This window comes from Salmo salar, chromosome 13, assembly GCF_965601325.2.
Source record: "Salmo salar chromosome 13, fSalSal1, whole genome shotgun sequence".
In the NCBI taxonomy this organism is placed as follows: domain Eukaryota; kingdom Metazoa; phylum Chordata; class Actinopteri; order Salmoniformes; family Salmonidae; genus Salmo; species Salmo salar.
This window is the reverse complement of record NC_138303.1, coordinates 99,834,938-99,897,087: the sequence shown is the minus strand read 5'-3', so window position 1 is coordinate 99,897,087 and position 62,150 is coordinate 99,834,938. Positions and strand designations below refer to the sequence as shown.

The 62,150-nt window shown below is 42.2% G+C and overlaps 2 protein-coding genes across 2 annotated transcripts; both read right to left on the bottom strand.

Moving 5' to 3' along the window:
* Nucleotides 1-2,337: 2,337 nt before the first annotated feature.
* Nucleotides 2,338-36,531, bottom strand: LOC106568368 (WD repeat-containing protein 36-like). The gene is made up of 23 exons (XM_014138661.3): nt 36,376-36,531; nt 24,106-24,133; nt 23,676-23,776; nt 19,501-19,618; nt 19,195-19,327; nt 18,962-19,012; nt 15,257-15,428; nt 14,905-15,025; nt 14,593-14,655; nt 14,376-14,459; nt 14,046-14,200; nt 13,762-13,876; nt 13,502-13,667; nt 10,724-10,832; nt 10,530-10,609; nt 10,013-10,120; nt 9,510-9,607; nt 8,473-8,615; nt 8,033-8,119; nt 7,184-7,213; nt 3,815-3,896; nt 3,183-3,370; nt 2,338-2,487 (listed from the first exon to the last, which is right to left on the bottom strand). Exons 1-23 carry the CDS (start codon nt 36,529-36,531, stop codon nt 2,338-2,340), a joined length of 2,538 nt encoding a protein of 845 aa, XP_013994136.1.
* A 12,201-nt stretch (nt 36,532-48,732) lies between these two features.
* On the bottom strand, nt 48,733-59,749 carry LOC106568342 (mitochondrial outer membrane protein SLC25A46). Its single transcript, XM_014138605.3, has 8 exons — nt 59,277-59,749; nt 56,190-56,232; nt 51,553-51,610; nt 51,204-51,281; nt 50,950-51,050; nt 50,311-50,367; nt 49,992-50,049; nt 48,733-49,609 (listed from the first exon to the last, which is right to left on the bottom strand). The coding sequence occupies exons 1-8, from the start codon at nt 59,524-59,526 to the stop codon at nt 49,034-49,036; spliced, it is 1,221 nt and encodes a 406-aa protein (XP_013994080.1). The 5' UTR covers nt 59,527-59,749; the 3' UTR covers nt 48,733-49,033.
* Nucleotides 59,750-62,150: the final 2,401 nt, after the last annotated feature.

The window sequence follows — 62,150 nt, the reverse complement described above, 5'->3', positions numbered from 1 at the left end:
TCCAGCCGTACAATAAACAGGAAATATTTGAATTTGTCTTTTAAAAATAATTAATACTGACAAATAACAGAAATGCAATTGATGCTCAGTAAATAACATTCTTATCTTTCAATGATAACACTTCCATATTTGTTGAAGATGCAAGACATCTGAGTAAGATGTACGTACAGTGCCTTCAGAAAGTATTCATACACCTAGACTTATTCCACATGTTGTTGCAGCCGGAATTTAAAATAGATTAATACAAATAAAAACATCTCACCCATCTACACACAATACCCCATAATGACAAAGTGAAAACATGTTTTTTGAAATGTTTGCACATTTATTGAAATGAAATATATCTAACTAATATAAGTATTCACACCCCTGAGGCAATACATGTTAGAATCACCTACAACTGTGCGTCTTTCTGGGTAAGTCTAAGAGCTTTGCACATCTGGTTTGTACAACATGTTCAATTCGTTAATCTCTGTCAAGTTGGTTGTTGATCGTTGCTAGATAGCAATTTTCGAGTCTTGCCATAGATTTTCAAGCTGATTTAAGTCCAAACTGTAACTAGGCCACTCAGGAACATTTAATGTAGCCTTGGCAAGCAACTATTTGGACTTGTGTTTTAGGTTATGGTCCTGCTGAAAAGTGAATGTCTGTGTCTTTTGGAAAGCAGACAGAACCAAGTTTTCTAGGATTTTGCCTGTGCTTAGCTCCATTGTTTATTTTTTATCCTAAAAAATCGCTGTAGCCATTGCCGATAGCAAGCATACCCATAACATGATGCAGCCACCACCACGCTTGAACAAAATGAAGAGTGGTAATCAGTGATGTGTTGGATTTGCCCCAAATAGAAGGATTTGTATTCAAGGACATAAAGTACATTTCTTTGCCAATTTTTTTTGCAGTTTTACTTTAGTGCCTAAATGCAAACAGGATGCATGTTTTGGAATATTGATATTCTGTACAGGCTTACTTATTTTCACTCTGTCATTTTGGTTAGTATTGTGGAGTAACTACAATGTTGCTGATCCATCCTGTTTTCTCATATCACAGCAATTCAACTCTGTTTTAAAGTCATCATTGGCGTCATCATGAAATTCCTGAGCCGTTTCCTTCCTCTCCGGGAACTGAGTTAGGAAGGACACCTGTATCTTTGTAGTGACTGGGTGTATTGATACCACAGGAGGTTGGTGGTACCTTAATTGGGGAGAATGGGCTCGTGGTAATGAGTGGAGCGGAATGGTATCAAATACATCAAACACAGTTCCCAGGTCTTTGATGCCGTTCCATTTGCTCTGTTCCGGCCATTATTAATAAATGCTTTCTTCATTTTTACCCATCTGCCAATAGGTGCCCTTCCTTGCAAGGCATTGGAAAACCTTGCTGGTCTTTGTTGTTGAATCGGTGTTTAAAATTCACTGCTCAACTGAGGGACCTTTTAGATAATTGTGTGTGGGGTATAGAAATGAGGTACTCATTCAAAAAGTACCATCATTGCACACAGAGAAATCCATTCAACTTGTGAACCACATTTTTACTCCTGAACATATTTAGGCTTGCCATAACAAAGGGGTTGAACACTTATTGACTCAAGACATTTCAGCTTTTCATTTTTTATTAATTTGTAAAAATGTCTAAAAACATAATTCTACATTACGGGGTATTGTGTGTAGGGCAATGGAAATGTCATGTAATACATAAAATAATAGTTAACTGTTTTATCTTCCTTACCCTCAAAACACATTCAAATGAAGGGCTTGTCTAACCCTCTGTCCCAAGCCCAAACCCTGCATAGCTGGTCATCCTCTAGGACTCCAGCAAAGCTTAGCTACAGAGGGGGACACAGACACCATCTGATCCACTACCTGCTCTGTCGTTGTGAGACAAAAACTATAATCCCCAACAGGACTGTGAAAATATATGTACATGTACACATCTATTTTGTCCTCTGTATAATCCTCATTACTATGCTGTGTACCATCGAGACAGCAGGGAACGTCTTAAAATGTGGTAACTCATGCTGAACCAATGAACATCAAATTGTATTAGGGTAAGAACGTAAAGTGAAAACAATCTGGAGTAATACAATACCATCATGTTTATTTTAAAAAAGGTAGTTACATCAGGTTTTGGTCAATCAAGGTTTCATTGAACATCATACTTGTTAGACCATTACAAAAGCATTAGAGCACATAATATATAATATAAAATGTGGCCAACTTCTCTTGCATCAAGTGTGAAACTATAGTTCACAATGCTGTATAGAGATGTATACATAGATCGGTGTGAAAAACCACATAAATAAAAGAAAAATGAAAGAGGGTTGGTTGGGAGAGGCACACTTCAAAGCAGTGCACTCTTGGTGTATGACAGCAAACACAGACTCTGATTGAAAAGTGTCTGCATGGATGTCCACATCTCCTCCAGTTTCTCAGATACTCTAGATGCCTCCTCCATAAACTCTGGTTCCTGGGTGATCAGTCTGAGATGCAGCTAGAGAGAGAGAGAGCGAGAGAGAGAGAGAAACTATACGGAGTTAGTGAAGGAAACTCAGAAGTAAGACAAACCATACAGGAAATACACACGTTATGAACCTTTGAAACAAAGTGTGTCTGTGGTGCTGTGAAGTCAAAAACACATTATTCATGTTCTGTAAAGATACAATTTGAATTCAGGTACTCAACAAAACTGAGCTTAGTTTAAGAGTGAAACAACAGAACTACATATCAAGTCGAACATGTTTTCTTAATAAAACATTTCATTTTTATTTGACTTCTAGAGATGTGGTCATTGGTTTTGATTGAATTGTGTATCAAATTTTTTATATATATATAAATACATATATATATATATATATATAATTTTTTTTTACAGTTCTGTACCGCTTTTTAATGTATTTCCAATGTTCTGACTCCATCTGCTGGTTGCAGATGTAAGTGGGTTACAGTCAACGCAACAGAAAATAGATTTCCCTCTTCCTCTAGTGACATCGTTGATATCATTTAACATTAAGCTGCTATTATTCCTGTGTAGTGACGCTATAATTACTGGAGTAATAACATCATTGAACTCGTAACAATAAAAACTCAACATGTCAATTAAATCAATAACAACAGTGTTATAACACAGATAACAGCAGGTTGTTAACATAGCTACAGTGTTGGTGACTAGAATATTGATGTGGTTACCTTTAGGAAGAGTGCCAGGTAGGCCTGTGCCAGATCAAAGTCCCTCTTGGAGTTCAGCATGCTGGCCACCATCTTCAGAAAGTCTTGTAAGACGGAGACATCTCCACCCATATCAGGGGCCAGACCTCGAAGCTCAGCATCAATACCAGACGGACCCATCTCTTTCAGCATCCCCACAAGGCCATCATCTGGAAGAAACAATGAGGATAGATTATGACTCATTGTATTGACCTGAGGTATCAGCAGAGTAAGTGTGCCAAAACATCCTCTAGTTACTACACATGCTAATAACTTGACATCGGATTTAGCAGTAGGTTCAAGTATTGAGATTCTAAAAGACATTCTTCAGTTTTTATGGCCTTAGAGGTGATTTGGGGTGAGAGGAATGTCTATGATTGCAAGAGGTGCGTGAATAATTGCTCGCGAAGTGATATTCAGACTTGCAAGACGTTTGATTGATTTTGTCATCAAAAAATAAATACATATATAGACACTGAATAAAGATTTAAAACGTGACCGGGATTGCACAATAAAGTTGGGGACTTATTTCCATTGTGGTCCCTATTTTTTTTTACATAAATACATATACAATTACTGTGAGTAATTGCTAGCTAAGTGAGATTCAAACATACATTTGTTGCATAGTGTGGCAGATTCTAGCTGTTGGTAGAAAGCAGACTTCTGTGCCAGGACTCCAAAATTCAGAATATTTGACTGTGGAAAAAGTAAACAAAATACACATTATGAACCCAAATAACATACAGTACTCAGATTTGCTACACACATATATCTTGTCTCAATTTTCTAACATCTGTGGCATTGGCTCACAGGCGAACAGGCAAGGGAATAACACAAATATTGCTAGAACCTATTTCTTGAATTCTAAATATCAGACATTTGAAAGCTCTAGTTTTGACCTTCATAATACCTCTGGTGTCAGTAACTTTATAAGCACTAATTATGGTCAATTTAGACTGAGAATAGTGTCTAGTTATGGTAAGGGGTGAAGTAAGTATAGCCAGTTATAATTGTAATGGTTTAGCAGATTATAAAAAAAGATCAGTCTTTACGTGGCTAAAAGAAAAGGAATATAACATATACTGTTTACAGGAAACTCACTCTACATCCTTAGATGAAGTTGCGTGGAAAAAGGAATGCGGTGGTGAAATAATTTTCTGTCATGGACAAAGGAACTCAAATGTTGTGATGATATTAATTAACAAAAATGTAAATCTAAATGTGCAAATAGTCAGGAATGATTCGCAGGGAAGGTGGATCCTTTTTTAATATGAAAGCGGACGAAAAAGAGATTTGGCTCATTAATCTATATGGTCCAAATCAGGCTGATCCACACTTCTTTGAAAACATTTATACCAATTTATTGAACTTACAGGTAACAAATGATCTAATCATTATGGTAGGAGACTACAACAGTGTTAAGTACCTCAATGGACTGTAAAGGTAACCACTCTACAAACTATCATCACCGTGCCCTTAGGGAAATCACAAATATTATAGACACATTAGAAATAGTGGATATTTGGAGACCAGAAAACCCCGACCTAGTGAGATATACATGGAGGAGACTTAATCAAGCTAGTCATCTTTACTACTTTGTCTCCTTCTCTCATGCATCAAAGGTTAAAAAAGTTTTAATAGGAGACAGAATGCGATCATCATCTAATTGGCATTCACATAACCCTTTTATAGATTTTCCACGTGGACGGGGATTTTGGAAATGTAATCAAAGTTTACTGGAGGACAACTTATACTTAACTAAGACAAAATAATTTATAACCACATTTTTCCAGTATAACATAGGTGCAGCAAATCCCCTTATTGTTTGGGATACCTTTAAATGTACCTTCAGGGGTCATTCAATTCAATATTCATCAATAATAAAAAAGCAGTTTCTGGCTAAAGAGAAGACTAACAGAAGACTACCGATTCCATTCCATGGTATGAGTTGATATATAAAACAACGCAAGATTCAAGACTTCGTGCTTTTCAGCTAAAATTATTATATAGAATTCTTGCCACCAACAAAATGTTGAATATTTTGGCCATAAAATCATCGAAGCTCTACAGATTTTGTTGTGAGGATACAGAATCAATAGACCATTTATTTTGGTATTGCCCTCAGGTAGCCTGTTTCTGGTCTCAGGTTCAGGAATGGCTGAAAATGCATAGCATTGATCTAAAATTGACCCTAGAAATAGTACTGTTAGGAGATCTGGAGAGATCAGGTCAGTCAATTACTAATACTCTTAGTAAAAGTATTTATTTTCAACTCGCAATCTGTGGATTCTATTTGATTAGATAGATTGAAATTGTATGTTAAACATCACAGCATAGTTGAAAGATATGTGTTGTGTAGAAACCCGAAGTGGGTGGCCAGCAGAGATAGATGGGATGGGCTGAGGGAAGCTGAGGGTTGGTATGTGGAATTGGAGACAAGTGGGAGTGGAGTTGCTGTGTGAGAGATAGAATGATGGTCAAAGATAAAGTAAAAAATAAAAATAAATAAAAATAAAACATAATAAAAAGTACATTTGAATGACACTAAGTGGCAGTGTTTTTACAACTAATGCCGGTTTTCCTGAGGCTGATGCCGTGCAGGTGTTTGTACACATGCATATACACACACTCTCATTCAAATAAACACATACAAGAACACACACATACATGTAATAGTGCCAGACATGCACACAAACATATACAGTTGGCATTGCTGTTAGGATTTTAGTTGTCCTTGATGTCCTGTTTTAAATGTTTTTTTTGTTTTTTTTTTTTAAATGTTTGCATTATTTTCTTCTGTCTTTCCCTTTTATCTATTTAGTTCATTCTCTTGGTTGTTGGTGCATTGGGGGGTTCTTGGGGATGGGGAATGGAATTAATTGTATTTTATATTTTTTATTTTTCTTCCTGGGAGGGGACTGTGGGAGGGGTCTCGAATGGTTGAGGGACAGCTACTGGGGAACTGTGGGGGGGATCTTGGAGGGGTCGGGTTTACGTTTTTTGGCCTGGTGGTAGATCGGTCAACATGTCCTTGAGCAGGGCATTGACCCTGGATGCTTGTGTGTGTCGCTCTGAATGGGAATCTGTTGGATGACTGGTATGATGTAGTTGTTGAGCGGCTTCACTGCAAGTACACTGCTCAAAACAATAAAGGGAACACTTAAACAACACAATGTAACTCCAAGTCAATCACACTTCTGTGAAATCAAACTGTCCACTTAGGAAGCAACACTGATTGACAATAAATGTCACATGCTGTTGTGCAAATGGAATAGACAACAGGTGGAAATTATAGGCAATTAGCAAGACACCCCCAATAAAGGAGTGGTTCGGCAGGTGGTGACCACAGACCACTTCTCAGTTCCCATGCTTCCTGGCTGATGTTTTGGTCACTTTTGAATGCTGGTGGTGCTTTCACTCTAGTGGTAGCATGAGAAAGAGTCTACAACCCACACAAGTGGCTCAGGTAGTGCAGCTCATCCAGGATGGCACATCAATGCGAGCTGTGGCAAGAAGGTTTGCTATGTCCAGAGCATGGAGGCGCTACCAGGAGACAGGCCAGTACATCAGGAGACGTGGAGGAGGCCGTAGGAGGGCAACAACCATGCAGCAGGACCGCTACCGCCGCCTTTGTGCAAGGAGGAGCAGGAGGAGCACTGCCAGAGCCCCGCAAAATGACCTCCAGCAGGCCACAAATGTGCATGCGTCTGCTCAAACGGTCAGAAAGTGCAGGACGTTTGGCATTTGCCAGAGAACACTAATATCGGCAAATTCGCCACTGACGCACTGTGCTCGTCACAGATGAAAGCAGGTTCACACTGAGCACATGTGACAGATGTGACAGAGTCTGGAGACGCCATGGAGAACGTTCTGCTGTCTGCAACATCCTCCAGCATGACCGGTTTGGCGGTGGGTCAGTCATGGTGTGGGGTGGCATTTCTTTGGGGGGCCGCACAGCCCTCCATGTGCTCGCCAGAGGTAGCCTGACTGCCATTAGGTACCGAGATGAGATCCTCAGACCCCTTATGAGACCATATGCTGGTGCGGTTGGCCCTGGGTTCCTCCTAATGCAAGACAATGCTAGACCTCATGTGGCTGGAGTGTGTCAGCAGTTCCTGCAAGAGGAAGGCATTGATGCTATGGACTGGCCCGCCCGTTCCCCAGACCTGAATCCAATTGAGCACATCTGGGACATCATGTCTCGCTCCATCCACCAATGCCACATTGCACCACAGACTGTCCAGGAGTTGGCGGATGCTTTAGTCCAGGTCTGGGAGGAGATCCCTCAGGAGACCATCCGCCACCTCATCAGGAGCATGCCCAGGCGTTGTAGGGAGGTCACACAGGCACGTGGAGGCCACACACACTACTGAGCCTCATTTTGATTTGTTTTAAGGACATTACATCAAAGTTGGATCAGCCTGTAGTGTGGTTTTCTACTTTAATTTTGAGTGTGACTCCAAATCCAGACCTCCATGGTTTGATAAATTGGATTTCCATTGATTATTTTTGTTGTCAGCATATTCAACTATGTAAAGAAAAAAGTATTTAATAAGATTATTTCATTCATTCAGATCTAGGATGTGTTATTTTAGTGTTCACTTTATTTTTTTGAGCAGTATATATTGTATGTTTCAAATATTCAATAAAAATAATAAAAAAACATACAGTAATATGAAGAGCAAACAATCTTTCTTAACTTATACAGTGTTATAATGTTTTATTTCCATACACAGTATTGTGATTTTAGGGTCTTTTCATAGAGTTCTGTTAATTATCAGTGGCCAACTTCTCTCACCTGTTCTTGCTGTTTGGAGCCTTCAAGAAGGGGCAAACTGTGGTATCAATCCTGGAATGGTGTGCATGAAGAAGGGAGCAGCCTTCGGAACCTTGGGGGGCTCCTTGGGTTTGTTCCTTTTCTATATAAGAACAGGGAAAACAACAATCTAATTTTAGTCCCCCCCAAAAAAGATGAGTAGAGTGGTCTATATTATGAAGAGATGACAACGGCATTACAGAACAATTGCTACACGTGTTGTCTGTCATTGTGCATGTGTAAGGAGACGATGCCTTGGATTTAGCTCAGAAAGCTAAGACAGCCGTGAGTCGCACAGACAAACAGGGCTTAATACCCTGTCGGTGACACGTTTTTCTCCACAGACAACCACCAGTGTCAGAGGAGCAAGACAGTTACATTTTGTGGACCACCAGGGTTTGAAACCCAGTCAGTCACACGGTTTTCTCCACAGACAACCACCAGTGACATGCTCACCTTGATGATGTCGAGGTGGAGCAGGTTCTTCCAGCGAGAGTCAGGCAGCAGAGAGAGAGTGACCAGCTGTTGGTCCAGTTGCTCTGGAGACTCATAGTCTATCACCTCAGAGTTGAGATCACCCTCTTCCTCTCCCTCTTCATCTGCAGAAAAACAAAACAACCTAAAAATACAACCTGATACCATCAAATGCCATGAAATATTGTTCTAGTTCTTGAGAGGTCATTTCAAAAATTGTGTTTTAATGTACTTTGGCACACTGATTATGGCACAGTATTGTTTTCCTCCATAAATATTGTGGTGGAACATTCTATTCAAGTGAGAGAGACTTGGTCATTTCTTCAAACAATCTTTATTCAATATCGAAATAATGAAACCGTCGACTCAACTGTCTTGACTGTTGGGCCGAGAGCCTACCCTTTTACAGACCATGCTGTTCCTTATATACCTGATACCAAGATTGCTCAGTCGTAGCTGGTTCAATCCCCCGCCCCGTATAGATTTGGGGCACCATAAGCCACTTTGGGTTCATCCTCTGGTCATCTGCCTCTGCTGTTGTCTCCCAGATGACAGGATAATTAGGAATACTGAGGCCTTTGTTCTGTTCCTCCAGGCTCTCTCGGTGACACCCACCACATCTGATCTATGGAATGCCAGCTGTAGGTGTTTTATCACCAAGCCATCGCTTAATCAGTTGCCAGCCCAAGCTCCATAAAGAATTCTCTCAGTTAACTCAGAAAGAAGAGAGAGAGTCCTAAGAACCTTACTCTATTAAATAAAACAACCATTTGGTGCATAAATATAACATCAACTTGTAATCCTGCTACCACAATATCTAGTCAAAAGGATTGTTACAAGTACCTATAAAATCAAGGACACACTTCCTCCATATTGAATATCTTTCATTATCAATGCTTGAATAATTGGCTGATACCACTGTTACATGTGCCAGTCCAGATGGTGTGGGGGCTTTCTGGCCCCTGTGCTGGGTACAGTGTAAGTGCTGCATGGGCTCACAGTGGCTGTTCAGTAGCTACCTTGGTTGGGACAGATTCCTGGCAGCATGATCACAGTGGGCTCGTAGTCTGAAGGCAGAGGGCCCAGTGATACCATACTGCACAGTGTGTTGTTGGACCTGGAAACACACAACATGGAATAGTCACTCAACATGGAATACTCAAGAATAATAGTAAATATTACTAACCTACTTGATTTTAATAACACTGAATTGTACTACTGAATACTACCAATAACTTCTCATACTGCTACAGCATGTACTCCAACACATATCTTTTGAGATATCAAATTGACAATATTAACACTAATTTGCTGAGTCACATTTGTTCAAAAGACTTAGTTAATCAAGATGTTTCCTTTATCAGCTAATTCTTGTTTGCAGTTTAAATAAGTCGAGATGTGATAAGATGAGTGTCTATATGAGTGTGAACATTAAATCTGCAGGTTCCCTAATAATGACATAACCTGAGAATGATTTTGACTCCCACACCCCATCTTTCCTTGATGTGGTGGTGACTCTTACCATAAGTATATCCCCAAGCTGTCAACATGGGAGGAGGCCAGAAAGTCCCCAGTTGGTGACATGGTGAGACTGACCGCAGCAGAGTCTACCAAGAAGCAGTCCACCAGGCTAAGAAAAAAAAGAAGAGAAATCAAGTCAATGACTGACAGCTGAGAGGGAGTTTCCACTGGAAAGTACTTGAAAGCGATTACATTAATTGATACTCAATTTATGATAAAGTGAAACAAAGATGGCCTGGGAAATCTTTGGACAAAGGTCATCTCATCGATCTCAGTTTGTGGGGAGAGGAAATGACAAGGCAGGGCTGGTGACATCACAGGTGTGAGAATGGTCAAGGACCGAGAAACATCAGTAAAGTGTAAGGGCCCGGTCCAGAAACAAACCCTATCCCCTACCCTCAACCCTCTATCCCCTACCCTCAATCCCCTACCCTCAACCCTCTATCCCCTACCCTCAACCCCCTACCCCCAATTAGGGACATGCTAAACTACTCCAGAAGTGACAGGGATGGTCTTACCAGCCGGAGGGGAGGTCCCATGTCCTGATGGTACAGTCCATGGCTGCCGTTATCAACCAGCGCCCGTCTGGGCTGAAAGACTGAGGAGTATCATCAGACAAGAACAAATATTTGAGGGAAAGAGTGAGAGTGAAATCAAATCGAGAGAGATGTGCTAAACAGAGAAAGGGAAAGAGATCGAGATAACGACTCACCATGTCATTGACCTGTCCTCGATGACCAGAGAACTTGCGGACAATCCTCTTGGTCTCCACATCCAGAACATTCAGCGTGAAGTCATCCAGAGCGATGGCCAGCATACCACTATACCAGGGCAAGAAAAGACTGCAATCAGACACTAGTCTACTGCTATGCAATAACCAAGTGAAACAAATCAGTGTATAAAGTTAACCTCTTACATCTAGACGTTCCGCTAGCGGAACACCTGCTCCAATATCCAATGATAGGCGTAGCGCGAAATACAAACTCCTCAAAAATCCGAAAACTTCCATTTTTTAAACATATGACTATTTTACACCATTTTAAAGACAAGACTCTCCTTTATCTAACCACACTGTCCGATTTCAAAAAGGCTTTAAGGCGAAAGCAAAACATTAGATTATGTCAGCAGAGTACCCAGCCAGAAATAATCAGACACCCATTTTTCAAGCTAGCATATAATGTCACAAAAAACAAAACCACAGCTAAATGCAGCACTAACCTTTGATGATCTTCATCAGATGACACTCCTAGGACATTATGTTATACAATACATGCATGTTTTGTTCAATCAAGTTCATATTTATATCAAAAACCAGCTTTTTACATTAGCATGTGACGTTCAGAACTAGCATTCCCACCGAACACTTCCGGTGAATTTACTAAATTACTCACGATAAACGTTCACAAAAAACATAACAATTATTTTAAGAATTATAGATACAGAACTCCTTTATGCAATCGCGGTGTCCGATTTTAAAATAGCTTTTCGGTGAAAGCACATTTTGCAATATTCTGAGTAGATAGCCCGGCCATCATGGTTAGCTATTTTGACACCCACCAAGTTTGGTACTCACCAAACTCAGATTTACTATAAGAAAAATTGGATTACCTTTGCTGTTCTTCGTCAGAATGCACTCCCAGGACTTCTACTTCAATAACAAATGTTGGTTTGGTTCCAAATAATCCATAGTTATATCCAAATAGCGGCGTTTTGTTGTGCGTTCAAGACACTATCCGAAGGGTAAAGAAGGGTGACGCGCCCGGCGCGTTTCGTGACAAAAAAATTCAAAACATTCTATTACCGTACTTCGAAGCATGTCAAACGCTGTTTAAAATACATTTTTATGCGATTTTTCTCGTAAAAAAGCGATAATATTCCGACCGGGAAACCCTGTTTTCGTTCAAAGACTGAAAATAAAAACATGGAGTCTTCTCGTGCACGCGCACCCCAGTCTCATTGTTCTCAGATCGACCACTATCCAAATGCGCTACTGTTTTTCAGCCATGGCCTGCAAAGTCATCATTCAACGTTCTGGCGCCTTCTGAGAGCCTATGGGAGCGTTAGAAAATGTCACGTTACAGCAGAGATCCCCTGTTTTGGATAGAGATGATCAAGAAGGCCAAGAAATAGTCAGAGAGGGCGCTTTCTGTTTGGAATCTTCTCAGGTTTTGGCCTGCCAAATGAGTTCTGTTATACTCACAGACACCATTCAAACAGTTTTAGAAACTTTGGAGTGTTTTCTATCCAAAGCTAATAATTATATGCATATTCTAGTTTCTGGGCAGGAGTAATAATCAGATTAAATCGGGTACGTTTTTTATCCGGCCGTGAAAATACTGCCCCCTATCCATAACAAGTTAAAGGAATAATGCTGTCAATTAAGCCCTTTATCTCCTTCCCCAGCAACAGATGAATACCATTTTTCTGTCTCGGAGTCCATTATGAAGGAAGTTCGATGTAGTTTCGTGAGCCAACGCTAACCAGAAGTCATTGCGCTAATGCTAGTTAGCAAAGGCTTGCAAAACTACCGCTAACTTCCTTCATACTGGACACAGACATAAATCAAATCTTATTTGTCACATACGCCATGCCAAATCTTTTCAGTCCCCTGAGGGGGAAAGGGTATTGTCGTGCCCTCTTCACAACTGTCTTGGTATGTTTGGACCATGATAGTTCGTTGGTGATGTGGACACCAAGGAACTTGAAATTCTCGACCCGCTCCACTACAGCCGTCAATGTTAATCCACAATCAGCTCCTTAGTCTTGCTCACATTGAGGGAGAGGTTGTTGTCCTGGCACCACACTGACAGTTCTCTGACCTCCTCCCTATAGGCCGTCTCATCGTTGTCGGTGATCAGGTCTACCACTGTTGTGTCGTCAGCAAACTTAATGATTGTGTTGGAGTCGTGGGTGAACAGGGAATACAGGAGGGGACTAAGTACACACCCCTGAGGGGCCCCAATGTTAAGGATCAGCATGGCAGACGTGTTGTTGCCTTCTCTTACCACCTGGGGACGGCCCATCAGAAGGTCCAGGATCCAGTTGCAGAGGGAGGTGTTTAGTCCCAGAGTCCTTAGCTTAGTAATGAGCTTCATGGACACTATGGTGTTGAACGCTGAGCTGTATTCTCACAAAGGTGTTCCTTTTGTCCAGGTGAGAAAGGGCAGTGTGGAGTGCGATTGAGATGGCGTCATCTGTGAATCTGTTGGAGCGGTATGCGAATTGGAGTGGGTCTAGGGTTTCCGGGATGATGCTGTTGATGTGAGCCATGACCAGCCTTTCAAAGCACTTCATGGCTACCGACGTGAGTACCACGGGGCAGTAATCATTTAGGTAGGTTACCAGGTTAAAGAAGGTCTCCATGAGTTCATCTGACTCTGGGAAAATAGAAAATGGGCTTGACTGCTAAATCCTACACTATCCCTTGAAGTTGGAAGCAGTGCAGTCATTTAAGTGCTATTTTTCTCCTGTGGTGTTATCTGACCATTACCTGTCCCGGTGCAGGTGTGTGGAGGCAGGCGAGGTGCCAAGGTAAATGGAGTGGACCAGCTTCCTAGGTTTGAACTTCCAGATCTTGACCAGTTTGTCAGCTCCGGCACTGATGATCAGCTGATTAAGTCCATCCACGGAAACGCCACGCACCGGCCCCTTGTGAGCTACAGAGTCAGAGATAGGACAAATTAAGCTGAATCTATATCAGAAATCATGAGATAAATATACACAAGCAATTGTCTTTACGGGGGTACTTACCCTTGTCCTCTCCATATTGACCTCTATGCATGCTGGACTGCATGTTGTAAACGTCAATGTGTCCAGATGAGAGTCCTACCACTACAAAGTTACCACATGATGTGATACCTACTGCCTGAGGGGAGAAAACACAGCTTTTAACAACATAACTAGCGTGTATATTATGTTTGTTTCTGTGTAATAAACTATTAAGGTAGACGTCTTATTGATTGATCTTTATCAAATGATTTGGGTTCATTGTACACTAAAACAAACTGTACATGACCAGTAATGTATTTAGCTACCGTAGCGTGGACGTTGAGAGCACGGTTCTTATTGAAGCGTTGGGGTTCCAGCCTGTGTGCTCCCATGCTGCCCTTCTGATAGTTCCAGGTGTTCGTCATGAGGTACCCTCTGTGACATGCTACTATACTGTCCCAATCACTCTGACGGGCAATCTCTACATCACACATAGAATCAGAGAAAATATCAACGTTTTCAAAGAATTAACCACATTCAATGATAAAAGGTTCCACATAAATACAGACTAGTTGAGTTTTTTATCTCATGAAGGTAATTGCAGTTTTGTAATATTCAAGTTGCTATACTTTTTTTGTTGTTGTTACTAAACATACCTGAGGCGAAAATGGTGATGGCGGGAAGCTTCAGTTCGTCATACCTCAAGCTTTTCTTTTTGGATTTCTTCTTGTTGCTGGAACCTAGTTACCAATTGGTTTATTTTCATGAAGAATACAAGAAACAAGCATTTATGCATGTAAACAAACAGTATTGAAATTAACATCTCGTTGTCCATAACAGCCATCTTTCCGCAAAAGAGAAAATAAATCGTACCATGTCCTAAACTGTTGAATCTCTCATGAACAGTGGAGAATGACTGCAGAGTACCATCTCGACCTTAGAAAAAGAGTACAGCGGATTAGGGAGAAATCTAATAGTTTTACTAGAAACTCATAGATGCCTTATATAACTGCCTGATACATTTAGCAGACGCTCTTATCCAGAGCGACTTACAGTAAGTAGTGAGTGCACCTATTTTCATACTTTTTCTGTACTGGTCCCCAGTGGAAATCAAACCCACAACCCTGACGTTGCAAGCACCATGCTCTACCAACTGAGCCACATGAGACAGCAAGTCACACATACCAGCACTGAGAATGTGATGCCCGTTCAGGCCATGGTGCTGGACCTTAGTGGGCGGGGCGCAATGTGCCAGACAACTCCTGAGTAGACGGCCTCCTCCGCCCGCCGTGTCGAAGATCCACACCTGCGGAATAGGACTTTGAGCATTCAAAACTCAATGGTCAAACATATGAATTCTTCATAACCCTATGGTATGTTGGTACTGGATTGTGTTAGCAGTGCTGAATTTGCAACTAGTGATGTCCAAATAAAAGCTTTAAGCTCTGTAGGTAAAAACTGTGTATTGAGACATGTCTGAAAAAAAGGACAATTGTTTACAGCAATTTAACACTGATGCCCTCTAAGTACCACTAACCTGAATGCTGTTATCAGCCCCATTGGTGATGAGAAGAGGCTCGCCATGGAGGAATGTTAGTCCAGCAATAGCTGTGTTGTGGGCATCTCTCATTTGACACACAAGCTTTTTCTCCTCTAGATCCCACAGTCCAATATGTCCGACAGGACTACCAGCCGCCAGAAATATTACACTGTGTACAAAACATTATGAACACCTGTAACGATCGTCGTAGAGAGGCGACCAAGATGCAGCGTGGCACGTGTTCATGATTATTTATTTAAATCAAACAAACACTCGAACAAAAATAACAAAGGGAAACGAAAGCGCACAGTTCTGTCAGGTACAGAAACACAAAACAAAAAACTACCCACCTACACAGGTGGGAAAAGGCTGCCTAAGTATGGTTCCCAATCAGAGACAACGATAGATAGCTGCCTCTGAATGGAAACCATACCTGGCCAAAACATAGAAATAGAATGCCCACCCCACACCCTGACCTAACAAAATAGAGAAATAAACCGTCTCTCTCAGGTCAGGGCATGACAGTACCACCCCCCCCCCCTCCCCCAAAGGTGCAAACCTGAACCTATAGGGGAGGGTCTGAGTGGGCATCTATTCTTGGCGGTGGCTCTGGTTTGGGGCGTAGCCCCCACTCCGCCCGCTTCTCTGTCACCGGAGGAACCAGACCGTGGACCGCCGCTGAAGACTCTGGGCTGCAGGCCGTCTCAGGAGGTTCCGGGCTGCAGGCCGTCTCAGGAGGTTCCGGGCTGCAGGCCGTCTCAGGAGGTTCCGTACTGGGGACCGTCGCTACAGGCTCCATGCCATGGATCATCACTGCAGGCTCCGCGTCATGGATCACCACTGGAGGCTTTGTGCCATGGATCATCACTGGAGGCTCCGGGCCATGGATCATCCCTACAGGCTTCTTGCCATGGATTATCACTGGAGGCTTCATGCCATGGATCTTCCCTACAGGCGCCGGGACATGGATCATCCCTACAGGCTTCTTGCCATGGATCATCACTTGAGGCTCCGAGCCATGGATTATCACTGGAGGCTCCGGGCCATGGATCATCCCTACAGGCTCCGAGCCATGGATCATCACTGGAGGCTTCGTGCCATGGATCATCACTGGAGGCTTCTTACGTCTCACCGGAACGCGTCTCACCGGACTGAGGAGACGTACTGACAGCCTGGTATGTGGAGCAGGCACAGGGCGTACCAGGCTGAATAGACTCACTGGAGGGAGAGTGCAAGGAGCAGGCACAGGACGTACTGGGCTGTGGAGGCGCACTGGAGGGAGAGTGCGAGGAGCAGGCACATGCTCACCACGATAAGCATGGGGAGTTGACTCAGGTCTCAACCCTGACTCCGCCAATCTAGCCATATGCCCCCCCCCTCCAATTTTTTTGGGGGGCTGGCTCTCGTGCTTCCGTCCTTGCCGGGCTAGTTCCTCTCTCGCTGCCATCACCTGCTTCCCCGGCAGGCTTCTGTATCTGTCCAACACTTGCCCCCAAGTCCAGTCTATCCTCTCCTCCAACTCCTCCAGAGACCAGGCATCCATCTCCTCCCGGGCACGCTGCTTGATCCAGTTGTGGTGGGTAGTTCTGTAACGATCGTCGTAGAGAGGTGACCAAGATGCAGCGTGGCACGTGTTCATGATTATTTATTTCAATCAAACAAACACTCGAACAAAAATAACAAAGGGAAACGAAAGCGCTCAGTTCTGTCAGGTACAGAAACACAAAACAGAAAATTACCCATCAACACAGGTGGGAAAAGGCTGCCTAAGTATGGTTCCCAATCAGAGACAACAATAGACAGCTGCCTCTGATTGGAAACCATACCTGGCCAAAACATACAAATATAATGACATAGAATACCCACCCCACACCCTGACCTAACAAAATAGAGAAATAAACCGTCTCTCTCAGGTCAGGGAGTGACAACACCTTCCTAATATTGGAGTTGCAGGAATTGTCCGTAGAGCTCCGAGACAAGATTGTGTTGAGGCACAGATCTGCCGAAGGGTACCAAAAACCTTCTGCAGCATTGAAGGTCCTCAAGAACACAGTGGCCTCCATCATTCTTAAATGGAAGAAGTTTGGAACCACCAAGACTCCCTAGAGCTGAGCAACTGGGCCTTGGTCAGGGAGGTGACCAAGAACCCGATGGTCACTGACTGAGCTCCGGAGTTCCTCTGTGGAGATGGGAGAAACTTCCAGAAGGAAACCATCTCTGCAGCACCACCAGTGAGGCCTTTACGGCAGAGTGGCAAGACAGAAGCCACTCCTCAGTAAAATGCCCATGACAGCCTGCTTGGAGCTTGTTAAAAGGCACCTAAAGGACTCTCAGACCATGAGAAACAAGATTCTCCGGTAGGATGAAACAAAGATCGAACTCTTTGGCCTGAATGCCACGCGTCAGGTCTGGAAGAAACCAGGCACCGCTCATCACCTGGCCAATACCATCCCTACAGCGAAGCATGGTGGTGGTAGCATCATGCTGTTTGAGGATCTTTTTCAGCGGCAGGTAGACTATTCAGGATCGATGGAAAGATGAAGGGCACAAAGTACAGAGAGATCGATGATGAAAAACTCAGGACCTCAGACTGGGGTGAAGGTTCACCTTCCAACAGGACAACAACCCTAAGCACACAGCCAAGACAATGCAGGAGTGGCTTCGGGACAAGTCTCTGAATGTCCTTGATTGGCCCAGCCAGAGCCCAGACTTGAACCTCATCAAACATCTCGGAAGAGACCTGAAAATAGCTGGGCAGCGACGCTCACCATCCAACCTGACAGAGCTTGAGAGGATCTGCAAAGAAGAATGGGAGAAGCTCCCCAAACACCGGTGTGCCCACTTAGTACTTTTCGGGCGGCAGGTAGCCTAGTGGTTAGAGTGTTGGGCCAGTAACCGAAAGTTTGCTAGATCGAATCCCCGAGCTGACAAGGTAAAAATCTGTCATTCTGCCCCTGAACAAGGCAGTTAACCCACTGTTCCTAGGCCGTCATTGTAAATAAGAATTTGTTCTTAACTGACTTGCCTAGTTAAATAAAGTTTAAATAAAATAAAATATAGCGTCATACCAAAGAATACTCCAGGCTGTAATTGCTGCCAAAGGTGCTTCAACAAAGTACTGAGTAAAGGGTCTGAATACTTAGGTAAATGTGATATTTCCTTTTTTTTATACATTTGCAAAAAAAAACTTTTTAAACTGCTTTTCCTTTGTCATTATGGGGTATTGTGTGTAGATAGACGAGAAGAAGAAAAAACTATTTAATCCATTTTAGAATAAGGCTGAAACGTAACAAAATGTGGAAAAAGTGAAGGGGTCTGAATGCTTTCCGAATACACTGTATGCCCCCCTTAGATATACAATGGAGATGTATATAAGCCCTACATGCTTAGAAGAAAAGGTTCTAGATTGAACCATAAATGTTTTTATTGCTTGCTTCATATATTGCACCCCTAAAGGTTCTATATAGAACCCTTTTGTAGGGTTCTTTGATCAGAACCCCCAGGGGTTCTTCTTCACTGAACCAAAATTGGTTCCATATAGGACCTTAAGGGGTGTCATATATGAAACAACACAGTACCTTAACCATTCTATACAGTACGTGAAAGGAGTTGAACATATGTATGGCTGGCAATTCCTCAACAACAAAAATATGTATTAATTCAGTTTCAGCTTTGAGAATAAATATACTCCAACCAACCTGCTGAAGCACTGGGACTCCTACTGCCCATCCTGGGAAGGTATACAGGAGTTTGCTCAAATAAAAGGAATCCACTTAATGAGTACAGAGAATGTCAAGTTGTCCTAATTTTAAGACCAAACTTTGATAAAGCACACTATAACAAAGTCAGGTGCATTACAGATCTTTGGTTGTGCTGTCCTTCCATCAGTTTACAGATTTCATAACTAAATTATAATTCTACATGAACGACCGTACTTGGACTTGACATTCCAGAGCTGGAAACCTCCTTGGCTACTCCCAAACAGGATCTTGTTCAGGTAAGTGCTTGGGTGCATTAAAGCAGACACTTCAAATGACACTTTGTCAAATGTTATCTGCAGGTACTCCTCTGTGGGAAGAACACAATTTCATGCACTTCACAAGAACTGGTTAAATTGGAAAACCAAAAAAGTACTACTGATCATTATTTTAACCAAAACATTTTCTACTCAAGGTTTATTGGAACAGATGGCATCAAATATTATCCCAATGTTATGTTAAGCATTCTTTTGCAACACCAACCCTCTGACTCCACGTCCCAGACAACGACAACATTGTCCCTGTCCACAGAAATAACGTGATCCCCGAAAGGAAGCAGGAGGTGAACATCAGCTCCATGGCCAGTGTACGTGTGGACAACCTGGATAGACGCAACGTCTCAGTCAGTTTAGTACTGTTGGAATCGGCTAAACTTTGAACATTGAGATATTAAATAAATGATAGAGAAGACGCCTGGAATAGGAAGAGTGAAAGAGACTGGGTTGTGTGTCAGAAGTGAATGGTTCTCCGTGGGAAGACAGATAGATTTGGAATGTGTTGGGTGGAAGGGAGTAGAACAACGGTTGAGATAGGGGAGACAGATGGACATCTGTGGACTAGGGGAAGGAGGGGTTGAGGTTAGGAGGTGAGGTCAGTTCCCCTTAAGGGAGTAATCAGGGTTTAGTATCTGGTTACCTTCTTTCTGTTGAACCATAAGATGTAACGATTGGAGAGAGAAGGAGGAGTGTCCTAAAGTGGGATGTATATAACTGTGATGGTGAGAACTGTTTTGCTGTCTGAATACAGCTGTACAGAACCTTTGGGAAGAATTAAACTTGGTTAAAGCTTCTCTAGTGTCCGTGAGTTATTTACTCTGACAAATAAGAACCTAACAGTAGAATCAATGTAATTCACTATCATCAAGACTACATTTAGGTTAAAGCCAGTGTGTGAGCTCAGCTAGTGCTATATCTACTATATTGATTTTATATACAGTACCAGTCAAACGTATGGACACACCTACTCATTCAAGGGTTTTTCTTTATTTTTATTATGTTCTACAATGTAGAATAATAGTGAAGACATCAAAACTGCGAAATAACACATGGAATCATGTAGTAACCAAAAAAGTGTTAAACAAATCAAAATATATGTTATATTATAGATTCTTCAAAGTAGCTACCCTTTGCCTTGATGACAGCTTTGCACACTTGGCATTCTCTCAACCAGCTTCACCTGGAATGCTTTTCCAACAGCTTTGGAGTTCCCACATATGCTGAGCACTTGTTGGCTGCTTTTCCTTCACTCTGCGGTCCAACTCATCCCAAACCATAACAATTAGGTTGAGGTCAGGTGATTGTGGAGGCCAGGTCATCTGATGCAGCACTCCATAACTCTCATTATTGGTCAAATAGCCTTTACACAGCCTGGAGGTGTGTTGCGTCATATCCTGTTGAAAAACAAATGATAGTTCCACTAAGTGCAAACCAGACGGGATGGAGTATCGCTGTAGAATGCTGTGGTAGCCATGCTGGTTAAGTGTGCCTTGAATTCTAAATAAATCACAGACAGTGTCACCAGCAAAGCACCACCATACCATCGCACGTCCTCCTCCATGCTTCACGGTGGGAACCACACATGCAGAGATCATCCGTTTACCTACTCTGCGTCTCACAAAGACACGGCGGTTGGAACCAAAAATCGCATATTTGAACTCATCAGACCAAAGGACAGATTTCCACTGGTCTAATGTCCATTGCTCGTGATCCTTGGCCCAAGCAAGTCTCTTCTTATTATTGGTAACCTTTAGTAGTGGTTTCTTTGCAGCAATTCAACCATGAAGGCCTGATTCACGCAGTCTCCTCTGAACAGTTGATGTTGAGATGTGTCTATTATAGAGGTCGACCGATTATGATTTTTTCAACGCCAATACCGATACCGATTATTGGCGGACCAAAAACAGCCGCTGCCGATTAATCGGCCAATTTTTTAATTAATTAATTTATTTGTAATAATGACAATTACAACAATACTGAATGAACACTTATTTTAACTTAATATAATACATCAATAAAATCAATTTAGCCTCAAATAAATAATGAAACATTTCAATTTGGTTTAAATAATGCAAAAACAAAGTGTTGGAGAAGAAAGTAAAAGTGCAATATGTGCCATGTAAAAAAACTAACGTTTAAAGTTCCTTGCTCAGAACATGAGAACATATGAAAGCTGGTGGTTTCTTTTAACATGAGTCTTCAATATTCCCATGTAAGAAGTTTTAGGTTGTAGTTATTATAGGAATTATAGGACTATTTCTCTCTATACCATTTGTATTTCATATACCTTTGACTATTGGATGTTCTTATAGGCACTTTAGTATTGCCAGTGTAACAGTATAGCTTCCGTCCCTCTCCTCGCTCCTACCTGGGCTCGAACCAGGAACACATCGACAACAGCCACCCTCGAAGCAGCGTTACCCATGTAGAGCAAGGGGAACAACCACTCCCGAGTCTCAGAGCGAGTGACGTTTGAAACGCTATTAGCGCGCACCCGCTAACTAGGTAGCCATTTCACATGGGTTACACCAGCCTAATCTCGGGGGTTGATAGGCTTGAAGTCATAAACAGCGCAATGCTTGAAGAATTGCGAAGAGCTGCTGACAAAATGCACGAAGGTGCTGTTTGAATGAATGCTTACGAGCCTGCTGCTGCCAACCATCTCAGTCAGACTGCTCTAACAAATATGAAATCATAGACTTAATTATAACATAATAACACACAGAAATATGAGCCTTTGGTTATTAATATAGTCGAATCCGGAAACTATCATTTCGAAAACGAAACATTTATTATTTCAGTGAAATACGGAACCGTTCCATATTTTATCTAATGGGTGGCATCCCTAAGTCTAAATATTCCTGTTACATTGCACAACCTTCAATGTTATGTCATAATTATGTACAATTCTGGCAAATTAATTACGGCCTTTGTTAGGAATAAATTGACTTCACACAGTTCGCAATGAGCCAGGCGGCCCAAACTGCTGTATATACCCTGACTGCTTGCACGGAACACAAGAGAAGTGACACAAATTCATGTTAGCAGGCAATATTAACTAAATATGCAGGTTTAAAAATATATACTTGTGTATTGATTTTAAAGAAAGGCATTGATGTTTATGGTTAGGTACATTGGTGCAACGACAGTGTTTTTTACGCAAATGCGGTTGTTAAATCATCACCCGTTTGTCGAAGTAGGGTGTGATTCGATGACAAATTAACAGGCACCACATCGATTATATGCAACGCAGGACACGTTAGATAAACTAGTAATATCATCAACCATGTGTAGTTAACTAGTGATTATGTTAAGATTGATCGTTTTTGATAAGATAAGTTTAATGCTAGCTAGCAACTTACCTTGGCTTCTTGCTGCCCTCGCATAACAGGTAGTCAGCCTGCTATGCAGGCTCCTCGTGGAGTGCAATGTAAGGCAGGTGGTTAGAGCGTTGGACTAGTAACCGGAAGGTTGCAAAAACGAATCCCCGAATCCCCCCTGAACAAGGCAGTTAACCCCCGTTCCTAGGCCGTCATTGAAAATAAGAATGTGTTCTTAATCTGACTTGCCTAGTTAAAAAAAAATACAAAAAATTAAATACAAAAACCGGGAAATCGGTGGCCAAAAATACCGATTACCGATTGTTATGAAAACTTGAAATCGGCCCTAATTAATTGGCCATTCCGATTAATCGGTCAACCTCTAGTCTGTTACCTGAACTCTGAAGCATTTATTTGGGCTGCAATTTCTGACGCTGGTAACTATAATGAACTTATCCTCTGCAGCAGAGGTAACTCTGGGTCTTCCTTTCCTGTGGCGGTCCTCATGAGAGCCAGTTTCATCATAGCGCTTCATGGTTTTTGCGACTTACTACATGATTCCATGTGTTATTTCATAGTTTTGATGTGTTAACTATTATTCTACAATGTAGAAAATAGAAAAAATAAAGAAAAACCCTGGAATGAGTAGGTGTGTGCAAACTTTTGACTGGTACTGTATTTTTCAGACAGAGAAGGTCATGACAAGTAGACGGCCTAAACAGTTTCTAATATCATTTTCAGTAAAATAAAGTATTCAATATAATACTCTATTTATACACACAAAGGTATGTGGACACCCCCTCAAATGAGTGGATTCGGGCTATTTCAGCCACACCCGTATATGGGTGCTGACAGGTGTATAACGTCGAGCACACTGCCATGCAATCTCCATAGACAAATGTTGGCAGTAGAATGGCCTTACTAAAGAGCTCAGTGACCTTCAACATGGCACCGTCCATATTAATGCCCATCATTTTGGAATGAGATGTTCGACCAGCAGGTGTCCACAAACTTTTGGTCATGTAGTGTTTAGTCATCATAAGTGAAGGAATGGCTACTTTACCTCTTTGTTCCTAGCAAATGCTGTTACTTTTCTCCCATTTGCAACATAGACCAGCATGCGATCAGTTGCAAGGTATGATATGTCCTCTGGAAGTGCATTACCTTTAGAAAATATCACACATTCCATAAATCTACTGTCAAATGGTAACATTGATAGCTATATATTAGAAACTGTAACAATGCTGAATTAATAAAAAGGTAGCTAGACTCAGTGACATGACATCATACACAGTGGGGAAACCTTCTGACATACATCAACCGAATCAAATCTTTCTGATGTATGCCCTTCCTTGACACATGCCCACATTGGGAAGAGCAAACAGTGGCAGATTTGGGACATAGCTATGTATTTTGTTGTTGATTTCTGTAGGCAGAAAGTCCTGCTGTGAATGGTAATGTCAAATCAGGAAATGTGCGTGCGTCCTACTTACTGACAGCAACGATTCCAAGGTTCTTGACCTGCAATATGACAAATAGTTGACAACATCACCAAACAAAACAATGGAATGGACGTCACCAAACAAAACAATGGAATGGACATCACAAAACAAAACAATGGAATGGATATCACCAAACAAAACAATGGAATGGATATCACCAAACAAAACAATGGAATGGACGTCACCAAACAAAACAATGGAATGGACGTCACCAAACAAAACAATGGAATGGACATCACCAAACAAAACAATGGAATGGATATCACCAAACAAAACAATGGAATGGATATCACCAAACAAAACAATGGAATGGACGTCACCAAACAAAACAATGGAATGGATATCACCAAACAAAACAATGGAATGGATATCACCAAACAAAACAATGGAATGGACATCACCAAACAAAACAATGGAATGGACGTCACCAAACAAAACAATGGAATGGATATCACCAAACAAAACAATGGAATGGACATCACCAAACAAAACAATGGAATGGATATCACCAAACAAAACAATGGAATGGACATCACCAAACAAAACAATGGAATGGATATCACCAAACAAAACAATGGAATGGACATCACCAAACAAAACAATGGAATGGCCAATGGATTGTGCAAAAAGGTGAACTGATAATTTACTCTTTTAAGTCATTGCTATGGTTACTGATAACTAGGCCCATTGAGGATCACCACTAGGACCACTAAATAACCACTTTGATTAAGAGATTATAATTAGCAGACTGGTCTCAGACTAGACATAGTAAAGGTAATACCGGGATACTCAAATAAATATGATATGTTACGTTTGGTATGGTTACATATAACAAGGCAAAAATACAAAAAAACTTCTAGCAACCCAAAGGTTGCGTTTTCAAATCTCATCACATACAACATTAGCATTATAGCATTACATTTACATTTACATTTAAGTCATTTAGCAGACGCTCTTATCCAGAGCGACTTACAAATTGGTGCATTCACCTTATGATATCCAGTGGAACAACCACTTTACAATAGTGCATCTAAATCTTTTAAGGGGGGGGGGGGGTTAGAAGGATTACTTTATCCTATCCTAGGTATTCCTTAAAGAGGTGGGGTTTCAGGTGTCTCCGGAAGGTGGTGACTGACTCCGCTGTCCTGGCGTCGTGAGGGAGCTTGTTCCACCATTGGGGTGCCAGAGCAGCGAACAGTTTTGACGGGCTGAACGGGAACTGTGCTTCCTCAGAGGTAGGGGGGCCAGCAGGCCAGAGGTGGATGAACGCAGTGCCCTTGTTTGGGTGTAGGGCCTGATCAGAGCCTGAAGGTATGGAGGTGCCGTTCCCTTCACAGCTCCGTAGGCAATCACCATGGTTTTGTAGCGGATGCGAGCTTCAACTGGAAGCCAGTGGAGAGAGCGGAGGAGCGGGGTGACGTGAGAGAACTTGGGAAGGTTGAACACCAGACGGGCTGCGGCGTTCTGGATGAGTTGTAGGGGTTTAATGGCACAGGCAGGGAGCCCAGCCAACAGCGAGTTGCAGTAATCCAGATGGGAGATGACAAGTGCCTGGATTAGGACCTGCGCCGCTTCCTGTGTGAGGCAGGGTCGTACTCTGTGAATGTTGTAGAGCATGAACCTACAGGATCGGGTCACCGCCTTGATGTTAGTGGAGAACGACAGGGTGTTGTCCAGGATCACGCCAAGGTTCTTAGCACTCTGGGAGGAGGACACAAGGGAGTTGTCAACCGTGATGGCGAGATCATGGAACGGGCAGTCCTTCCCCGGGAGGAAGAGCAGCTCCGTCTTGCCGAGGTTTAGCTTGAGCTGGTGATCCGTCATCCACACTGATATGTCTGACAGACATGCAGAGATGCGATTCGCCGCCTGGTTATCAGAAGGGGGAAAGGAGAAGATTAATTGTGTGTCGTCTGCATAGCAATGATAGGAGAGACCATGTGAGGATATGACAGAGCCAAGTGACTTGGTGTATAGCGAGAATAGGAGAGGGCCTAGAACAGAGCCCTGGGGGACACCAGTGGTGAGAGCGCATGGTGCGGAGACAGATTCTCGCCACGCCACCTGGTAGGAGCGACCTGTCAGGTAGGACGCAATCCAAGCGTGGGCCGCGCCGGAGATGCCCAACTCGGAGAGGGTGGAGAGGAGGATCTGATGGTTCACAGTATCAAAGGCAGCAGATAGGTCTAGAAGGATGAGAGCAGAGGAGAGAGAGTTAGCTTTAGCAGTGCGGAGAGCCTCCGTGACACAGAGAAGAGCAGTCTCAGTTGAATGCCCAGTCTTGAAACCTGACTGATTAGGATCAAGAAAGTCATTCTGAGAGAGATAGCAGGAGAGCTGGCCATGGACGGCACGTTCAAGAGTTTTGGAGAGAAAAGAAAGAAGGGATACTGGTCTGTAGTTGTTGACATCGGAGGGATCGAGTGTAGGTTTTTTCAGAAGGGGTGCAACTCTCGCTCTCTTGAAGACGGAAGGGACGTAGCCAGCGGTCAAGGATGAGTTGATGAGCGAGGTGAGGAAGGGGAGAAGGTCTCCGGAAATGGTCTGGAGAAGAGAGGAGGGGATAGGGTCAAGTGGGCAGGTTGTTGGGCGGCCGGCCGTCACAAGACGCGAGATTTCAGCTGGAGAGAGAGGGGAGAAAGAGGTCAAAGCACAGGGTAGGGCAGTGTGAGCAGGACCAGCGGTGTCGTTTGACTTAGCAAACGAGGATCGGATGTCGTCAACCTTCTTTTCAAAATGGTTGACGAAGTCATCCGCAGAGAGGGAGGAGGGGGGGGAGGGGAGGAGGATTCAGGAGGGAGGAGAAGGTAGCAAAGAGCTTCCTAGGGTTAGAGGCAGATGCTTGGAATTTAGAGTGGTAGAAAGTGGCTTTAGCAGCAGAGACAGAAGAGGAGAATGTAGAGAGGAGGGAGTGAAAGGATGCCAGGTCCGCAGGGAGGCGAGTTTTCCTCCATTTCCGCTCGGCTGCCCGGAGCCCTGTTCTGTGAGCTCGTAGTGAGTCGTCGAGCCACGGAGCAGGAGGGGAGGACCGAGCCGGCCTGGAGGATAGGGGACAGAGAAAATCAAAGGATGCAGAAAGGGAGGAGAGGAGGGTTGAGGAGGCAGAATCAGGAGATAGGTTGGAGAAGGTTTGAGCAGAGGGAAGAGATGATAGGATGGAAGAGGAGAGAGTAGCGGGTGAGAGAGAGCGAAGCGCAATACCATCCGAGCAGGGGCAGAGTGAGAAGTGTTGGATGAGAGCAAGAGAGAAAAGGATACAAGGTAGTGGTCGGAGATTTGGCGGGGAGTTGCAATGAGATTAGTGGAAGAACAGCATCTAGTAAAGATGAGGTCAAGCGTATTGCCTGCCTTGTGAGTAGGGGGGGAAGGTGAGAGGGTGAGGTCAAAAGAGGAGAGGAGTGGAAAGAAGGAGGCAGAGAGAAATGAGTCAAAGGTAGACGTGGGGGAGATTAAAGTCACCCAGAACTGTGAGAGGTGAGCCATCCTCAGGAAAGGAACTTATCAAGGCGTCAAGCTCATTGATGAACTCTCCAAGGGAACCTGGAGGGCGATAAATGATAAGGATGTTAAGCTTGAAAGGGCTGGTAACTGTGACAGCATGGAATTCAAATGAGGAGATAGACAACTACTTGTTAGTACTTTTTAGCTACTTTGCAACTACTTAGCACGTTAGCAAACCCATCTCCATTCCCTAACCCTAAACTTAATCCCTAACCCCTTAATTCCTAACATTAGCTACAAAAATTGTAATTTGTAACATATTGTACGAATTGCAATTTGTAACATATTGTACTAATTGCAATTGTAACATATTGTACTCATTGCAATTTGCAACATATTGTACAAATTCGCAATTTGTAACATATTGTACTAATTGCAATTTGTAACATATTGTACAAATTGCAATTTGTAACATATTGATTGTACAAATTGCAATTCAGATCCTGCTTCTGATGCCTGTTTGAGTGCTTGTTTAATAGCTCACTGATTCCGTGAGCACCAAGCTTCACACAACCACAACATGTCGGATAAACAGTTTCACAAATTTGGCTGGTAAAGGGTGTGCTTTAGGACCATGCGGACGCCTCCGAACTATCGGGTAGGCTGTTATCCAACTGAATATTAAAAATAATAATAATTGTCCCCCACTTCTAAAACCAAAGTTGGATGAAACCAAAATCTAACAGTACCTGTTTGGCACACATAATATGCATGCATTGCTCCTTACATTCTTTTTCTGGATCTCCAGTATTTTCCACAACTAGTCTAATTTATTCCACAAATTCCCCCTTCACCTCCTGAGCAACCAGTAAACATTATGATTTGATATAGGTCTGGCCCTATTGGTCACGCGCATGCAATGCATACATGTGTCACGTAAAAAGAGCAAGGGTTGAGGGAATATTTTTCCTAAACAAATGAGGGATTTCGAAACAGAACTTTTCAGCCAGAAATGGCTGTAATTATGTCAAATCAAAGTTTATTTGTCACATGTGCCGAATACAACAGGTGCGCCGAATACAACCTTACAGTGAAATGCTTACTTACAGGCTCTAACCAATAGTGCAAAAAAGGTATTAGGTGAACAATAGGTAAGTAAAGAAATAAAAACAACAGTAAAAAGACAGTGAAAAACTGTAGCGAGGCTATATACAGTAGCGAGGCTATAAAAGTAGTGAGGCTACATACAGACACCGGTTAGTCAGGTTGATTGAGGTAGTATGTACATGTAGATATGGTTAAAGTGACTATGCGTATATGATGAACAGAGTAGCAGTAGCGTAAAGAGGGGTTGGCGGGTGGTGGGTGGTGGGTGGCGGGACACAATGCAGATAGCCCGGTTAGCCAATGTGCAGGAGCAATTGTTGGTCGGGCCAATTGAGGTAGTATGTATATGAATGTATAGTTAAAGTGACTGTGCATATATGATAAACAGAGAGTAGCAGCAGCGTAAAATACGGGTGCAAATAGTCCGGGTAGCCATTTGATTACCTGTTCAGGAGTCTTATGGCTTGGGGGTAAAAACTGTTGGGAAGCCTTTTTGTCCTAGACTTGGCACTCCGGTACCGCTTGCCATGTGGTAGTAGAGAGAACAGTCTATGACTGGGGTGGCTAGGGTCTTTGACAATTTTTAGGGCCTTCCTCTGACACCGCATGGTGTAGAGGTCCTGGATGGCAGGCAGCTTAGCCCCAGTGATGTACTGGGCCGTACACACTACCCTCTGTAGTGCCTTGCGGTCGGAGGCCGAGAAATTGCCGTACCAGGCAGGGATGCAACCAGTCAGGATGCTCTCGATGTTGCAGCTGTAGAACCTTTTGAGGATCTCAAGACCCATGCCAAATCTTTTTAGTTTCCTGAGGGGGAATAGGCTTTGTCGTGCCCTCTTCACAACTGTCTTGGTGTGTTTGGACCATTCTAGTTTATTGGTGATGTGAACACCAAGTAACTTGAAGCTCTCAACCTGCTCCACTACAGCCCCGTCGATGAGAATGGGGGCGTACTCGGTCCTCCTTTTCCTGTAGTCCACAATCATCTGCTTAATCTTGGTAACGTTGAGAGATAGGATGTTGTTCTGGCACCACCCAGCCAGCTCTCTGACCTCCTCCCTATAGGCTGTCTCGTCGTTATCTGTGATCACTGTTGTGTCGTCTGCAAACGTAATGATGGTGTTGGAGTTGTGCCTGGCCATGCAGTCGTGGGTGAACAGGGAGTTCAGGAGGGGACTGAGCACGCACCCCTGGGGGGCTCCAGTGTTGAGGATCAGCATGGCAGATGTGTTGCTACCTACCCTCACCACCTGGGGGCGGCCCGTCAAGAAGTCCAGGATCCAGTTTCAGAGGCAGGTGTTTAGTTCCAGGATCCTTAGCTTAGTGATGAGCTTTGAGGGCACTATGGTGTTGAACGCTGAGCTGTAGTCAATGAATAGCATTCTCACATTAGTCTTCCTTTTTTACAGGTGGGAAAGGGCAGCGTGGAGTGCAATGGAGATTGCATCATCTGTGGATCTGTTTGGGCGGTATGCAAATTGGAGTGGGTCAAGGGTTTCCAGGATAATGGTGTTGATGTGAGCCATTACCAGCCTTTCAAAGCACTTCATGGCTACTGACATGAGTGCTACGGGTCTGTAGTCATTTAGGCAGGTTGCCTTTGTGTTCTTGGGCACAGGGACTATGGTGGTCTGCTTGAAACATGTTGGTATTACAGACTCAATCAGGGACATGTTGAAAATGTCAGTGAAGACACCTGCCAGTTGGTCAGCACATGCCCCGAGCACACGTCCTGGTAATCTGTCTGACCCTGCAGCCTTATGTATGTTGACCTGTTTAAAGGTCTTACTTACGTCGGCTACGGAGAGCGTGATCACACAGTCATCCGGAACAGCTGAAGCTCTCATGCATGCCTCAGTGTTGCTTGCCTCAAAGCGAGCATAGAAGTGATTTAGCGCGTCTGGTAGGCTCGTGTCACTGGGCAGCTCGTGCCTGTGCTTCCCTTTGTAGTCTGTAATAGTTTGCAAGCCCTGCCACATAAGGCGAGTGTCGGAGCCAGTGTAGTATGATTCAATCTTAGCCCTGTATTGGCGCTTTGCCTGTTTGATGGTTCGTCGCAGGGCATAGCAGGATTTCTTGTAAGCTTCCGGGTTAGCACCTTGAAAGCGGCAGCACTGCCCTTTAGCTCAGTGCAAATGTTGCCTGTAATCCATGGCTTCTGGTTGGGGTATGTACGTACAGTCACTGTGGGGACGACATCCTTGATGCACTTATTGATAAAGCCAGTGACTGATGTGGTGTACTCCTCAATGCCATCGGAAGAATCCCGGAACATGTTCCAGTCTGTGATAGCAAAAACAGTCCTGCAGTTTAGCATCTGCTTCATCTGACGATCTGACCACTTTATTATATATTTTATGTTGCAGCTTCAGCAACACGGACAGCGCAATAAACACTGTTAATGTTCTGTGCTGGTCGCTGCAGCAGGGAGGAGAGAAAGACAACGGGTGCTAGTCACACAGTCACTCGCTGTCAATTATTATTATTTTATTTCATTTTAAACACAGCAAGCCTAAGGCTGCCACAATCAAATCAATTGCGGTCAGACTCCATCTAGTCATGTGTGTGTCCTAATTACAGTTGAAGTCGGAAGTTTACATACACCTTAGACAAATACATTTAAACTCAGTTTTTCACAATTCCTGACATTTAATCCTAGTAAAAATTCCCTGTCTTAGGTCAGTTAGGATCACCACTTTATTTTAAGAATGTGAAATGTCAGAATAATAGTAGAGAGAATGATTTATTTCAGCTTTTATTTCTTTCATCACATTCCCAGTGGGTCAGAAGTTTACATACAGTCAATTAGTATTTGGTAGTATTGCCTTTAAATTGTTTACATTGGGTCAAACATTTTGGGTAGCCTTCCACAAGCTTCCCACAATAAGTTGGGTAAATTATGGCCCATTCCCCCTGACAGAGCTGGTGAAACTGAGTCAGGTTTGTAGGCCTCCTTGCTCGCACACGCTTTTTCAGTTCTACCCACACATTTTCTTTAGGATTGAGGTCAGGGCTTTGTGATGGCCACTCCAATACCTTGACTTTGTTGTCCTTAAGCCATTTTGCCACAACTTTGGAAGTATGCTTGGGGTCATTGTCCATTTGGAAGACCCATTTGCGACCAAGCTTTAACTTCCTGACTGATGTCTTGAGATGTTGCTTCAATATAGCCACATCATTTTCCATCCTCATAATGCCATCTATTTTGTGAAGTGCACCAGTCCTTCCTGCAGTAAAGCACCCCCACAACATGATGCTGCCACCCCCATGCTTCACGGTTGGGATGGTGTTCTTCGGCTTGCAAGCCTCCCTCTTTTTCCTCCAAACATGACGATGGTCATTATGGCCAAACAGTTCTATTTTTGTTTCATCAGACTAGAGGACATTTCTCCAAAAAGTGCGATCTTTGTCCCCATGAGCAGTTGCAAACCGTAATTTTTTATGGCGGTTTTGGAGCAGTGGCTTCTTCCTTGCTGAGCGGCCGTTCAGGTTATGTTGATATAGGACTCGTTTTACTGTGGATATAGATACTTTTGTACCTGTTTCCTCCAGAATCTTCACAAGGTTCTTTGCTGTTATTCTGGGATTGATTTGCACTTTTCGCACCAAAGTACGTTCATATCTAGGAGACAGAACGCGTCTTCTTCCTGAGCGGTATGACGGCTGCTTGGTCCCATGGTGTTTATACTTGTGTACTATTGTTTGTACAGATGAACGTGGTACCTTCATACATTTGGAAATTACTCCCAAGGATGAACCAGACTTGTGGAGGTCTACAATGTTTTGTCAGAGGTCTTGGCTGATTTCTTTTGATTTTCCCATGATGTCAAGCAAAGAGGCACTGAGTTTGAAGGTAGGCCTTGAAATACATCCACAAGTACACCTCCAATTGACTCAAATCAGAAGCTTCTAATGCCATGACATCATTTTCCAGAATTTTCCAAGCTGTTTAATGGCACACTCAACTTAGTGTATGTAAACTTCTGATCCACTGATACAGTGAATTATAAGTGAAATAATCTGTCTGTAAACAATTGTTGGAAAAATTACTTGTGTCATGCACAAAGTAGCAGTGGCGGTTCTTCATTTCAACTGGGGGGGCCAAGCTGGGGCCAGTTGTACTGTTAGAGGGGCCAGTTACATTAGACGTTATTGTTGTCATATAGTTTTCTTCACTGCATTGCAGGCATTAGCAGGCAAAAGACCATGTTCATAATGCAGATGGATGTGGTACGATACTGTTGTGTTCCACCTAAAGCCGTCCATCTAGAAAATATGTGGGTTAAGTTAGTGTTCCGCGCTGCCACTGTCTAATAACGGATGTAAAAAAAGAACAATAGCCAACATTTGTTATGTAAAAATTATTTCATACTCCACATATAGGGGGACCACTAGGGGGTCCAAAATTGTTGTCACAGTACCGCTAGTGCAAAGTAGATGTCCTAACCGACTTGCCAAAACTATAGTTTGTTAACTAGAAATTTATGGAGTGGTTAAAAAAACGAGTTTTAATGACTCCAACCTTAGTGTATGTAAACTTCCGACTTCAACTGTATATAATCAAATAGTGTGCTTAAAGCATCAGACAAGCTCAGTGAATATAGTTGATTTGATTAAAACACATCGGTGTGTCTATACAGTGCATTTGGAAAGTATTCACACCCCTTGACTATTTCCACATTATGTTATGTTACAGCCTTATTCTAAAATTGATTAAATAGTTTTTTTTCCTCAATCTACACACAATACCCCATAATGACAAAGCAAAACAGGTTTAGAATTTTTTGCAAATGTGTAAAAAAGGGAAAACAATTCACACAATAAAACAAACAATGCGCAAGAATTGGTAGGAGACATTGAGTACATTCTGGAGCGCTGAGTTCATGCTTTCTGGAGAGATAAGCGCCATATCTTTGTCACACACCCTTCCCCTTAATGTTGCAACATTTTATACTCAAGACATATTATCTTTACATTTACATTTACATTTAAGTCATTTAGCAGACGCTCTTATCCAGAGCGACTTACAAATTGGTGGATTCACCTTATGATATCCAGTGGAACAACCACTTTACAGTAGTGCATCTAAATCTTTTAAGGGGGGGGGGGGGGGGTAGAAGGATTACTTTATCCTATCCTAGGTATTCCTTAAAGAGGTGAGGTTTCAGGTGTCTCCGGAAGGTGGTGATTGACTCCGCTGTCCTGGCGTCGTGAGGGAGCTTGTTCCACCATTGCGGTGCCAGAGCAGCGAACAGTTTTGACTGGGCTGAGCGGGAACTGTGCTTCCTCAGAGGTAGAGGCCAGAGGTGGATGAACGCAGTGCCCTTGTTTGGGTGTAGGGCCTGATCAGAGCCTGAAGGTACGGAGGTGCCGTTCCCTTCACAGCTCCGTAGGCAAGCACCATGGTCTTGTAGCAGATGCGAGCTTCAACAGGAAGCCAGTGGAGAGAGCGGAGGAGCGGGGTGACGTGAGAGAACTTGGGAAGGTTGAACACCAGACGGGCTGTGGCGTTCTGGATGAGTTGTAGGGGTTTGATGGCACAGGCAGGGAGCCCAGCCAACAGCGAGTTGCAGTAATCCAGACGGTAGATGACAAGTGCCTGGATTAGGACCTGCGCCGCTTCCTGTGTGAGGCAGGGCAGCGTCTTCACACATATTTTAGATGCTTATCACTGACAGCCGCAACTCAGTCAACTAAACCCGTTGTCACATTTACTACCCAAATTGCAGGCTTCCCAAAGAGGCATAGGCCTACACACTTGTGGATTGTTTCAAATCACAGCTATTAATGATCCTCTGTGGCTAAGTCATGCTACCTCATGAAGTATTTTGAATTATTTTATTTAGACAGGTGTAATTACATAATTTTGGCGAAACAATTTACTTTAGGGAATACTGAATTCAGCATCCACTGTGCACACGCCAACTTTCCTTTACAATTCGCAAGAGGCTGAATCTAGAGACCTGTATATAAATGATAAGATGCTCTTGTCTCAGCCTTAACAATGGTAGTCTTTGTCCCAAAGGCGGGAAGGCAGTCTCCATATTTTACCCATTGAAAAGCATTGGGCTTATTTAGGATAGATTTTGGCAAGAGTGAGCTCTCTAGCTTCGCCTCTTCATCTGCAGAAACTATGTCACCGGAGAAAGCATCCGGGTGAGCAAAACAGCACCCTGCAAAAATTAAATCAGGAAGTACCAGTGACTCACTCAATAAGGAAGTGGTCAGATGATGCGGATGCTACGCTACAGGACTGTTTTGCTAGCACAGACTGGAATATGTTCCGGTAGTCATCAAATGGCATTGAGGAGTATACCACCTCAGTCATCGGCTTCATCAATAAGTGCATCGACGACGTCGTCCCCACTGTGACTGTACGTACATATCCCAACCAGAAGCCATGGATTACAGGCAACATCTGCATCGAGCTAAAGGCTAGAGCTGTCGCTATCAAGGAGCGAGACACTAATCCAGACGCTTATAAGCAATCCCACTATGCCCTCAGTTGAACCATCAAACAAGCAAAGAGTCAATACAGGATTAAGATTGAATCCTACTACACCGGCTCTGGCGCTCGTCGGATGGGGTAGGGCTTAAACTATTATGGACTACAAAGCAAAACCCAGCCGCGAGCTGCCCAGTGACGAGAGCCTACCAGGCGAGCTAAATGCCTTCTATGCTCGCTTCGAGGCAAGCAACACTGACGCATGCATGAGAGCACCAGATGTTCTGGATGACCATGTGATAACACTCTCGGTAGCCAAAGTGAGCAAGACCTTTAAACAGGTCAACATTCACAAAGCCGCAGGGCCAGACGGATTACCAAGACGTGTACTCAAAGAATGTGCGACCAACTTGCAAGTATCTTCACTGACATTTTCAACCTGTCCCTGACCGAGTCTGTAATACCTACATGTTTCAAGCAGACCACAATAGTCCCTGTGCCCAAGGAAGCGAAGGTAACCTGCCTAAATGATTACCGCCCCGTAGCACTCACATCGGTAGCAAATGAAGTACTTTGAAAGGCTGGTCATGGCTCACAACAGCATGGTTGTAAGGGTAGGCAACAACACATCTGCTACACTGATCCTCAACACTGGGGCCCCTCAGGGGTGTGTGCTTAGTCCCCTCCTGTACTCCCTGTTCACCCACGACTGCATGGCTAAACAAGAAACATGCCCTGTATTGATACTTTATTGTGTTTCTTTTTATTATTTTTTACTTTAGTTTATTTGGTAAATATTCTCTTAACTTTCTTGAACTGCACTGTTGGTTAAGGGCTTGTAAGTAAGCATTTCACGGTAAGGTCCAAACATTCCGCGCAGGTGACAAATAAAGTTTGATTTGTATGCCAAGGAGCTGATGCTGTCTGGCCAGAAATAGTATGACATTCAATACTCTTTGGTTCAGACAGCATCAAATGCATGGTCTTACATATACTGAGACAAGAGGGATGCTATTTCGCTCGCTCTGACGCTTTAACTGAGATTGATGCGTCTGTCCGTCTGTCTGTGCGCTTCTCGGTCAAATAAATTATCAATATTTTATTTGAAAGGGCAAGAAGCTGGTGTGGTAGGATGGACCTGGCCCATCCATAACGCCGAACCTGCATCATGCAAAGGCAATGTATTATGAGTGCCACTGACGTGAAGTATATGTGATAAGTAAATAGCTAGCTTTAGCATTACATTTACCAACATAATAGGCACTTACATTGTAGGTGTGGAAACAATTTCCCACGGCTGTCACAGCGTAGAATTCTCTGTGTTTCTTATGGTAACGTACCACGTGTGGGATGTGATTCGAATACAGCCCCAATGCTCTAAAATCTGAGAATATAACGCTTCCCTTTTTACTACCCACAGGCATGTTTTAGACTATGGCGTACATCAAGTAATACTTTCTATAAAATGTAGATACCCGTATCGTAGACTGAATTTGAAACGAGAGGCCGAGTATTCCTGTAGTTGTTCTTCAATGTTTTCAAAGCATGAACACATATTGTTACACTGCAATATGTCCGATAGACCGGATATAAGAGAATTGTTTGTTCTGTGGGATTATAGTTCCCTGAGATAATTACAGTACTTCTCTCAATATAGTTAATAAAGTTACGCCTCTCAGTCTCTATTCTATTGCAAATAAATGAATCAACAAAATATTGAAAAATGTCTGATAAATGATTGGTATAGTACAAAATATGCCCTTGTGTGTCAATTGGGAATAAATTAATGAATGAATGAATCCCCCCACCCCATATTGTCTTGTGTAGCTAAATCAAAAGACTGTATTGCAGTGTTTCTCAAATGCAAGTTTATTAATAAAGTGTTTAAAAAACATAAATGAGACATTTAAAAGCACAAATGGAATCTGAAAAATTGAATCTGAAAATAAGCCATCACATAGCCTTCTTTGGTGAAATTGAAGTATTCCGACAGGTCATTTTACAGAAAATGCATGATAAACTATTAGAGTGTTCATTCATATTTTATTTAAAAACAATACCAAACAGCTCTTCTGCAGTTGGTTTTAAATGTGGCCATAAAAAAATCAATCAATTAGGTTTGCAGATATAAAAATTTGCCAGCATTGCAAGAACTTGCACAGATATGTGTCATTTTGATTTGGCTGCCTCTGATTGTCCTTCAGATGCTCACACTCTGGAACCTGTGAAAATCAAGCACACAATCAAACAACACTTAATCTGACAGCAAACACCTTACTATTACTGTTTGTCACAATAACAACAATGATAGACACATATGGAAAATATGACAGATAGATTATGAAAATACTTGCCTTTGCAGAATATGCCAATCTACATTGTATCATCCTAAATTTCTCCATATCGTTGTCCCTCAATTCCTCCATAACATTTTTTTCATCGCTCGGGCAAGGAGACCATTTCAGGAAACGAGACCATTTGAAAATGCACTCAGTCTGGATTCGTTGCAGAGTGAAATGAAATGTATAATATGGTGCTGTTTATCATTGAACAAACAACATAGTTTAGTCTAAATCAAGTCAAATGGAATGTATTAAGTGCTTACCTTGTTATTTTGCATCGGTTTCCCACTACAGTTAGTTTTCCACATTGCCTGTGAAAGAGAGCACTTAGGTGTTTCAAACCTCAGGGTGCATGCAGTGTGCAGATCATATACAGTATCAACAAGATAATTAATAAAATCTAATAAATATTATTTTAGAAATCTGACTTACATCCATGTTATATTTTGGTCTGATATCATTCCATGCCACATCCTGCATTTTTAAGAGACATCCCTTATTCCTTGCCGAAATGCTCTGAACAAGGTGTACCGCAAAAGCCAGTGTGACATAACCTGCAAAGAAGGAAATCAATACACAGACCAATATCTAAAACTGGATCACTAACCAATCAATTGTCAAATCAGATCAGTCACCAATCAATTGTAAAATTGAATCAAGTTACCAATCAAATGTGCCTTGCTCATCTTTGTGTTAATTTGAGACCTTTGAACCTTTCGGTGATCAGGCTTCTTTTATACTCTCTAAGATACTTGACCCGTAACCCTTAATGTCAAATCACAAAAAAGGGAATTATACATTAACAAAATAAACTCTGACTCACAGTATGAATCACAGTTGCATATACTGTAAACTAATGGTAACTTCATATAACATAGTAGACTACATCAAACAAAGAAGAAATATCTTAGACCATTCACCGCATTTCATGGAATCTCAGAGTAACCACATGACCTACTCATTTTATTTAAAGTCTGCACTGTCCACATTGGTGATTCAAGTGTAGAGTGCTCTGTGGCCAAGTGTTACAGCTCTGACTGAGACCAAAGCATTATCATACAAACTGATCAAATCTAAAAGATTATTTCACTTTTCAAAAAAATGCAGTGCCTACACTGTGCTCATTAATGACATTTGAGGGTTTCCTTCTTTTTAATACGTTTAGCCAGATCACTTTATCTCAATGAAGAGATATGTCTGGTGTATCTGGGCATATTCTGCACTGGGCAGACTAACACATGAAGCCTGAAGCATCCCTAACATCTCTTTGACCAGCATACAGTCCTCTCTCATCTAGCCGCCCCTGGAGAGAGAGCTGCTCTTCTGCTCACCTGACATATAGCTGCCCCAGGTAAATCCCTTGGTATCTATAGCACACTATACTTCATGGCTCCCTTACAAAAAGGGTTCTACGTGGAACCAACAAAGGTTATTCTATGGGGACAGCTGACGAACCCTTTTAAGTTCTAGATAGCACCTTTTCTCTTAGTGTATGATGGCTGATAGCTTACATTTTGAATGGCCTTTTACATATGATTTGAACATGATTTGTTGATTTCCAAAATGTTTTTTATTGGGGAAATAATAGAGATCTACTTGCCTTAGCTTTGGATGTGTAGAGCCGAGTGGTAGATGAGACTAGTGTGGATGGAGCATTTTATATACCAATTAAAGGCCCTAAATTCCAATAGCCTGTGTACAGTTCAGGTAAATCAGAGACAAACAGTATCTAAATATACAGTACATTCGGAAAGTATTCATCAGACCCCTTTACCTTTTCCACATTTTGCTACTTTACAGCCTTATTCTAAAATGGTTTAAATACATTTTTTTCCTTATCAATCTACATACAATACTCCATAATGCAAATTTATTACAAAAAAAATAAATGAAATACCTTATTTACGTAAGTATTCAGACCCTTTGCTATGAGACTCGATAATTGAGCTCAGGTGAATCCTGTTTCTATTGATTATCCTTGAGATGTTTCTAGAACTTGACTGGAGTCCACCTGAGGTAAATTCAATTGATTGGACATGATTTGGAAAGGCACACACCTGTCTATGTAAGGTCCCACCATTGACAGTGCACGTTAAAGTGCTTTCCTCACCATCTTAAATAAGTATGCCCCTTTCAAAAAATGTAGAACTAAGAACAGATATAGCCCTTGGTTCTCTCCTGACTTGACTGCCCTTGACCAGCACAAAAACACCCTGTGGCGTACTGCACTAGCATCGAATAGTCCCTACGATATGCAACTTTTCAGGGAAGTCAGGAACCAATACACACGGTCAGTTAGGAAAGCAAAGGCCAGCTTTTTCAAACAGAAATTTGCATCCTGCCGCACTAATTCCAAAAAGGTTTGGGACACTGTAAAAGTCCATGGAGAATAAGAGTACCTCCTCCCAGCTGCCCACTGCACTGAGACTAGGAAACACTGTCACCACTGATAAATCCACGATAATCAAGAATTTCAATAAGCATTTCTCTACGGTTGGCCACGCTTTCCACCTGGCTACCCCAACCCCGGCCAACAGCTCTGCACCCCCCACAGCAACTGGCCCAAGACCCCCCCCCCCGCGCTTCTCCTTCACCCAAATCCAGACAGCTGATGTTCCCTACAAATCAGCTGGGCTAAACAATCTGGACCCGCTCTTCCTAAAATTATCTGCCGCCATTGTTGCAACCCCTATTACTAGTCTGTTCAACCTCTCTTTCATATCGTCTGAGATTCCTAAAGAATGTAAAGATGCCGCGGTCATCTCCCTCTTCAAAGGGGGAGTATGGTGGAAAATTGCAAGATTGTGTTATAATACTTGTATTGCATCAAATGGTTGTTTTATTCAACAGAATATAGTATTCTGTTAACTATTGTGTGGGTGTTCTACTGAGGATGGGCCTCTGGGAGATAACACTGACAGGAGATTTACGATGTCTTTTGGGTGATAAAACCAAAAGAGCATTCCAGAGCATGAGTTAATGTTTCTGTTCTATACGGGGCCAGACGCTGGTCTTTACACAATGGAAACTGTTGACACAGCAGATACTGTCTGCTATATACTATAGGTATCTTTCATACAAATCTTAACCTTGTGACCCATTCTATATATCTGTTGTTCGTCATGTAGGTTGAAAGGGGTGTATCTTGGCTTTAAAAGACCTTTGTACTTTTGTCTCGGGGCTCTCAACGAATCATCTGAGCGTGAATCGTCGACCAGCCATGACCAGCCATCATTATAGTAGAGCACTCAATCGATTCACTTTATATGTGTGCGTTGAATTGATCTGCTCCCTTATTAATAAGTGATTAAAGATTTAGTTTAAGTATAACTCTGACTTGTGTGATAAGTTCGTCTCTCCTCATTTGATAGTAAAAAAATTAACCACCACAGGAGACACTCTAGACTCAAACTGTTACAGACCTTTATCAATCCTGCCCTCTTTCTAAAGTCTTCGAAAGCCAAGTGAACAAACATATCACCGAACATTTAGAATCCCACCGTACCTTCTCCGCTATGCAATCTGGTTTCCGAGCTGGTCACGGGTGCACCTCTGCCACGCTCAAGGTCCTAAACGATATCATAACCGCCATTGATAAAAGACAGTACTGTGCAGCTGTCTTCATCGACCTGGCCAAGGCTTTCGACTCTGTCAATCACCGTATTCTTATTGGCAGACTCAACTGCCTTGGTTTCTCTAATGACTGCCTCGCCTGGTTCACTAACTACCTCTCAGATAGAGTTCAGTGTGTCAAATCGGAGGGTCTGTTGTCCGGACCTCTGGCAGTCTCTATGGGTGGGCCACAGGGTTCAATTCTCGGACCGACTCTTTTCTCTGTATAAATCAGTGATGTCGCTCTTGCTGCGGGTGATTCTTTGATCCACCTCTACGCATTTTGTATACATCTGGCCTTTCTTTGGACACTGTTAAAAACCTCCAAATCGAGCTTCAACGCCATACAACACTCCTTCTGTGGCCTCCAACTGCTCTTAAACGCTAGTAAGACGAAATGCATGCTCTTCAACCGATCGCTGCCCGCATCCGCCCTTCTCGACTAGCATCACTACTCTGGATGGTTCTGACTTAGAATATGTGGACAACTATAAATACCTACGTGTCTGGCTAGACTGTAAATTCTCCTTCCAGACTCAAATTAAGCATCTCCAATCCAAAATTAAATCTAGAATCGGCTTCCTTCACTCATGCTGCCAAACATACCCTTGTATAACTGACTATCCCACCTATACTTGACTTCGGTGATGTCATTTACAAAATAACCTCCAACGCTCTACTCAGCAAATTGGATGCTGTCTATCACAGTGCCATCCGTTTTGTCACCAAAGCCCCATATACTACGCACCACTTCAACCTGTATGGCTGGACCTCGCTACATATTCGTTGTCAAACCCACTGGCTCCAGCTCATCTATAAGTCTTTGCTAACTAAAGCTCCGCCTTGTCACAGCTCACTGGTCACCATAGCAACCCCCACCCATAGCACGCGCTCCAGCAGGTATATTTCACTGGTCATCCCCAAAGCCAACACCTTCTTTGGCCACCTTTCATTCCAGTTCTCTGCTGCCAATGACTGGAACGAATTGCGAAAATCACTGAAGTTGGAGACTTATTGTCACATGGAATGACACTGGAGAGACGAAGCAGGTATGGGGAGTAAAACATGTAATAAATGACGAACATGGAACGAGACAGGAACAGCGTCAGCAAACAGGTAACACAAACAAAAGACAATCAATGCAGAAACGGGGAACAGAGCTGGGGAACTGACAAATATAGGGGAGGTAATAACAGGTGATGAGTGAGTCCAGGTGAGTCCAATATTGCTGATGCGCATGACGAGGGAAAGCAGGTGTGCGTAATGGATGATAGGAGTGCGTGATGCAGGGCAACCTGGCGCCCTCAAGCGCCGGGGGGGAAGGGGGGATGACATGACACTTATATCTCCCTCACTAACTTTAAGTGTCAGCTGTCAGAGCAGCTTACCGATCGCTGCAGCTGTACACAGCCCATCTGTAAATAGCCCATCCAACTAACTACCTACCTCATCCCCATAATTGTTTTTGTTTTTCTGCTCTTTTGCACACCAGTATTTCTACTTGCACATCCTCATCTGCACATATATCACTCCAGTGTAAATTGCTAAATTGTAATTACTTCGCCACTATTGGCCTATTTATTGCGTTACCTCCTTACTTAATTTGCACACACTGTATACAGATTTTTCTATTGTGACTGTATGTTTGTTTATCTCCTGTGTAACTCTGTGTTGTTGTTTTTGTCACACTGCTTTGCTTTATCTTGGCCAGGTTGCAGTTGTAAATGAGAACTTTTTCTCAACTGGCCTACCTGGTTAAATAAAGGTGAAATATATATATATATATTTTTTAAGAGCAAAAACCAAGGCATGAGGTCGAAGGAATTATCCGTAGAGTGCCGAGACAGGATTGTGTCGAGGCACAGATCTGGGGAAAGGTACCAAAACATGTCTGCAGCATTGAAGGTGCCAAAGAACACAGTGGCCTGCATCACTCTTAAATGTAAGAAGTTAGGAACCACCAAGACTCTTCCTAGAGCTGGCCGCCCAGCCAAACTGAGCAGTCGGGAGAGAAGGGCCTTGGTCAGGGAGGTGACCAAAAACCCAATGGTCACTCTGACAGAGCTCCAGAGTTCCTCTGTGGAGATGGGAGAACCTTCCAGAAGGACAACCATCCCTGCAGCACTCCACCAATCAGGCCATTATGGTAGAGTGGCCAGACAGAAGCCACTCCTCAGTAAAAGGCACATGACAGTCCACTTGGAGTTTGCCAAAAGGCCCCCTAAAGGACTCTCAGACCATGAGAAACAAGACTCTCTGGTCTAATGAAATGAAGATTAAACTCTTTGGCCTGAGTGCTAAGTGTCACGTCTGGAGGAAACCAGGCATCGCTCATCACCTGGCCAATACCATCCCTACGGTTAAGCATGGCAGCATCATGCTGTGATGTTTTTTAGCGGCAGGGACTGGGCGACTAGTCAGGATTGAGGGAAAGATGACCGGAGCAAAGTACAGAGATCCTCGATGAAAACCTGCTCCAGAGCGCTCAGGACCTCAGACTGGGGCAAAGGTTCACCTTCCAACTGGAAAACGACCCTAAGCATACAGCCAAGAAAACGCAGGAGTGGCTTCAGGACAAGTCTCTGAATGTCCTTGAGTGGCCCAGCCAGAACCCGGACTTGAACCCCATCGAACATCTCTGGAGAGACCTGAAAATAGCTATGCAGTGACGGTCCCCATACAACCTGACAGAAATTGAGAGGATTTGCAGAGAAGAGTGAGTGAAACTCCCCAAATAAAGGTGTGCCAAGCTTGTAGCGTCATACCCAAGAATACTTAGCTGTAATTGCTGCCAAAGTACTGAGTAAAGGGTCTGAATACTTATGTAAATGTGATATTTCAGTTCAATATTTTTTATACATTTGCAAACATTTTAAAAAAATCTGTTTGTGCTTTGGCATTATGGGGTATTGTGTATAGATTGATTTGTATTTATTTATTGTTATTTAACATTTATTTAACTAGGCAAGTCAAAGAGAGAATGATGAGGGAAATAAACAATTTAATCAACTTTAGCAAGAGGCTGTAACATAACAAAATGTGGAAAAAGTGAAGGGGTCTGAATACTTTCCGAATGCACTGTATGGCTCTGAGGTACGGTGCATTCAGAAAGTATTCAAACCTTTTGACTTTTTCCACATTTTGTTGTGTTACAGGCTGAATTTAAAATTGATTAAATTGAGATTTCGTGTCACTGGCCTACACACAATATAATGTCAAAGTGGAATTATGTTTTTAGAAATGTTTACAAATGAATTAAAAATGAAAAGCTAAAATGTCTTAAGTCAATAAGTATTCAACCCCTTTGCTACGGCAAGCCTAAAGTTAGGCAGCAAAAATGTGCTTAAGCAAGTCACATAATAAGTTGCATGGACAATAAGTGTTTAACATGATTTTTGAATGACTACCTCATCTCTGTACCCTGCACATACAAATTATCTGTAAGGTCCCTCAGTCGAGCGGTGAATTTCAAACACAGGTTCAGCCACAAAGACCAGGGAGGTTTTCCAATGCCCCACAAAGAAGGGCACCTATTAGTAAATAAAATAATTTTTATAAAAAAGCAGACATTTAATATCCCTTTGAGCATGGTGAAGTTATTAATTACACTTTGGATGGTGTATCAAAACACCCACTCACTACAAAGATGCAGGCTTCTTTTACTAACTCAGTTGCCTGAGAGGAAGGAAACCGCTCAGGAATTTCACCATGAAGCCAATGTTGACTAAAACAGTTACAGAGTTTAATGGCTGTGATAGTAGAAAACTGAGGATGGATCAACAATGTTGTAGTTACTCCACAATACTAACCTAAATGACAGAGTGAAAAGAAGCAAGCCTGTATAGAATAAAAATATTCCAAAACATGCATCCTGTTTGCAATAAGGCACTAAATTAAAACTGCAAAAATGTGGCAAAGAAATGATCTTTATGTCCTGAATACAAAAAGTTATGTTTGGGGCAAATCCAACACAACACATCACTGAGTATCAACTCTTCATATTTTCAAGGGTGGTGGTGATTGCATCATGTTATGAGTATGCTTGTCATCGGCAAAGACTATGGAGTTTTTTAGGCTAAAAAGAAATGGAATAGAGCTAAGCACAGGCAAAATCCTAGAGGAAAACCTAGTTCAGTCTGCTTTCCAACAGACAAATTAATCTTTCAGCAGGACAATAACCTAAAACACAAGGCCAAATATACCCAAGTGGCCTATTTAGATTGGACTTAATTCGGCTTGAAAATCTATGGCAAAACTTGAAAATGGTTGTCTACAGTAGCAATGAGCAACAACCAACTTGACAGAGTTTAAAGAATTGTTCATATAATAATGTGCGCAAATATTGTGTACTCCAGGTGTGCAAAGCTCTTAGAGACTTACCCAGGAAGACTGACATCTGTAATCGCTGCCAAAATGTGATTCTAACATGTATTGACTCAGGGCTGTGAATACTTATGTAAATGAGATATTTCTGTATTTAATTTTCAATAAATGTGCAAACATTTCTAAAAACATGTTTTCACTTTGTCATTATGAGGTAGTGTGTGTGGGTGAAAAAATATATATTTAGTAAATGTTGAATTCAGGCTGTAACATACAATGTGGAATAAGTCAAGGGGTATGAATACTTTCTGAAGGCACTGTAAATTATCTGAATGCTGGTTGGTTTCCCACTGAATTTGGTGTTCAGTTGGAAACCAGCTACTTCTCGCTGCCACCATTCTTTGCATTGGAGAACTCATTGTTCAAATATACAAAAGCAAAGAATATGTCTGACATTTATTTTCAGTAAGGTTCTCAAGCGATGAACAAATTATTTTATACATTTCCCTACTCTGAGCTCCGTAAGGTCCTAAAACATTTACAAGAGGCAGTTCAATCTTTTATAAACCCTAAACTCAATCACCCATTCTCATAAATCTGTTCATGTTCCTACTCTCGCACTACATAACTTTGAATTGTTCATAAATGTACTGTTCATTTGTAATGTAATGTACTCTGTGGATACCAAAAATGTGAACAACTTGATACATACCTACCAGTGGCGTGTATTCATGGATGCCAAAGTAAGCCAGGCTTCCCAAAAAAATGGACCAAGAAAAAAACGTTTTTTTCCCCCTTTGGTCTCGCGGTGTTTCATAATGCCCTTCATAATGCTCTTTTTAATTCGCATGAGGCTGAATGTACACATGACCAAAAGTATGTGGACACCTGCTTGTTGAACATCTCATTCCATATGAATGAGAATGAGGTTATGTTTGTTGGCCGTCATTGTAAAACAAGAATTTGTTCTTAACTGACTTGCCTAGTTAAAAAAAAAAAAAAATTATCAGCCTCATAAAAGCTGATATTTCAAACACATAAAATATGCATCCAAGCCTAGCTGAAATATTGAACATGTTGGGTCATTTTCACAGCTCTCTTTCCTTACAACCGGTCAAACTGAAAAAAAATCTTTCCCCTGATTTTTCTTGTTTTTGAATTGTATTTTCTCACTGGTGCCTCTTTGAGCTGCAAAGGAGGTAGAGATGACAGATAAATCTTTACAATGTCAACTAGATTGAAGTACACTACATGACCAAAAGTATGTGGACACCTGCCTATCGAACATCTCATTCTAAAATCATGGCCATTAATATGAAGTTGGTCCCCCCCTTTGCTACGGGACATTGCTGCAGGGACTTGCTTCCATTCAGCCACAAAACCATTAGTGAGGTCGGGCACTCATGTTGGGCGATTAGGCCTGGCTCGCAGTCAGCATTACAATTCATCCCAAAGGTGTTCGATGGCGCTGAGGTCAGGGCTCTGTGCAGGCCAGTCAAGTTCTTCCACACCAATTTCAACAAACAATTTCTGTATGGACCTCGCTTTTCAGCATTGTCATGCTGAAACAGGAAAGAGCCTTCCCTAAACTGTTGCCACAAAGTTGGAGGCACAGAATCATCTAGAATGTCAGTGTATGCTGTAGCATTAAGATTTCCATTCACTGGAACCAAGGGGCCTAGCCCGAACCATGAAAAACAGCACCAGACCATTATTCCTCCTCCACCAAAATTTAGTTGGCAATATGCATTGGGGCAGGTAGTGTTCTGCTGGCATTTGCCAAATCCAGATTCGTCCGTCGGACTGCGAGATGGTGAAGCGTGATTATCACTCCAGAGAATGCATTTCCGCTGCTCAAGAGTCCAATGGCGGCGAGCTTTACACCACTCCAGCCGACGCTTGGTATTGCACATGGTGAACTTCCGTTTGTGTGCGGCTGCTTGGCCATGGAAACCCATTTCATGAAGCTCCCGACAAACGGTTCTTGTGCTTCCAGAGGCAGTTTTGAACTCGGTAGTGAGAGATGCAACCGAGGACAGACAATATTTACGTGCTATGTGCTTGAGCACTCGGCGGTCCCGTTCTGTGAGCTTGTGTGGGCTACCACTTCGCTGCTGCGCCGTTGTTGCTCCTAGACGTTTCCACTTCACAATAGCAGCACTTACAGTTGACCAGGGCAGCTCTAGCAGAGCAGAAATTTGATGAACTGACTTGTTGGAAAGGTGGCATCCTATGACGGTGCCCCGTTGAAAGTCACTGAGCTCTTCAGTAAGGCCATTCTACTGTAAATGTTTGTCTATGGAGATTGCATGGCAGTGTGCTCGATTTTATACACCTGTCAGCAATGGGTGAGGCTGAAATAGCCAAATCCACTAATTTGAAGGTGTGTCCACATCCACTATACAAAAGTATCTCAAAGCAAACCGAGTGAATGAAACAGCACCCCTCTGTCTCTGTATGTGTAGGCCATCTATCTGATTCTCTCTGGTTCAAAAGAGTTTGACATTGTTGCCGCCCTTAGCATTGAATGCAAGGGAAGCCAACAAGCATTTGGCCTCCCTTGATAAAAGAAAAGTATAAAATAATAGCCAATCAGCGTTGAGCTAAACTGAGCGAGCTCAACTGTGAATGGTCCTGGCGCACCAAAAAAAGGGTAAAAAAAGGTGTCACTCCTATCAAATCGCATTCAGAGCAGACGTCATTGGCAGAAACAACTTGAATTGTTGCATCTGGTTGTGTTGTTGTCCGCCGGTGGCTAGCTAGCTAAAATTAGCGCTTTCCTAAATTAGCCATGGATGGGGATCTGGACTTGTGGTTTTACTTAATTCTCTGTACTGGCCTGATTATAAAGGCGATTCTGATCTTCACCGGACAGAGGTTGCTCTCCGGTTGTGATGAAACAAAGGTGTGGTTGAATTTATTCTGCCACTGTGTCTTCTTCATGTCTCGGCCTTTAGGCCTACATATCACAGTCACAAGGCATATGAACTAACAGGTTACATAGCAACACATAGGTTGTAATATGGATTTTTTTTCTGGCTTCTCCAGTGATTTTACCCACGCACCGCTACCGATACCTACACACATACATTATCACTTGTAAAGCAAATAATAATTGAAAGACTTTCTGTACATACATTTCTGGATAAATTGGCACAACCCATCCTCTGCTAGTGCTAACACAAACACAAAAGCAACAAATTGTCACATTCATACAATGTAGAAATTAGATCCTTTCAGATGAGATACACCAGAAAAAAACGTGTGATTTGCAGAGAAGACTACTGACTGATAATTCACATAAATGATGCCAGGATGAGTTAGTTTGACAGATGCAAGTTAAGTGTATTTCCTTCTATGACCATTGCGGATATTTATTGATTCCATGCGTCATAGTACATATCATTATTCAGTGCTTTGTGACACAGTGGAAGTGGTGACAATTAAGGACACCATTCTCTGCAAAACACTCGAAATGTGCTTCTGGACAGAAAAAATAATCAAGCCATCTTTTGGTATTTTAGTTTTTCGAAAATGACAACATTTTCCAGAATGAGCACAACCCAGACTAGGATGAAAAAAAACAGGGTTTCAAAGGGGCAACCACCAAGTCAAACTAACATTTAGGAATATTTTGCATTGTTTTTCTTTAAGCGTTTTGCAGCAAGGTGGAATAGATCACCTTGGTGATCTGCAGCACGGCGGCGTGTAGCGAGTACTGCACCACGATGGAGCCAAAGCCTTTGTAGAATCCCAGGGCTCCCTCCTCTCGCCGGATCACATTTACACAGTCCCGGATGCCTTCATACTGCGTGTTGATGGGCAGGACCTCAAAGCCCAGGTCCGTGTTGTCGATGATGGTGCGCGTTCCCTGGATGTGGAGCCTGTGCATCACCGTCTCCAGCGGATAGAGGAGGACGTCGGCACACAGACTGGCCACAAAACTAGCCATGAGTTCTGGGAAGTAGGCATCCAGCATGGTCTGGACCGTCTCCGAGCCGTCCACGGGCTGCTTGGCCGGACTCTTCCGGCGCAGGAGGAAAAGAACCAACCTCTGCACGGTGGAGCTCACCACATAGTGGAGGACCCCGTGGAGCACTGTGGGGAGCATGAGACCCCACAGAGGCAGCAGGCGCTTGCTATGGGGGACGCCCATTCCCATGACCCGGCCCACACCCTCCTTCACACAGTCCAGGATGCTAGGGTTGTCCCGGATGATCTCACTCTGGGGACACACAAAAAGGGATACTATGGGTGGCGCATATTTCATGGTTAATACAGAATGATCTGAAATTATCTCTGCATGTGTGTTTGGATTGAAAACACCAGCTCTGTGAAGGAATGGATACATTTACTGATTCTTTGATACTGTTAAAGGTTGAGATTTGCAAAAAAAGTCATATTTATCTTTATTAGACAATGGACGAACGATGATCTTCACACTCAAGATTATCTTTATGTTGTTGGGAAACTCATCCAAAGTCAGTTAGAAAGTGAAGGGGAGTTATAGAAGATACAGATGGACAAGATAAGGACAGCCAAAATACAACAGACCACAAAGGGATCATCATTCATATACAGTAAGTATGAAGTGTGGACACACTCACCTGCACAGTTTCAATGAGGCTTGCTGAGTAAAATGGCATGGCAACCACACAGGTCAAACTGTAAAAAGGAGAGATACACAATGACTGGTCATAAGATCAAAGAATTCTACTGAAATAAAGATATCAGCACCATCTGATAACAGCAGCTACTAAATGTAAAGTCCCTTCTCTATTACCCTGCACTCTTTTTTATACGTATGAATATGCACTCAATAGTTATGCAATTCAATTATCACTTACCATACTGATACTTGTAAGTCACTACTTTTTACAGTATTAAACCATTCATTATTTAGGAAATAAAATAAAATGTTATTACCCTTTCAGAACCAAATGCCCAATAACTTGCTTGGGGTTCCATTTGTGGGAGAGTTCTCTGAGAACAAACAAACAAGCATAGTCAGTCCTCTATCCATGGTACCAGGTAAGTAACAGTGTTCATTTATTTCATATGTTCAAACAAGGTGATTTAACATGATTCTGATTTTTAAGAATAAAAAAAGACTGCTTTAAACTAATTATTGTGTTGTTTGAACACTTATTGTTGAAGTATAGTGTATAGTTTTGTTTCATGACGTTTTTTTCTCCATTCATTTAAAGCTGTTAGAGGTCTTCGATTTTGGTACTGGAACATTGTGATCATCTCACTGGAACCCTTGGGAGCTGATAGATATGGCCTCTGAGTATAATCACCCACCTCCAGCATGTTGTGGTAGTGGCTAGAGGCCACATTGTGAGTGGAAGTTTGACACCTAACGCCATTTAAAAGGATGACTCGCTATTGATGTTGTGCTCAATTTTTATCAACAACAATACAAACATTTTATTTTTGTTTGTCAAAGTCTTGTCAAAGATATGGTGGGCGATCAGGCGATGACTAAAGGCAATGACTAATATAGGCAATATTCCCATTGGCTAGTTTTCTTGTCTCAAATATCCTCCAACAGTAAACGCATACCGTGGTAGTGGAGTGCATTCACTTATGATGCCTTCTGTTCCCAATGTGACTCCCTGTACCACAAAGGTGCTGCCCATTCCTTTCCATAAGGCCTTAGGACCCTGCAAGCAGACAATTCACAACAATATACCGGCATTAAAACATGTTAGCCCAAAATTCACATTTTCAACATCTTTTGAACATTTTTTTGTTGTGATATTAGTTAGGCTTATTTGTGAATGTTGGGTTTTGGGTTTGTGAAAAGCATTTATTACCTGACTCTTGGTGACATTATACATCACACTGACAGCAGTCAATGGGGAAAGATGGTAGCACCTGGCGTGATAATTGACCTGGATGCCACAAACAAACAGAATTAAGAATGATTTATTTATTATTACTATTTACTTCAACTTAGTTCATTAAATACTTACTTCAAGCACACTGGAGGTAAAACCTTAAGTAGCATTCTAATGGGCAACTGTGATACACCCATGAAGATTTATTTACTGTAATGTAGAAAGATTTGAATCAACAGATTACACCAAAGCCTAAGGATGGAACACATACAGACTCTGAACATGTGAATTGTGGCATATACTGCATGGCTGACTGTAGGCTTACCTGGCACTGACGACGAAACACAATGCAAGGGTGAGCCAGGACATTTTCAGTAAAGAGACTGGAAGAAGAAGACATGGTGTGAACACAGTGCCTTCAGAAAGTATTCGCACCCTTTTACTTTTTCCACATTTTGTTGTGTTATGGCCTGATTTTAAAATTGATTAAATTGCGATTTAGCAGACATTGAATATCCCTTTGAACATGGTGAATTTATTAAATACACTTTGGATGGCGTATCAAAACACCCAGTCACTACAAAGATACAGGCGTCCTTCCTAACTTAGTTGCCAGAGATGAAGAAACCGCTCAGGGATTTCACCATGAGGACAATGGTGACTTTAAAACAGTCACAGAGTTTAATGGCTGTGATAGGAAAACATTGAGGATGGATCAACAACATTGTAGTTACTCCACAACACTAACTAATTGACATAAGTATTCACACCCGACTCAATACTTTGTAGAAGCACAGCATGTTCTGCAGCTTTTATAGCTGTGAGTCTTTCTGGGTAAGTCTCTAAGAGCTTTCCACACCTGGATTGTGCAACATTTTCCCATTATTCTTTTCAAAATTCTTCAAGCTCTGTTAAATTGGTCGTTGATCATTGCTAGACAAACATTTCCAGGTCTTGCATAGATTTGCAAGTAGATTTAAGTCAAAACTGTAACTCGGCCTCAGGAATATTCACTGTCTTCTTGGTAAGCAATTCCAGTGTAGATTTGGCCTTGTGTTTCAGGTTTTTGTCCTGCTGAAAGGTGAATTCATCTCCCCAGTGTCTGTTGGAAAGCAGATTGAACCAGGTTTTCCTCTAAGATTTTGCCTGTGCTTAGCTCCAGTCTGTTTAATTTTTTTAACTGAAAAACTCCCTAGTCCTTAACGATTACAAGCATTCCCATAACATGATGCAGCCACCAGTATGCTTGAAAATATAGAGAATGGTACTCAGTAATGTGTTGTATTGGATTTGCCTCAATCATAACACTTTGTATTCAGGACAAAAAGTGAATTCCTTTTTTAGTATTACTGTAGTGCCTTGTGCAAACAAGATGCATGTTTTGAAATATTTTTGTTCTGTACAGGTTCTCTTCTTTTCACTCTGTAAATGTGATATTTCTGTATTTGATTTTCAATAAATTAGCAAACATTTCTAAAAACATGTTTTTACTTTGTCATTATGGCATAATGTGTGTAGATGGATTAAATCCGATTGTTTTCACATCCATTTTGAATTCAGGCTGTAGCAAAACAAATTGTGGAATAAGTTGAGGGTTATGAATACTTTCTGAAGGCACTGTACATTTGTATTTGTATTTATTATGGATCCCCATTAGCTGCTGCCAAAGCAGCATCTACTCTTCCTGGGGTCCAGCAAAATTTAAGCAGTTTATACAATTTTAAAAACATTACAATACATTCACAGATTTCACAACACACTGTGTGCCCTCAGGCCCCTACTCCACCACTACCACATATCTACAGTACTAAATCCAGGTGTATGTATAGTGCGTATGTTATTGTATGCATGTGTCTATGCCAATGTTTGTGTTGCTTCACTGCTTCACTGTTCCATAAGGTGTTTTTTTTATCTGTTTTTTTTTTTATCGAATTTTAATGTTACTTGATGTGGAATGGAGTTCCATGTAGTCATGGCTCTATGTAGTACTGTGTGCCTCCCATAGTCTGTTCTGGACTTGGGGACTGTGAAGAGACCTCTTGTGGCATGTCTTGTGGGGTATGCACGGGTATCCGAGCTGTGTGCCAGTAGTTTAGACAGACAGTTCGGTGCATTCAACATTACATTTACATTTTTGTCATTTAGCAGACGCTCTTATCCAGAGCGACTTACAGTAGTGAATGCATACATTTCATTTCATGCATTTCTTTTTTTTTTTTTTTTTGTACTGGCCCCCCGTGGGAATCGAACCCACAACCCTGGCGTTGCACACACCATGCTGGCATTGCAAACACCATGCTCTACCAACTGAGCCACAGGGAAGACCAATACCAACATGTCAATACCTCTCATAAATAAAAGTAGTGATGAAGTCAATCTATCCTCCACTTTCAGCCAGGAGAGATTGACATCCATATGATTAATATTAGCTCGCTGTGTAGATCCAATGGCCAGCCGTGCTGCCCTGTTCTGAGCCAATTGCAATTTTCCTAAGTCATTTTTTGTGGCACCTAACCACACGACTGAACAGTAGTCAAGGTGCGACAAAACTAGGGCCTGTAGGACCTGCCTTGTTGAAAGTGTTGTTAAGAAAGCAGAGCATCGCTTTATTATAGACAGACTTCTCCCCATCTTAGCTACTACTGCATCAATATGTTTTCACCATGACAGTTTACAATCTAGGGTTACTCCAAGCAGTTTAGTCATCGCAACTTGCTCAATTTCCACATTATTTATTACAAGATTTAGTTGAGGTTTAGGGTTAAGTGAGTGTTTTGTTCCAAATACAATGCTTTTAGTTTAGAAATATTTAGGGCTAACTTATTCCTTGCCACCCACTTTGAAACTAACTGCAGCTCTTTGTTGAGTGTTGCAGTCATTTCAGTCACTGTAGTAGCTGACGTGTATAGCGTTGAGTCATTCGCATACAAAGACACTCTGGCTTTACTCAAAGTCAGTGGCACGTCGTCAGTAAAAATTGAAAAAACGCAAGGGGCCTAAACAGCTACCCTGGGGAATTCCCGATTCAAACTGGATTTTATTTGAGGGGCTTCCATTAAAGAACACCCTCTGTGTTCTGTTAGTCAAGTAACTCTTTATGCACAATATAGCAGGGGGTGTAAAGCCATAACACATACATTTTTCCAGCAGCAGACTACGATCGATAATGTCAAAAGCAGCACTGAAGTCTAACAAGACAGCCCCCACAATCATTTTATCATCAATTTCTCTCAGCCAACCATGCACTGTACATACGGTGCATTCGGAAAGTATTAAGACCCCTTGACTTTTTCCACATTTTGTTACATTACAGCCTTATTCGAAAATTGATGAAATTTTTTAAAAAGCTCAATATCCCATAATGACAAAGCGAAAACTGGTTTATAGATTATTTAGCAAAATTATGACAAATAAAAACAGAAATAGCTTATTGACACAAGTATTGAGACCCTTTGTTATTAGACTCGAAATTGAGCTCAGGTGCATCCTGTTTCCATTGATCATCTTTGAGATGTTTCTACAACCTGATTGGAGTCCACCTGTGGTAAATTGAATTGATTGGACATGATTTGGAAAGGCACACACCTGTCAGAGCAAAAACCATGCCATGAGGTCAAAATAATTGTCCGTAGAGTTCCGAGACAGGATTGTGTCGAGGCACAGATCTGGCGAAGGGTACCAAAAAATGTCTGCAGCATTGAAGGTCCCAAGGATAATGTGGCCTCATTCATTCTTAAATGGAATAAATTTCGCACCACCAAGATTCTTCCTAGAGCTGGCCGCCTGGCCAAACTGAGCAATTAGGGGAGAAGGGCCTTGGTCAGGGAGGTGACCAAGAACCTGATGGTCACTCTGACAGAGCTCCAGAGTTCCTCTGTGGAGATGGGATAACCTTCCAGAAGGACAACCATCTGTGCAGCACTCCACCAATCAGGCCTTTATGGTAGAGTGGCCAGACGGAAACCTCTCCTCAGTAGAAGGCACAGGACAACCCGCTTGGAGTTTGCCAAAAGGCAACTAAAGGACTCTCAGACCATGAGAAACAAGATTCTCTGGTCTGATTCTCTGGCCTGATTTCCAAGCGTCACGTCTGGAGGAAACCTGGCACCATCCCTACGGTGAAGCATGGTGGTGGCAGCCTCATGCTGTGGGGATGTCTTTCAGCGGCAGGGACTGGGAGACTAGTCAGGATCAAGGCAAAGATGAACGGAGCGAAGTACAGAGAGATCCCTGATGAAAACCTGCTCCAGAGCTCACAGGACCTCAGACTGGGGTGAAGGTTCACCTTCCAACAGGACGACGACCCTAAGCACACAGCCAAGACAATGCAGAAGTGGCTTCGGGACAAGCTTCCTAATGTCCTTGAGTGGCCCAGCCAGAGCCCGGACTTGAACCCAATCGAACATCTCTGGAGAGACCTGAAAATATCTGTGAAGCAACGCACCACATCCAACCTGGCAGAGCTTGAGAGGATCTGCAGAGAAGAATGGGAGAAACTCCCCAAATACAGATGTGCCAAGCTTGTAGCGTTATACACAAGAAGACTTGAGGCTGTAATCCATGCCAAAGGTGCTTAAATAAAGTACTGAGTAAAGGGTCTGAATACTTATGCAAATGTGATATTTCCGTTTTTTTTTTTTTATATATATATAAATCAGCAAACATTTCTAAATTTGCTTTGTCATTATGGCGTAGATTGATGAGGGGGAATTTAAAAAATATCAATTTTAGAATAAGCCTGTTACGTAACAAAATGTGGAAAAAGTCAAGGGGTCTGAATACTTTCCGAATGCACTGTATTGGCTTACTGCTTTCCTTTTACCAAACACTTTGGCTGTATATATAATGTTTAATGACGGAAATGTTTGTTTAATGTAAATGTTTACTTTCCTTTAGAAGTCAAGGATCACAGTCATCTCTTTACTACTGAACTACCACTGAATTACTGAAACATTGAATTACCTTGCAAGCCCGATACCAAATCCAGCAAATCTGTTCAACTGCTCTGAAAGAGAAAGAACATATACATGTGAATGAATATCTAACAGCAACATTTAATGGAAAACCTTACTTATTGTTATACATAATTAAGTCATAGTCACGCAAGTCACTCAATATTTTGAGCATCATAGGCTAAGTAGCTGAGAAATAGACTCTTCAAATTGTGTTTATTGTTAACAAACAAGCAGAGCATAAAGTATCCTGCAAGGGTCACAGCCTCACTGGGGGGAAGCACACGTATTAGTCGGAGGTGTAAAGTCACCAAGACACGCAAACCCCACTCAAATGTTATTGGTCGTGTACACAGATTTGCAGGTGCATCGAAATGCTTGTGTTTCTAGCTCCAACAGTGCAGTAATACTTAGCAATAAAATAAAAAACATTACACAGAAAATTATCGGAAATATCAGAACGAGCAATGTTAGAGACTGGAATATATAAATATACACATACTATTGTTCAAAAGTTTGGGGTCACTTAGAAATGTCTTTCTTTTTGAAAGAAAAGCACATTTTTTGTCCAATAAAATAACATCAAATTGATCATAAATACAGTGTATACATTGTTAATGTTGTAAATGACTATTGTAGCTGGAAACGGCTGATTTTTTATGTAATATCTACATAGGCCCATTATCAGCAACCATCACTCCTGTGTTCCAATGGCACGCTGTGTTAGCTAATCCAAGTTTATCATTTTAAAAGGCTAACTGATTATTAGAAAACCCTTCTACAATTATATTAGCACAGCTGAAAACTGTTGTTCTGATTAAAGAAGCAATAAAACTGGCCTTCTTTAGACTAGTTGAGTATCTGGAACATCAGCATTTGTGGTTCGATTACAGGCTCAACATGGGCAGAAACAAACACCTTTCTTCTGAAACTCGTCCGTCTATTCTTCTTCTAAGAAATGAAGGCCAAGCGAGAAATTGACAAGAAACTGAAGATCTGGTACAACGCTGTGTACTACTCCCTTCACAGCAAACTGGTTCTAACCAGAATAGAAAGAGTGGGAGGCCCCGGTGCACAACTGAGCAAGAGGACAAGTACGTTAGAGTGTCTAGTTTGAGAAACAGACACCTCACAAGTCCTCAACTGGCAGCTTCATTAAATAGTACCTGCAAAACAACAGTCTCAACGTCAACAGTGAAGAGGCGACTCTGGCTGGCCTTCTAGGCAGAGTTGCAAAGAAAAAGCCATATCTCAGACTGGCCAATAAAAATAAAATAAAAGATTAAGGCCTCCCGAGTGGCGCAGTGGTCTAAGGCACTGCATCGCAGAGATTCTGGGTTTGAGCCCAGGCTCTGTCGCAGCCGGTCGCGACCGGGAGGCCCATGGGGCGGCGCACAATTGGTCCAGAGTCGTCTGGGTTAGGGAGGGTTTGGCCGGCAGGGATATCCTTGTCTCATCGCGCACTAGCGACTCCTGTGGCGGGCCGGGCACGGTGCACGCTGACAAGGTTGCCAAGTGTACGGTGTTTCCTACGACACATTGGTGCGGCTGGCTTCCGGGTTGGATGGGCATTGTGTCAAGAAGCAGTGCGGCTTGGTTGGGTTGTGTTTCGGAGGACGCATGGCTCTGGACCTCCGCCTCTCCCGAGTCTGTATGGAGTTGCAGCGATGAGACAAGACTGTAACTACTACCAATTGGATACCAAGAAAAAGGGGTGAAAAATACAACAACAAAAAAGAGATTAAGATAGGCAAAAGAACACAGACACTGGAATGAGGAACTCTGCCTAGAAGGCCAGCATCCTGGAGTTGCCTCTTCACTGTTTACCCAATCCACTGCATACTTGTTGATGTGGATGGGGGAGTGCTCTCTCTGCTGTCTCTTGTAGTGCATAATCAGCTTTTTCGTTTTGTTGACGTTGAGGGACAGGTTATTTTCCTCCTCCCTTTAGGCTGTCTCATCGTTGTTGGTAATCAGGCCTACCACTTGTGAAGACATCCATGTCTTCATCACTGGAAGAGCATGTTGTGTCTCAAGGGCACAACAGAAAAACCTCATGATGTGAAATAGGGTCTAAGCTACAAGATATGTGAATATTAAAATGTTTTTAGTTTAAGCGTTGTTAGATAATTGATGTTAACGGTTTAAGGTTTTTGACCTAACTGTTTGTAAGCTTTTAAATGACATCAAACTCAACTGTTTATATTTTCCATTGAAGAAGACATGGATGTCTCATGGTATGGTATGCAAAATGGGTCCATTTTGAGCACGTTTATCTAAAAAGTCACTTTCTGACCACTTCTTCCATAGGCAAACATCAATGGAACGTTTTTAATCAAAAAGGGAATGCTGTCAAAAAGGGATTTAATTCAGGCTCATTTTGAGCCTGTAATTGAACCACCCTGTAGTGTGATTGACATCAATCAATGTTCATAAATGCATCTAAAAGCGCAAATACCCAGGAAAGCTAGTTTATAATATACAGTATGACTCTACCTACTTGAGAAATGCACCTACTGTAGGCCTACACTACACTCCCTCTCTCTCTGTAGGGTATTGTCTGAACCCATAAATGGTGGTCAGTCTGTTCAAATGCCATGTAGGTAATTCTGGACATGTTTGGATATGAGTTGGTTGGATTGTATCAGCGCAATAGTACATGCAATCAAGAACAGAGCCTCATAAAACAGTTTAAAAACAGAGATCTCGGCTTGGCCTACAGTAGTTTGTGCTCTCTTCAGTGTTTTTGTACTTTAATGTCATTGAATCCCTATCCTGCACAGGAATCATTTATATGAATGGTAACTGATTGTAAACATGGATTTCAGGGCGAAGTCAAAGAAAGTTAAACGTATTTTTCTGGTACCAAGACACGTAACGTTACGCTAAAGTTGAAGTATGTCGCATAAGTTACTGTCGGTAATGTAAAGTCCAAATTGTTGACACTGACTCTACTATTCTCAGGCCTAGCTAGCTAGCTTGTTGAAAGTTCAGTGATTTCACACTCAAACACTCATGAATGACACAGTGACGATTTCGTGTCGTCGACATTGTTATGAATGAAAATGGTAAGCGTTGCTGAAATGATGTCCCCTACCGGATGGAGGAGCCGTGGGCAGAGCATCTTCAGCACCAGGTGCTGCAGGGGCCGCCTCAAATTGGGGCGTGCGTTCACCAAAATGTAAATTTCGGCTACCTGGAATATCTGGCGGTGTTGTTACCCAATTCTGCAGGTCCACACTAGAGGAATTATTAAATGACCTCCCACTGTAGCCCCCACTATAAGCAGGATCATCTCTACCTCTGTAACCTAAGCCATCAAAATTGTCCGGTCGCCGAGAAGTCATCCTGCACGAGAGCTAAATAGGAGTGACAGCTCTTTTGATATCACGACTAGTCAAATAAATATGTGTAACTATACCACTTTTTAAATCTACGAGAAACACATTGAAAATTAACCACAGTATAACACCAATTTAGACTGCTAGCTAGCTAGCCACCCTAAATTACTTCGTTAGATACGCTTGCTAGCGAGCAAAACAACAACACGAATGAACTGTCAGCCGATCATATCAGCGGCTCGTCAGAAACACTGAAAGGTACATCCTGGTCATGGAATTTTGAAGTTTGTCAAAATAAAAGTCCCCCACGTAATAGTAGAACCGTGTAAATAACCTGTATTTATTCATGATATATGAAACGTAATTAGCTAAACATTAACAATGAATCTTATTTATTCATATTTAAGTGACATTTGCACTAAATGTCGGTTTTAAAACATGTTCCAAGTTCAAATGAATGGCCACAATGCGAATCACTGTATATGGAATACATATAGGCTTATACAGCAAAAAACTATTCTGGGTGCCACAGTAAAGGTGTTGTAGGGAATACTCAGTAGGGTCTGTAGAATGTATATATGGTGTCATTTCATGGGGCTCTCAATGATACAGAGTATTTCATATACAGTGATTCATATTGTGGCCAATGGAATGTATGGAGTAAAAGTCCAGCAACACTCTGCATTATTCAAAGTCCCATGAAATGACACTACATATAGATTCTACAAACCCTACTGAGTATTCCCAACAACACTTTTACATCGGCACATAGAAACGTTTTTTCTATATAAAACAATATGTAACGTATAGGCCTACAGTGCAATCTTTAAATTTTATTTAACTAGACAAGTCAGTTAAGAACAAATTCTTACTTACAATGACAGCCTACCCCAGACAATGCTAGGCCAGTTGTGTGATTCCCTATGGGACTCACATTCACAGCCAGATGTGATTCAGCCTGGAATTGAACCAGGGACTGTAGTGATGCCTCTTGCACTGAGTTATAGTGCCTTAGAATGCTGCGCCACTCGGGAGCCCTGCATTGGGACCAATGGAATGGGTGGAGTAGAAAGGGCTGCTGGGTAGACCACAGTCATCCAAGAAATAACACCATATATAGATTCCATTGCAAGATCAGTCGGGTCTGTAGAATATTATTTTCTTTACATTAATTTACTTAAGCTCCAGCCATTTCTCAATGTGCTCCACCTTATAATATAATGTATCTTATATAAAGTAGTAATTATCTTTAGTTTAGATATTTCCCCGATGTAGTTATAATTTTGTAACATTATTTTAACATTATGCCCTATGCAAAGCTGCAATTTATTTTGATATTGTATCATACACATAGCGTTTTACTTTTATTTTGAAGGCAAAATCAGAAAACCGGAAGTGTTAATGTTGCTCCCGGGACACTAACGCTGCTGCCGTGACGCTAATGCCGATCAACTGGAAGTTGTTTCCTTCTCTTCCGCATCCAAACTGCATTGTGGGACATGTTGTTTCTTGTTGTACTTATTTGACCTAGCCGCCTTGCGTCCATGGAAACAGCAAACAAACGAGACTGGTGTGCAAGAGATGAGGGCGAACAATCCATAGATGTTAAATGGAGGCGAGGGAAACAGGTGTCTATACAATTATGAAAGCTGCCAATGTGATAATTGTATATTTACAAAGCTGTGCAAGATGCCTATAATTAAAGTTCCAGTTGTCCATATTGTGGGTATAATTTCCCATCCACACAAAGACGATTTGCAAAATAAGGTCAAGAAATAACCCTCTCAATCAATTCAAATGATACCTGGTAAGGACTGAGTTCGATGCACTGTCCCTTCTTTTTAATCTAGTATATTCAAGTAAAGTATAGCCTGTATGTGTGTAGAGATCTGGACCTTCATGGTACAGGTGGTAGTGATTTGCCCATTAACGTCAGGGTTGCTGGTTCAAGCTCTGTTCTGTCTGTTTCTCATCGGGATTGCTAGACTTCGATCAGCCTTCCCTGTAGCTCAGTTGGTAGAGCATGGTGTTTGCAACACCAGGGTTGTGGGTTCGATTCCCACGGGGGGCCAGCACAGAAAAAAAAAATGTATGAAATGTATGCATTCACTACTGTAAGTCGCTCTGGATAAGAGCGTCTGCTAAATGACTAAAATGTAAATGTAAATCAGTGGTGTGCGACGTTGCAAATAAGATAGACTCAGGGAACTCAATTTAGGCTACTGACACATTAAAATATGCTCTCCCACTGAGCACAGTCATTCATTCAGTGTCTTTTCTACGTGGTTTGACCTAATTTCGTTGAAAAACGTGGAAACAATGTTGATTCAACCAGTGAGTGCCCAGTGGGCTGTAAGAAGGCTATGAAATCTATTGATGCTATGAAGCTTTTCATTTAGTAAAACCCTTAATGTGTTTTTGTTTTATGTTTAGCTGTTTATTTGTTGTGTTTTGTGTTACATTTTTAAGATGGATTTTTGTATCGCATTTTAATTATTCTCCTTTAAAATGTATGTAATTGTTACGTTCCCCAGTTTCTGTGTTGTGGTTTGTGTATTTTCATGTGTGTATTTCAGGAAATGACTTCCTGAAATACCCCAAGCAGCTGATTGGTCGGCCCCCATTGCTAA

Excerpts from the sequence above, each read along its gene's own strand:
- LOC106568342 (XM_014138605.3), bottom strand. The coding sequence starts at position 59,526 with ATGACTTCTCGGCGACCGGACAATTTTGATGGCTTAGGTTACAGAGGT. Across the intron at positions 51,611-56,189 it reads TTTGGTATCGGGCTTGCAAG|TCTCTTTACTGAAAATGTCC; the intron begins GTAATTCAATGT and ends TTCTTCTTCCAG. Across the intron at positions 51,282-51,552 it reads TGTTTCGTCGTCAGTGCCAG|GTCAATTATCACGCCAGGTG; the intron begins GTAAGCCTACAG and ends TGTGGCATCCAG.
- LOC106568368 (XM_014138661.3), bottom strand. The coding sequence starts at position 36,531 with ATGCCTGTGGGTAGTAAAAAGGGAAGCGTTATATTCTCAGATTTTAGA. Across the intron at positions 19,013-19,194 it reads CTCTGGAATGTCAAGTCCAA|CAAACTCCTGTATACCTTCC; the intron begins GTACGGTCGTTC and ends CTTTTATTTGAG. Across the intron at positions 10,610-10,723 it reads GAGGACAGGTCAATGACATG|TCTTTCAGCCCAGACGGGCG; the intron begins GTGAGTCGTTAT and ends GATACTCCTCAG.